This window comes from Melitaea cinxia, chromosome 10 (assembly GCF_905220565.1).
Source record: "Melitaea cinxia chromosome 10, ilMelCinx1.1, whole genome shotgun sequence".
Lineage (NCBI taxonomy): Eukaryota > Metazoa > Arthropoda > Insecta > Lepidoptera > Nymphalidae > Melitaea > Melitaea cinxia.
The window spans coordinates 7,197,136-7,269,224 of record NC_059403.1 but is presented as its reverse complement, the minus strand read 5'-3'; the positions used below and the strand labels follow the sequence as shown (position 1 = coordinate 7,269,224).

Genomic DNA, 72,089 nt, shown 5'->3' with positions numbered 1-72,089 from the left:
TAGACGCTGGCCTCATTATAATTCTTTGAAGTTTAATTTAATACAAGGCATCCATCCCACACCTGGGCAAATCCCCCAGTATTAAAAGAGAAAATTCTCTATAAACACAAAATACAAAAAAATATTCTGTAATAGTCGCTTAACTGCTTTTCATAATTTCATTGCATACAAGAATATTCGAGTGTTTCAGCTGCATATATTTTAAGTTCCTTTATTTTCAAAAGTGAAGAGTATTGTAGCGTACTTGTAGCGTATATCTTCTGAATCGTATACGTAAAACGTTTCGTTTTCCACTATGTAAAACTTCATACAGTGAAACTCTGTTTAATATTTATGTTACTAGAGTTCTTACGTGTGTATGTTCTTATATTAAATTAATGTGTTAAATATAAAACAGAAAGAGAACCACCATTGGTGAAATAGTTTGACATAGATAAATACGACGTGGGTGGACATTTTTCTGTTTTAGCAGAGATATTGTCTGATAGAGCAAAATTGTAACCAATGCTGCATATATCATCAATGATTCCCTTTCCATTTCTAAGACATTGTGAAAGTTAATAAAAAGAAAAATATTAAAATAAAGTTTTGTATTAAAGTTTGTTTATATGGATCATTTAACTTATTTTTGTTAGATTATTTATTAGATCAACTAATTTTACAAGTGAAGAAAGAAATATAAAGTATTAATTGTACATTGAAGAGCTTTTATAATAAAACCAGCTTTTTCCCGCGGCTTCGCTCGCATATTTTTTTTTGAATAAAAAGTATCTTATTTTACTTTTAATACCTCCAAAAATATGTGAACAAAGTTTCATGATGATCAGATAAGTAGTTACTCTCTGTCAAGGAAACTATACTGAAGTTCGAAATAGAAAGCATCTAGTTTCCTAGCTCGCAATAAGAACTCAAATCATGAGTATTTTCGATTGTATGTACTTTAAAATGCTGATGTAAGCCAAAATACATACAGACAAACGAAAGTGAAAAAGTACATTTTTGCTTCTTTATGAACTTTTTGTCATACTTTTTTACAATTGCACAGAATTTGATTGGTTACAGTTTTAACACAAGTGTATATTGGTAGCTATCATAAATATTTTCGGCATAATAATACAAAATCTCTTGTATGGCTTCGATTTCATTTTCATGTGAAATTCAATTAATTTTAGGGAAATCGACGACAGGCGAAGTTCAGTCGTTTGAGAATGATATATATTTTTTGGAAATATAAAAGTTTGAGTGATTGAATTTAAAAAGTAATTTACTTTTCGTTTAAATAACAGCCAATAACTGCGTAACAAGTTTTTAGACTTTAGGATTACGTAAGAATTAACTGCTAATATCAGAATTTTTTAAATAATTTGTTTTGTAAGTACTTAAGTTAACGTTACCTTAATTTGTATTAAGTTATAATATTAAGTTCAAGTAATTATTTTAAAAGAATATTGAAAGTGAAGATAAGTGTTTTTATTTTAGACGTTTATAGGCTGTAAAATGTTGCGAATAAAATCGTGTGAGACGTAGAATCTCATTATACACTAGAATGAAACTTAGTGTTAAGTGTATTTTTTATATAAACTAATAACGAGTATTTTTGTATTGTACAAAAATTCATCTACATATACAATCAAACATGTACTGATAATAAAACTGAAAATATTTCCACTTTTGTACATTTAAAATATTTTGTAAAAAATTTTAGAGGACTATATTTTCGAAACGGAAGACGAAAAGTATATTTTTCACCTTTGTTTGTGCTTCTATATCGAACTTCTTCGTGGAATTGAATGATTACTGAACAAATTTCTAGTCAAAATTCGGTATGGTTCCCTTAGGAAAGCGGATGCAAGACGTGAACGAAGTTGCGAGCACAGCTAGTGTCAATAAAACCAAATATAAAAACTAGACTAAACGTATCTTACACACAACAGCACTCAACATAAGAGCTTCTAAATTGTAATCCAGCTGTGACAATCCCATAATGTGTTGATATATCGGCTTTATTGACTGCGACGAGGAGTGATGCCTTTAGGAATCCGTCGTTTAGTGTGACTTTAATTGGAGCAGAGCTAGTGATTTGGAGTCGACGTAGTCGTAGTAGTTCGTAGAGCCAAGCTACTCACTTTATCTCAAGTACCATTGTAATCTCTTGTAAAAGCTAAGCCTACTGGGAGCCTGTCTAGATATTATTATGAGAGATATTTAAATTTTGTAACTGTTTCTGATCATGTGGTATGTTCTGCATATACTATGTCTTGGACATTAGTAATCGATAAGAATCTCTTTATAAGCGACTAATTCCACGAGATCACGATACTTACCGGTAATGTTCATCAAAACTTTAGTGAACACTAGTCCTTATACCTTGTTTTACAGTCTCTAGTTATGTAACACTTAATATTTTAAGCGAGAAAACATTTAATTATTCAAACGCTCCGAATCTAAAACAGTTAAATACACATTTGGGTGACATGATGGAAGCACATCCTCTAAGATGGAGCAATTTGTTTGGAATCAGTTGCAGTCATTAGTTGCAGAGCTCTTGAAAACGAGCCAAAGATTGTCTTATATGTTTACCTAGCTATAGCCACAACTTGGTCCGCGATTAAAAATTAAAAGTTTTGTCTACTCTCCACAAGGAATTCTAATTAATTTTGGAATAAAAAGTGTCCAGTGTCCTAGAGACTAGTGAAGAGATTGTGTAGAATAACGACTTTTTATAGGAATTGTAAAGGCAAGTAATATTTACTGATGTGCGTGATTCACTTTTGTTTAAATGACAGAAATTCACTTTTATGAGAAAGTTAAAAACTTAAATTAAAATCTAAGCATACAAAGTTACAAAATTTTATATTGAAGAAGATAGATGTAAAAAATTTCATCTCTATCGACGATCGACGAGCTTGTTAAATATATCACCGTGTCACTTTAACTTTAAGAATACAAAAGTTTGGATGCGGTATATTTAGTGCAGTCTGTTCACACTTTTCGTCACCAGTGAAAAATCTCTTAAAAAAAATTGTTCGATATCATTACGTCTTAAGAGAGAATCGTAAATGAGTACACGGTCCATTAAGTTTCTTTCAGTGAGTTGAGTATAGCTAGCCATTTTCAAATAGGTTGAATTCTCAAATCTTCAGCTATTTCGTAACTACTCAAATATTGATATAACTCCACTTTTTCAAAAATGTCGTCTCCGTAACTGAGCGATCAGTGTGAAATGCACTGTAAAGGGGGGGTTATGTTTTTCGAGTATATCTTGTATGTATGTATTTAATATTCTTTATTACGTCATATCTCCAGAACTGCTGAACGGATTTTCATAATTAAGGTATCGTTAGATTTGTCTCAGTAATCCAAGTTTTCTTAGATAGGTGATGTTAAAAAAAATCAAAAATTGTGGGCTATGCGAAGCCATTGTAGTTAATTAAAAAAGTCTTTTTTTTCGAATACTACAATTTTGTCATCAAATTAAAGGACTTGATACAATAATTTCAAAAAGATATATCATGTTTTTCATTACCGTAACGATGATAAAAAAATACAATAAAAAGTAAAAAAATGAGGATTTTGCTTTTTCGCATGCCTATGCCAAACAAGCTACGAGCTGCGCGGCTCTTCCTCGCCTCCAAGGCGACGATCAACTTCGCGTTGTAGCCTTTCTAATAAAAAAAAAAAAAAAAAAAAAATATGCCAAGCATAAAAAATATAGTCGGCGACTTTAGAACCTCTGTCTGTTTTTTTCGTCGCAAAAAATTGCTATATTAACCAACTAAATAAAACATTATGCATGCAAACATGATGCATTTTCGTTTCCTACATAATAAATAAAAAAACACACTTAATACATACATATATATACACATAAACATATATACATAAAATATTTACATACATACCTAACATACGTACACACATCACTTTTGCCTGTCGCAGTCCACTGCTGGAAATAGGCTTCAACAAGTTCGCGCCAAAAATAGCGTCAGCTCATATGTGTTGCTCATACTTGCCACGCTGGGCAGGCGGGTTGGTGACCGCAGGGCTGGCTTTGTCGCACCGAAGACGCTGCTGCCCGTCTTCGCCTGTGTATTTTTAAGTTGGATGGTCATCTCGCCACCGGCCGACTTTTTAAGTTCCAAGGTGGTAGTGGAACTGTGTTATCCCTTAGTCGCCTCTTACGACACCCACGGGAAGAGAGGGAGTGGCTATATTTTTTACTGCCGTAACCATACTGTGCACTAAGTGCTTAGTAGTTAATCTAAAGTAAAGTAAGTCTAAGTCTAAATAGTGGATGGTGGCGCATTTAAGGGAATTATTTACTCATTTACTGCCTACTTAAAAGTAAAAATAAAATTCTGCACAATTTGTCACAAGCTCTTTGTAAAAACTATAGTGCCGTGAATACTGTCGTAATACCGCAAAATGAAAAGTATCAAAGAAGCCAGACGCGGCAAGGCTTAACTCGTCACCGGCTTAACTCTTTAATTATACTTTATTAGCGGTGTCATTTATTTCTCGGTGATGTAAATGAAAAGTAATGAAGAAACTGTTTCGTTCAATACTTTTTAATACAATAAAATAACCTATACTTTGTTTCTTTTTGCGAATCGACACCTTTAAAATATATATGATACATGTGAATGTCATTACATTGTTGGCTAAAGTCTTAATCCACTATACTGCCCTACGTTGGTATAGTAGGAGTAGTTATCTACTTAATAACAGAATATTGCTAAGTATTAGTAAAGCGATAGGGATATTGATATTTAAAAGCATCTCTAATTTATTAGCAGCCGTTAAAATGTCAACACTCACTGTGTTATTTATAAAACGATAAAATATAAGTGCCACGACATGTTTATTCCATTGAAATTTATGGAATCGTTTTAGTTATATTGCTTTCAATTTATTTCATCAAACAAGCCGCAGAGGTATCGATGATAATTTTAGAAAATGTATATTTGAGTCAAAATTAAGCGTAACTTTTTGTATTTATCTTGATGATGACAATGTTTATTAATAATTTTGTTGTCATTTATTATTGTCAACAACAACACAACTTTTTATTTTAATAGTCTTACAATTAATAAACAAGCAAACTCTTTATTGAAATTTAAAAAAAGTTGTTTAATTTTTTTTTGTTTTTCTCATAAGTTCATTAGCCGTATTTATATAACGTAACGTATTTAAAATCGGTTATGTCAATGACCTTATCAGTTAAACATTTCCGTATGCTGCTGTCAATAACCTTTGGTTGAAATTGTAAAGCTAATCAATGTATCAATCCATCTACTGAGGTGTCAAACGTCCATCAACGTAATTGCCGAGTGGATTTCTATCAGCTCACGTTGACGGACTGTAGGCAACGTAACGATAATTACGTTCAATTTGGTTAAGTGGCTATTTCTATTTATTTACCGCAAACGAGTATACAAATCTACTCAAGTGTATGTTTTTTCCACATAATAGTGCAATACCGTATTGTTCTCTAACAGTCTGTACTTATACACTTATTAAAGATGTCTTATTGATTAACAGCTTCTGATGAGTTAGAAATCTTTGGAACCTAAATTTTAAACGTGTACGAAACGTCTTAGAAAAAAATATACAAAAATATTTGTAAAGTCTGTGAATTGTTATACAACTAGCGCCGCGCATAATTGTGAATTCTTGCTCCATTAACACAAGGGGTTAACCAATATGGGTATTTCAATAGGAGTATTTCAATAACGTACGTGTGACAAGGATTAAATATCGTAGACTAACAATTATTGTTAGTTGTATAAATTATATTAACTGAACTGAATTAAACTCAGGCTGTAGGCATCCAAACTGAGCAAATGCGTATCTTTTGCCATACAGAAAAATGTTAGATCTTAACCCACCACGTTTCTTTATAGCACGTTCACAGATTTTTTTATTTATTTATTGGTCAATACATAACAAATACATTATACTTTGCAATTTAAGTACCACGAAAACCTCGCGGGTATATCTGGGTACAGAGAGTCACTCAGTTAATTCAGTTTGTTTTTGTAAAAAATTTTAAAACGTGATTTGATTTTCGTTGTACTCTTGTACATTTCTTGCAGTTCTCTGGGCAGTTCGTTAACATATTCAGGTATAGTAGTCGTCAGTTCTTTTTCCATACTTATTGTTATATATAATCTAATTTTTATGAATAACACTTTTTCTATCTATAATATAAACTAGAGTCGACGGCTTTATGCGTTCTCCGAGGCACGATGGTAACCCACAAGTACAAACACCTTAAGCCATAAATAAAAATATTAGTACTAATACTGTATCACATCATCATCGCAGTCCACTAGTGGACATAGGCCTCCCCAAGTTCGCGCTAAACATCCCGGTTTTTCGCAATCCTCGTTCAACCTAAGCGGGCGATATTCTGAGATCACTATCTTAATGTAAAAATCAATAAAAATAATTTCGTTTTTCGTAATCACAGTTTTCTTTGAGATTAATTTAGTTTCAAAACATTAATTGAAACCCCATTTGTTATTCCCGTAACATCAACAAAAAAATTTAATTGTTTTGTTGAAAAAGGAATCAAACAGAAAATTTTTTGTGTTGCCCTAAGTATTCTAAATAATCATATATATAACAAAGCGATATAAGCGAATTTATAATAACAATCAAATAAATTACATATTCACACTTAGGCCAAGACCTAAAACACTATTTGGTGTAATATTAGATAAATGGTAAATGTATGTGGGTTTAATTAAACTGGCATTCACGACGAAATACAACAATTTAAAATAGCATCAAATTCTTCAATTCATCACACAACTATTCGTATAAAAAAATTTATGCAATAATGATTCTTAAAGTAAAAATTAATTATTTTACAACATAAATGTCTCAGAAAATTAATTATATTCGCGAACAACACGAGGTGCTAGATAAGAATAATTAGAATAGTTTTTTTATGCCTATTTGCCGTAAAAAATAGGTGGGTGATATTGCGTTTTAAATTTTTTGTCGTAAAAATATATGAGGTTACGTTAGTTAATCATCGCACAACAATTAGAGTTTCAGGATTCCGTTGAAGTAAAAAAAAAATGTAACATAACTGAATCTATTTTGATATTTTTACACTGTGTTTGACACATATTCATTGACATTTAAGGAACTACACGGTTGAATATCACAGAAATCACTTGACGGTAGTCCACTCTCTTATAAATAATAAATCTCGTAGCGCTGTAGCATATATCACGTAGCTTCGTAGTAGTCGTAGAACTTGTAGCTCGTAGAACCACTACGTTCACCTAAAACTTTTATAGTTGACGTGAAACTAACATTATATTCAAACCGTTATTGTTCTTTCTGACATAAAATTGATTAAATTATATATGATGTTTTGGATGTTAAGATTTTCGTATAAGGTATATAGTTTTAATTAAAGTGATCCCATGAATGTTTGGTAATTACAATTATACATTCTTAAAAATACATGACAGTATTTCTTCAATAAATAGAATGTGTATTTTTCTTTGCTACTGTTACCGCAAAGCTAAGGCTAAGTAGATAAAAAGACCCATAATGTTCAATGTAAATGCAAGGCAATATTTAAATTTAATCATAGTTAATTTTGTCTTATCTCTTTCATTTTGTGTTTCTTAGCGTAGTGTTAGTATTATGTGAAATAGAAATTTCTGATGAAAAAATGGTATAATTTTTGATTATGTACGTTGCCGTTGTTACGATAACATTATTAATAGAAACATGATAAAATATTAGAAGAAATTTTTGTCTTTCGATTCGAATAATGCATAAAAACATTGTGCTTTTATTCAATTCTCGATCGTCGTAACTCAGTATCAAAGAAACTTTACCGTTTTCGATCAAAGAGACCCAACATTTATCATTATAAAGTACACATTTTTTGTCTATCGGTGAAGCGTCAAACGTCATTCGGGTCAGTTCGATGTAAAAGCTTCCAAACGCTCGATTCCTTTGATAAAGACAAATAAAACAGTCAAATAGTCGTTTAAAATCGATTCTAGAATATTCTAGTTTTTCTTTACCGGTTTTTCTAATTCAAAGTGAAAAAGAACTTGGGTAAGTATTTTAACGTTAAAAAGGCTTTAGATTCGTAATGCTTGATTAAAATATTGTGTTTCTAATAGTTTACGTATTTAAGTACTAAATTTCTATTTCTATGTCTATTCATTAAGTTTGAATTGTTCGTTTCATTTGAATTTACAACCTTATGAATCTAGCATTATTTTATTTGTGTTACTGGATGTTTAAGCAATTAAGTTACTAATTAGCTGAAAATTGTTATTAATCGGTTTATTTAATATTAAAGGATAAAGTTGCATGCACATTGTTCAATGAATGTACAAATGTAGTTGTATATTACTCAATATGACTATTATGGCTAGCTTTTACATTTTTGATTTGTAATTTAAGAAATTAAAAAATATTTCACTTCCATAACATAAAAAGTCACCTTTATATAGAAATCTACATTATAAAAAGTTATTATAAATATAAACTTATTACAACCATGTATATGTTATAATCAGTATATCATATTACATACATCATATTATACACATCATATTATAAGAAGGCCGAAGACGGGCAGCAGCGTCTTCGGTGCGACAAAGCCAGTACTGCGGTCACCAACCCGCCTTCCCAGCGCGGTGACTAGGGGCAAAACACATGAGTTCACGTTATTTTTGGCGTCAACTTGTGGAGGCCTATGTCCAGCAGTGGACTGTATAGGCTGTAATGATGATGATAATGATGATTATAAGATACATAATAAGATACATAATAAGTACATCATATTATATGAGATTGTCTTTGTTATCACTTTTAAAGTAAAAACAAAACATTTTTGAGAATTTTAACTGTGTTTTTGATGATTATAAAATCAAAAAGTATTCAAAAATTACTTTTTCCTGATATATCAATTTACAATCCTAAGTCCAAATTTATTTAATATTTTGAAATATTATGAGTTTTCGTGGATTGTCCTTATGATGGTAACTCCACTAAGGTTTCGAATCTTGCTAACACAATTTCTAAAAGCTGTCATGTTCTTAATATAGTTTCCAGGTAATAAATTTGTCTTCTAATAACAAATTGATTAAATAAAGCTCAATAACAAACGAAACAATAGCAAAATTCTTCTTTAAATATTAAGTAGTTAACATTACCTTAAGGTTTTTTTCTAAAACCAAACGTTTGTACTGGTTTAAGGGATGATATGAATGATAACTGTATATTTTTATTATTTTTTTATAAAAAGAATTATTTACGTACATTTTAAAACGGACCAGATCAATTTAAAAACTACCACGTTTCCTACGAAACTAATATTTAATACAAACTATATAAATTAATAACGGTAAAAATAAAATATTACCTTTTATTTATACGTATAAAAACTTCCCGTGATTAAATTAAAAAATATATTAAAATCAGATTTAAAATGATCTATGAAAATCAAATTTTAAATTTAGAGTTAGAACTGCTTGCTATTATATAATAATAAATCATTCGAGAAACGAATAATTTACACAAAATCGACATTCCCAAAATCCATTTTCTCAATGCAAATGTATCCCTCTGTCAATTTAAAATAAAATTTCTAAAATCTGCCTCACAAAAGGCGATAATTTATACGTTTTCACGTTTGAATTATTAAAATGGTTATCTTAGAATTCGTGGAGCATATAATGGAATTTATTGAACCAACAAATTTATATAAAACGATTCAATATGAATTCCTTATCGGAAGAATGTTTTGCTTAACGAGTTTTATTTTCTTTGATAATGTTTAAGCTTCGACTAATTATTTATTGACAGTTGTAATGAGTATTTCTTGATTATTTACACAACGCGACTCTAAGAGTTAATTTATCTTCGGAAGTATATCAAAGTTGTACAAAGTTTACTACGTCGCTAATTATATAAAATTAAATATTGGCATCTTGAAATATAAAAGTAAGTCGGCAGTAATTTCGTATAAAATATAATAAAATTTTAATAAACTGGTATCAGTAATTATTTGATATCTTAAGCTAATTTATTTCTTTTATTATTTGTCTCTCTGTCTGCCTCTATATATTTATATGCCATATAAGTTTTTGTGTAGTGTGAAAATGCACAAAACTGCTGTAATATGAATAAATAAAATACTATTTCAAAAATGTGTTTCGAGACAATTTCATTTAGCAAAAAAAAAATGTTACGGGTTTGAGTTCCGACAGGAGTGAACACATTGCAGCAGGTGACATTATAATAAATTAAGAAAATATATACAATATATTTACTAACGCGATAGTTACTAAGCGTGAAAAGCCGAAAAACCTATTAGTAGCTTATAGTCACGTGTACAAATCTGTTGTGAGATTTTCGACAGTGCAGCGTGATGGTTCAACGCTCATAGCCTTCTTTTGAAGTAGGTAAGATATAGGAAATTCTAATATAAAAGTATGTGCTGCTATTTTTCTCTATATTCGATAAGAATATCTAATTCAAAAGAGAGTTTGGTGCCCATTGCGCCCGTCAAAATACAAAGTTACATACATAGGTTATACGGATAAATAAGTTTTTCTACCAGAATAGCTTTGAGGGTACGAAATTGCCAGCTAGGTTCTAGTTGATAGCAACTAGACCACAAGAATGTTCGACTTTAGTTAGCGAAGTGAAGATATAATGAGCCAATCGCAAGCTCACCGCAGTAGAAAATAAATAACTGTTCTATTCGGTCACTCCTACATTAAATAGGCAGTGCTACAGCGGTATTGATGATATAAGGTATTAAACCGTGATAACCGTTCTTATTGACAGATGACGGGAGAGGAAAAAATTACTTTATTCAAGTTAACAGAACTTTTTAATCGTCATTTTACAGAATATAATTAATTATATTTGTTTTTAAGGAAGAAACATAATCTCTCTGTCTCTCAACAACGTCTCATAGAGCACGTAAAGTTATTCGTCTCAGTTGTATAAGACACCTGGTATAAATACTTACTCATGGTAGGCAAATATTGACTAATCCATATTGGAACAGCATGTCAGAACAAGCTCTAACATTCTCTTATAAAACGTACATTTAGTTCAGTATATAACTTACTAATAGATATATGTCGCTTCACATGCATTTCGGTGGACTATGAGCCTAACATTTCGATAGTTTAATTGGTCATTAATCAGCTTGTGAATGCAATCTGCTTGTTATTAATGGGCCCGTGGTCTCCAGGCGTTTAATATACACGGAGTAGGCGTATTGTTATGTCGTGATTCTGTTGAGATAAACTTTATTTAAGGCTATCGTTAAATGCATGTTTGTTGAAGAAGGATGTAATCAAATAATGTTAATACTTTGATAAGTCATTTCTATTTTATGCGATATTAGTTGTACCTGCGACTTCGTCCACGTGGCATTTAACAAAAAAGTTATTGTTCACTTTAAATTTCTAAAATAAAAGCAACCTAAGCTAATCCTTATCACATCAGCTCTTTGCAAGTGAAAATCCTGTCAAAATCGGTCCAGCCGTTTCAGAGATTAGGCGGAACAAATAAACAGACAGACAGAGAGACAAAAAAAATTAAAAATATTATTTTGGTATATGTACCGTGTATACTTTCAAACACAAAACGATAGCTACATTGTTCTTTTTAAAAACGTCCATATGCATTTAGTAAAAAGCTGCTATTTTAATATTACAAACAGACACTCCAATTTTATTTATTTGTATAGATTTGTTTAGAAATTCAATGTATTTCATGAATATAAACGTTATATTTTTTGATAACAATAAGTTATTCTGTTAAAGTGAAAAAAACTTTAATCATTTCATGCGGATATGGTCACAATAATTTATTTTAAAATTTTGCACTCTAAATATGTACAATTTATATGTAAGTCATTGCATATTCATTTAAAAAATAATAAGCAATAGAAAGTTGATATGGATTTGATTTTAAATTATTATCGAAATCATTAGAGCTATTTGATAGATTATGGTGGCACAGATTTTATAGTTAATGATGTAACAGTAAAGTTGACTAAGCTAAATATTTTGTTGAATAAATAGGTATAGTAGTAATATCTCTGAATAGAAACCGCGCCTCCCATTCGCACGGTCCAAGTGTTTTCACTTTAAATGGAACACGTTCGAAGCTTTCATTAAGGAAAGTTCATATCTATTAAGATATTATGTAGTCCACTGACTAATATTTCGGCGAGTTTCAATAATCTTACTATCTCTGATTTTGCCTACTAGTGAGTAGTAGGTTTTTGAAACAATTTGAGTGGAGTTTATGTCAAAATTCTACATCTAGTAAACAAATTCAGAGATCGACTAGAGTATTGAAACTAGCCGAAAACGTATTTTATCAATATTTCTGAGATTGTTTATATATATGTAAGTTATGTATGTAAGTCAGCTAGTACGTAAAACACAGCCATTATATTTAATGATTTAATGATTTATTTCCATCACAGTCATGTTGATACAATGAAACCTTATTTTATTAATGATATAACTACAATACAAAGTTTGACAACATGATTAGCGAAGGACTTGACAAAAAAGGTATAAAATGCCTGTGATAATAATAAAATACATGTGATTAAAAAAGGCAACGTTTAAATATATTAATTTCGATATATGGTATGGAGTACTACATGCCTTCAATTAAGTGTACACGATTGTATTGTTTTAATGCAACATTAAACGTAATATTAACACCTGCGTCAATAATACGTGTTCACAAGTAACATAACAGCGTGATCGTAGTGGACACGGTGATAAATCTTTTACGCGGATTAATTCCGACAGTACAATCAATTTACATGGATTACGAATCGAAGTCGTATATGATAAGCGATTCGATAGCGTAAATAAGCATTAGTACTGAAAGTATTAAACTATTATTTTAATTAAATTTTCTTTGTTTTTCAAAGCATGTTTTTTGAAATTACAATTTAATCTAATCACAGTTTTTGTTATGTCTGATTTATGTACAATTTTTTTTTGCATGCCGAAAATCGGGTTTTATTGGGCTGATAATGATTACGTGATACATCGATATCTAGGCGTATAAGAATCCTAATTTTAAATTATGATCGAAATCATTAGAGCTATTTGATAGATTATGGTGGCACAGATTTTATAGTTAATGATGTAACAGTAAAGTTGACTAAGCTAAATATTTTGTTGAATAAATAGGTATAGTAGTAATATCTCTGAATAGAAACCGCGCCTCCCATTCGCACGGTCCAAGTGTTTTCACTTTAAATGGAACACGTTCGAAGCTTTCATTAAGGCGCTGCTTATACCATTTGAAATGTTCTGGAATACAGATCGTTGACACCATTGAAATGAATATACATTAATGTAGTTCCATGAGTAGAATCCCCATGTGCTTCTCCTTAATTAAATCTGAAACAACCACTCTGGTGTAGTGGTGTGATTAGTCGCCTAAAACACGGTTCGCGGGTTCGATTCCAGTTCATGATGGATATTTGACTTTGTACAAATAATTTTTTCCAGTCCGTATGCCTATCCTTGTGGGTCTCCCCATTATGACTCGGAAAGAACGTAAAGCCGTCGGTCCCAATCGCTGTCATAAATATCTGAAAGCGACCCTTAGTCATATTAGGAACGTATCCGCTAACCCGCATTGGAGCAGCGTGGTGGATTAAGCTCCAATTCTTCTCCTACACGGAGAAAGAAACCAATGCCCAGCAGTGGGATGTTACAAGCTGAATCATCAAATCTAAAAACGTATCGTTCTCTTTTAAATGTTCATTCTTTTGTTCTAAAGAGTCGATTGTTATTTATAGAAGTATTATAAAAGGAACAGATGTGTCCATTTGTAATCGACAAATTATGCAATAGAAGGAGAAAAAAGAAATAATATAGCGAACATAGAAAATATATATTTTCGTTTCTTCTATTACACATAAAACTGATTTATTGTATAGCCTTTAATAACAGATTAGGTTCGGTCAGTACGGAGTTTGTAATTTTAATAGTTGATATTCATTAACGATGTTTTAAATAGATTAGCTTTGCAAGATGAACTAACGACTTTATAGATACATTGATGTATTGGATGTTCCGCTTTCGAACACGCAATGAAGCGATTTCGATTAACGTTTATTTTAAACTATAATTATATTTACCATATTATGCATGTTAATGAAAATAAGTTTTATCATAAAATGCTTAATACTGTAAGGAAACAACTTACTATGCCTAAAATATTAAAAAAAAAAAAAAAACGACTTACTACCTCTAAGGGCTCTTTTAGCGGTTAAACGACATTTGATTATTAATTTTCTCCCAAGCCTAGTAGTAAATCCATCCTTATTCAATGATATTTACAATTACCAATTTTACGCGTTACTAATCGTAACTCTTATCTCCTAAAGTTAAGATAATATGAAATATTGATATAAATTTTGCCCTAGCTAATTAACCTCGGTTCACAATATAAGACTAAGAGCTAATGCACACTGTTCTGCGACGAACTGCTATAACGTGTCAGAAATAATAATATGTGCATTTAGGTTACCTCTTCATTTGCCAATGTGGAAGCGGTGCTGTATCGGAACGATCTGTTTTGGCACCACATAAACACATAAAATAGAAACCTTTCTGGTGGTCTAAATTTAAATACGTGTTTTATGATTGAGACGGTGCGCGTAGGAATAAGGTTTGATTTTTTCAGTTTGAAGTGTCTTTGTTTGTATGTAATTAGTTTAAACGGTACTTCAGAAAGTTTCAATGTGGATTGGTGGGTGATGGCGTTACAAAATCGTTTCAGTGTGTGTGAGTCAGTTATTACGCTAGAGTATTATGTCGCTCTGAAATTCTGGAGAGGACGTTAGCAGGCTCTGTACGCAAGTATACCTATAATAATTTTTGTCTCAAAACGCACGTTTTTATTTTTGTTCGTATGTTAAAAAATTTGCGGCGATAAAGTCGTGAAGAATTCTATTTACGTGCGTGCATAGCCTTCTCAGCTAGCGACATAATGTAGCACTTGACGGATCGTTTCATCCATCAAGCCCTAAGATCTAAATAATTAAGCTCGCTACTTTGTCTATAACGTTAAAAGGAATTCGGCTTTAAGATTTACTTACTACTAAACTGTTTATTTTCATTTATATGAATGGTGATACTGGAAGTATGTGCATTTATAAAGATATTTTTTTCTGTCGTTTAGTATTTCATTTTTATTGGTGTAATCTCGATTGACGGAATATTACTTATTAAATAAAAAGAATAGATTTTTTATATGTTAACGTCATGTTGGTATTACTATTAAATTAACTCATTAATGTGTTATTAAATAATATAATTTTATCAAATTCAAAAAAGTTTTTCTAATATCCTGTATAATATAAAATTTTATGTTTAAAAATACTTGTATCGTTTTGAACATAATAATTAATATAATTGTGTTTGCTGACAAACGAAAAAAGCCGACTTCAATTACATCGACAAGTAATACAACGTAGGTAGACGAAAAAATAGTAGAGTAAATACGCATTATCAAAGATTACACCAAAAGTTGTAATCAGATCTCGATGAAATTTAAACGTGGCCACATGATAAACATCAGCTTTCGATTAATGGTAACAATGGTAATGGTACCACACCAGGGATATCCCCTTTACAACAAAAAAATAATTATCAAAATCGGTTCATAAACGACGAAGTTATCCCCGAACATACATAAAAAATATACACGGTTGAATTGAGTAACCTCCTCCTTTTTTGAAGTTGGTTAAAATAGATCTAATACTTCTGTCATGAAACTTCGTGCCATAAAATTACTGTTACCAAATACTAATACATTTTTTGAGGATTTTTTTTTTTGTATTGGCCAGTTAATGTTTATAAAACATAATGATCCAACGTCTTTGAAGGTTTTGAGTAATGTCAATTTATGTCGATTTGTGCCACAATCTTGTGATATTAGTTTCAGCCCACTACTACTGAACTACTACTGAATTATTTATATAAATAATTCAGTAGTAGGTATTTCTTGCCGTTTCACTGACCATTATTTATGAAAAAGAATAAAATATATAGAAATAAAATTGTAGGCTTATTATTACGAAATGTTTCTAATTTTTAAATAGAAAGTATAAATAATGAATTGGTCGATTCACGGTTCGTTCCTCTCCACTGGTTACGCACCCTTGATGTCAATAGTGCTATCAATACCGCCATTATTTAAATTATTATTTATTTCAAAAGTATTACGGTTTAAATTACATATTCAGCGTTTATACGATAAGTGCACTGTATATTCTCTTAACATAAATCAACATTGTAATTTATTATTATCAAGAAATGTAAGCTTACAATGTCAATGGGCTAGGTTATATAAATATGAATTTAATATACGAATGTCCTTATATGATTCATCTAAACGATAATAAGAATATGTGAATGATCTTAATATAAATTAATATTCACTGTAATTTTGAATGAAAATAAAATTAAGAAATAAACCTATTGCTTATTATATTATTATACTAGCTGACCTGGCGAACTTTGTACCGCCTTCTTTATTTTTTTCTTAAATATAATAATTAATATATCAAAATAAAATATAGCCTATCTTTCAAGTTGGATCGAACTGCACATGGTGTGCGAATTTTATTATAATCGGTTAAGTGGTTTAGGAGTCCATTGAGGACAAACATTGTGACACGAGATTTATATATATTAAGATATTATTATTAGTTCCGCTACCACCTTGGAACTTAAAAAGCCGACCGGTGGCGGGATAACCATTCAACTGCTGGCTTTGAAATGCACAGGCCGAAGACGGGCAGAAGCGTCTTCGGTGCGACAAAGCCAGCCCTGCGGTCACCAACGCGCCTGCCCAGCGTGGTGATTATGGGCAAAACACATGAGTTCACGTTGTTTTTGGTGTGAACTTCTTGAGGCCTATGTCCAGCAGTGGACTTTATAGGCTGTAATGACTATTATGACATGAATGATGACTTAAAGTAAAGTAATTTAGTTTATTTTATAAATTTATTAGGGAGAGAAGAGTAAGGACAAGAGTAGGAGACATAGAGTTACAAAATATATTAAAAATTTAATTTTAGTGTTTTATGTTAACGAATACCAATAAGTCTTCACAAAAAACTGGAAACAAATAATAGAAAGATAGAAGTTTTAAGAACAGTGTCACTTAATTTTTTAACATACGTAATAACGAAATTTAGTTTTATACGTACTGAACACTAAAATAATATTTACTGTGTTACCTATATATTGTTACATAATATAAAATAGATACGTTGAAATCTTTTCCTAAAATATTGTATAATACAAAAGAATATAATCAATACACAACATAATCGTATCTCTTGTAAATATACAGCGAAAACCCGGCGAAACTAAACATGTGGAAATTTTACGGATTCGAGTAAGCTTCGCACAGACATTAGACTATATTTGACACTGGCCTTTGCTGCGACTTTGAAAAATTACTATTCTTAAATTCCCAAACCAAAACCCTAAAATATTTCATATTTCTAGCGTAAAAAAGTTAAGAGTTGAGTTTACAAAAACTTAGAAACTTGTATTCATTTATTTCCCTTATCATACAAACAGATTTTCATATTTCGAATAAATAAATAAATAAATTATAAATAAGTATCTACACAATACTCGCACGGTCGTCTGTTCCCAAAGTAAGCAACTTAATACTTGTGTTATAGGTAACAGCCGACTGGTATGACTACATATTTTTTTTTGATAAATATACTTATAAATAATACATATATAAATATATAAATAAATATTTATATTACACCCAGACTCGGGGTGGATATCGAACCCACAACGCTCGGAGCAGAAAGCAGGCTCACTACAAACTGCGCCAACGGGCTAGTCAAAAATAAAGGTTATTCATATAAATTATTCAGTTACATGATTTTTTATAATTAATGCTACATTTTTCTTTTGTATTTTGACTATTATATTACCTTTCCTCTACTATTTCGCTAGTAGGGGTAGAATTTTCAAAACTATCTTTAAGATCCTTACATAAGGTAAACAGCTATATTATTAGCAATAATTAAAACTGTTCAATTGCGAATGCTAAGACTCGTCAAACTTCTGTCGCGCCTTGTCGTATTTCTGCGACTCTGTTCCGAAATATGTTAGTATTTTGTTCATGGCTGCCAGATATTAGCGCACGTACGGAATTCATGACTTGCGGTTTTATTCCAGACTATGTCCAAGAATTTAAAATAATTCTATTATTTGTTAAGCGTGATATGCTAGGCGTGCTTTAAACGTGTGGTTTGTAACGAGTTTTATCCGAGAGTATGAATATTTACATTTTTAAAAATATTATTTAGTTAGTATTAGAGTATTTTGCATTAAGCACTTAAAAATGCAGCGATATATCTGTCTCATATATGGATACTTTTTTATGGCAAAGTATCTATTTGCATTAAGTTACATTAGTTAGCTTTCGTCTAAATTTTCGCTTATTCGAATGGCTTGTAAAATCAAGAAATCAAAATCAGAACTATCTGGTTTAAGTAGAATTTAAAAAGTAGTTTTAAGCTGTCATACTTTGACATACATTACCAATATCCAAAGATAGCTATCAAATCGTGTGGCTGACTAAGTAAACTCAGCTAGTTTATATCAAAGGCAAAATTTGAACATCTAATGTATCTTTGTAACAATGTGCTTATCCTAAGTACACAAATGTTATGAATTTCTTAGGAATCTCTTAGTGAGCCGATTCCAACACATACAAACTATATATCATTATTCGAGCGACCTAATACGCTATTTAATCTTGCAAATGAAATTCCAGTAATACTACTATAAATTATAACACAAACTTTATAATATATACTATTATAAATTTTGAAAGATAAACGTATAAAAAAAAACCGGCCAAGTGCGAACCGGACTCGCGCACCGAGGGTTTCGTAGAAAAATTAATAAAAATATTTTTATTATATTATGTAAATAAAAATTTATGCTTTTCGCAATTTTTCATTTATCTGTGCTATAAGATCTTTCTTCGTATACAATTTCAAGATTCCGAGTTCACGGGAAGTACTCTGTAGGTTTTGATTTCCTTGCGAGTGTCGAAATTTTTTGATTGCGTTGGCTTAGAAGTTTGATTTTTTTAAAGCTCTAAGGGTTTTGATACGACAGACAACAAAGTGATCCTATAAGGGTTCCGGTTTTTCCTTTAGAGGTACGGAACCCTAAAAAGTACGGTAACGAAACCCTGTGGCTATTTTTTATTTAATAAACTGTAATTTAATGAATAACTAATTTATAACTGTGGATGGATTAGTTTATGTTTGGCTGTTTGCTACTTTTTATTCAAAAACTACAAACCCGATCGAAATGAAATTTGATATTCAAATTAACAAAATATACTATTAAACCTGTTATTTCGATATGATCAGAATTTGCGAATAAGATAATTACCAAACATGTTGTAATACAAAAATGTGTATACGTAGTGAATTGAATCTAAATAACTAAATAAATATTTTCATTTGCTTGTTAACTCAATTAGTATTTACAAAAGGTGTACACATTTCACATCTAGAAATAATATCATAAAGATTGTTAATATTATCACACTTTATTAAGTAATTCAAAGTTTTAGTACTAAATTATGTTTATATATATCGATATCGATACATAAATGCTAATAATACCTTAGGTGTATTTATGGTTCTGTCATACCAATAACGCTTGTGAAGCTATAAATTTATCGAATAAAATGTTTTATTTGCAACAAAGATTCACATTATAAACTTGGTTATCCACTAATAAAAACTTTTCAAAGCGATAGAGCGAGGTAAAACGTGTTTCACTGTTCTCTCATACCATATTTAATATTATACTATTTTTCGCTTTTGGATGGTAAATGGGATCATCTATTTGACTGCATTTTTTATAGGTTACATTCCACAGCTAGGCATAGACACCTTTATCCGCTTTTCTTATTTGAAGGGTACAAAACAAGAGATTACTAACTCACTTGTAATTTAATTTTATATAAAAAATACTTACATAGCGATTACATTTTAAAGTACAAAAATAAAAAATCTAGCTTTTTTATAAATAAATAGATAATACTTTACGTAGTTACAGCACACTTTTACACTACATATGACACTGGACGACTAGCGTACACTCGCGCACAATTTAAGAGCGCTTTCCTGATCGTTATGGGCGATTTTACCCTGAATGGCACTATATGTGTCGAATCAAATGTAGTGGGAGGAATAATTGACGCACTGTACCGTTCAGACTCAGAGTATACGGCTTCAATAACGGGCCATAAAGCACTTGAGCTTAGATTGCGATTTTAACATTTTATTTTACTATATATTATTACACGGTTAAACTTGCGTTAAACATTGGTTATTTTTAAAGGTGATGTTTTTTATGATGTACTTAACCTAAGATCTTCCTTAATCCTTGATTTAGGAAGATCTTAGGCATTTTAATAAAAAGTGATTATTATTTTTTTTTCATTAGAGCCTTATACTCGTATTACAGCGATGGAATATGATTTTTAATTATAGTGTAGTTAAAAACAAAGCGCTTATTTTTTGTCATATTATTTTAACTGGGATCAGTGGCAACTTTGTATGAATACTAGCTGACCCTGCAAACGTTGTTTTACCATATATATATTACTGACCTTCTTAATCTCCTCCCCCTCTTGTAACTGAGGGGTATGAAAAATAGACGTTGGCCGAATCTCAGACCTACTCGATATACACAAAATTTCATAAACAATTTTCATAAGATCGGTCCAGCCGTTTCAGAAGAGTATAGTAACTAACATTGTCACGAGAATTTTGTATATAAGATATACTCGTAGAGTCGCCACTCCCTCGGTCCCCGGACATGATGATGTGTTCCCGGATTTTTTATATCCGAAAAAATAGTCCAGAATTTGTGATAAAAAATACATTAATGGACTCTGAGGGATAGTGAAACGTACGGTATTGAAACGTTATCAGTTTTTTACGTTATCATGACAGACAAAATAGACTGATGTCTTGTAAAGTATCTTTTTTTACTCGGGAAGGAAGGGTTCCCAATCTTAGGATTACGAACGATCTTTAAGATCATTTCGATTATTACTGGATCTAGTTTTTATGGAAAGTATGTGTGATTATTAGTATTAAATTAGAATTAATTATTTGAAACCGGTCGAAAGATTTTCATTGGATGCTGGATGAGGATTGCAGAATGCTGGGATGTTTGGTGTGCTCTTAGGGAGGTCAATGTCCAGCAGTCGTCTGCGATAGGCTGAAATGTTTATGATGAAATGTTTATAAAATGATGATGATTTCAAGAAATATAATTGCAGTTCCCCGCCGGGTGACTGTTTAATTCTGTCTTGTACAATGTATCAAAAGACAATAATAGACGAAATGATTAATGAAAAGTTATGATATTTTTAAGGTTTTATTTATATTTTATAAAATTTGCTTATCATATAATTGTTAAGGTTTTATGTAACATTGTTAAAATAGGTAATTAATTAATAAAGTATCCAGACAAAGCAAGCCGCCTGAGAGTAACATAGTAGATTAAGGACATCTGCAATATCAGCTTTGCAAGCGCATTGCCGAACCGACCCTTCTCAACAGGATATCGTACTCACTACAGGAACAAAACGGTACTCGATAGCAGTATTGTTTGGCTGTGACTTCGGTTAGGTCGAGATACTTCACAGTCTGGCTGCTCCGAAATTTTAAGCAAGATATTTTTTTAATGTATCTAACCTAAATAAGACAAAACGAAACTTGTTCGATGTTCGAATAATTCCTTTTTAATGGGTGTAAACAAAATCTGCTTTGGCATGATTTATGGATTGCTTATACCTGTTTTTCACTTCAGCTTATCGCAGTCCACTGCTGGACATAGGCCTCCCCAAGTTCGCGCCAGACATCCCGGTCTTCCGCAATCCTCATCCAGCCGACACCGGCAATCTTACGTAGATCATCGGTCCAACGGACCGGAGGACGTCCCACACTACGTTTACCAAGACGCGGTCTCCACTTTAGGACCCGTCTACTCCAACGGCCATCGGTCCTGCGACACAGATGACCAGCCCACTGCCACTTCAACTTGCTAATTCTGTGGGCTATGTCGGTTACTTTCGTTCTCTCACGGATGGTCTCATTTCTAATCCTATCTTTGAGAGAAACCCCAAGCATAGCCCTACTTGTTCCTGTACCTGTACTTGAATAAGCATACCTGTTCTTATAACTATAAAATTATCAAATGCTATAAGGTAATTAAAAAGCCATTTAAAAGGACATTGTTTTTTCAAGATTCAAGAGTTATGTATAACTATACACATGTATATATTAAGCCAATTAACGCTTAGTGTAATATTTTAATGTAATGTTTAAACTCAAGATTTTCTTTTTTTTTACTTTAGCGATATTCGTACAAATTGCTCAAAACACAAAGTGCACGAATTTCAAATGATTGATTGCTCAAAGGAGAACCCGTGGAGCGTTGAAGACCGTTGCATTTGTCGATAGGATGTTATGGTATTGCGACCAGTTTTTTTTTTTTGTGTACATTTCACGTTTCTTTTGAATTTGACATTTGCGTTATGTATGGCTTTATGTATACAGCATAAAACATACACATAACAAACTAAAAATACCATAATAATAACAAAATAACTAATTTGATTGTCAATATAGATAGCTTTTATTGACATTAAATTAATATGTAATTACTACTAAAAACAATATTTTAATAAATAAAATTTATAATTAATCACATTACACCGTAATTAAAATGCTATAAAAATTAACGAAATATTTGTGAAAATGATAAACTTACAAAAAAACAAAAAAAAAATTGTGGTAATAGTATTAAAAAAATCATGTACTTGATTATAAGTACACCATTAACCGACTTCAAAAGTGGAGGAGGTTTCTCAATTCGATAGTATATATTTTTTATGAGTGTTCGCGGATAACATATATGTTATTAATCCCCTTAATTCCCCCCCTTATAACTTAGGGGTATGAAAAATAGATGTTGGCTAATCTCTCTTAGATCTACCCGATATGCACACAAAATTTCATAAAAATCGGTCAAGTAGTTTCGGAAGAATATAGTAACTAATATGGTGACATGAGAATTTTATATATAAGAAGATATACCTACACAGAGCCGTGAATAATGTATATAAGTGCGTTGTCTACTTGGGTCGGCTAATCCTAATTAAAGTAAACGACGGAATGGCTTAGTGCTAGTACCTTTGTCAAATTCAAAAACTAACATTTTGCCAAATTTAGGTTACATGAGAAAAAATAATAAAAGAATAATTAAAACGATTATTACTAATTATTCTGTTACACTAACAGAAAATTGTTTCTAATTATCTGTTAAGTTAAAGATCTTTGATGGAAAGATAAAAAAATAAAACGTTCCAAAACCGCAAGACACGATTAAAAAACCGCTTTCAATAAAATAAATCAGTAGTTCAAAAATTACACAAAATTTTAACGATATTTCACTTTTACATATTTCAGAACAGAACTCAGTTCCATATTTTAATTTTTATGTAAAATACGTACGATTTTAATTTACACATGTCATATAAACGTACAAAAGGCGATATTTTATCAATTTTTATCGTTCGTTTTAAGTGAATTTATTTTTATAATAAATAATGGGTTTTACACACATCACGTCCAACAAAATTACATTTGTTAATAAAGTAATAATAATTATATCGTCCATTGTAAATAAAAATACAAATATACAAATTAATAAAAATAAAGACATATAAAGGTCAAATAAATACTTTAATTCTATTTATTATACGTCAATTATAAGTACGTTATAAAAGAAGACAACTAGTAAGTATTTTAAGAACCGCATTATTTTAAAATACAGATAATTTTTTATATTTTATTATAAAATGAAAATAATAAGCTTTACTAATATAATATAACTTTACAATTTTTGAAGTGAAAACTTCAAAAGCCGCGTTGAGCACTTTTTGTAAATGAGAAGGTAAATGAAATGGATTTAGTGAAAAGTTCAATGCTCAGTAACTCAGCTCAAGTATACGACATATTTATAGCATTTCTATCACGCTACGCCACAATAAAAAAAAAATTCATGTTGTTGTGTTGTGTTGTAAATTTTGATATCACATACACAATATTTGTATAAGCTGTATTAAATTGTTCGCCATAATTATCTTTTGAGCTGATGACCTGAGTGCTCATCTATGGCACAAGATCTTATTTTCACGTGAGCCTCGTGAGCTCGCGTATCTTCCGATTTCTTCGTAATAATAGAATAATAATTTACCGCAATTGTTTCTTTAGTTTATGTGAAGATAAGTTACAAGTATCTCTCCAAGATTTGTCATTTCTAACACGAGTTGCTTTTTTAGTTCAGCCAGCGTAACTTACTACCGTCTCGTAGTTCCAGGTAAAAAAAAAAAAAAAATATGTGTAATTTTAGATTTTTATCTATCAATATTCAAATGTTGAATTAGTTTTATCTAGATCTGTTGAGCCGTTCTGGCGTGTCAGTAACAGATATTCATCCAAGTTTTCATTTTGATTATTATCATATTTCACTTTAATGATATTAAATTTATACTAATCAATTTATTTTTGTCTTATAAAATCTGTTTAGATGCCAAACAGAATTCCAAGTTTGTCAAAACTGAAATTCCAATTTTAAAACGTTAAGACATTGCCTTGAAACCGAAACTTCCAAAAGCATCAAAACTAAAGCAATAAGGCTTTCATTAAGTGAAATACTTCGAAACACATTTTAACCATAGCTCGGAAATAATGTTTACACTTCGAAATTAAATCACAACTGCTAAACTTTAAATATTAATTCACACCCTGTGGGTAAACTTGTTACAGATTGTTGTGTACAATATGATCAACCCGTATGGTCGTGAATTATGATTAACTTTTGTATGTACAATGGTAATGCACGTTAATACCCCGTTTCCCAACGCTAAACAAAATTCTCTTCTATTAGCCCTCAACTTAGTTATAAACTTATATCGTTAGTAACTCAAGGTAGAAAAGAAGATAGAAAGAAGGTACAAAAGGAGATAGTGAATTATTTTACTTACGCCAAAGAAACATATTCTTTGCTACCGTTCTTTACCCTTTTGTATTGAGAAGTTACACTTTTAGGCTTCTGAAAGTTGTGACCTAAACCACCCAAAAAATTATAATATAATAATAAAAATTGAAATTTGAAAATGATTGATTGATGAATGATTGAATGACTTGATTTGAAAAAATTATAATATAAACAAATTTAAGTAGTGGTAGGTACGTTTGAATACCGATGACGATGATGATGATGATATACTGATGACCTCACATCAACATTGACGAAGTTCGATTTTAGATAAACCATAGTTATTCTTGACAAACGTATTGAGTGTCTAATTACTTTAATTGTTAATGTAAATGAATAAAGAACCTGTACAATAAAACTGTAAACCTAATATTTGCTATAACTGTAAAATTGTTATTTTCTGTGTAATCCTTTTTTAACCGACTTCAAAAAAGGAGGAGGTTACTCAATACGACCGTATATATGTATTTTTTTATGTATGTTCGAGGATAACTGTCGTTCATCAACCGATGTTGATAATTCTTTTTTTGTTGAAAAGGAGATATCCCTAATTTGGTACTATGATAGGTAACCAGGATCTGATGATGGGATCCAAGAGAAATCGAGGGAAACTCTCGAAAATCCGCATAACTTTTTACTGGGTATACCGATTTTTATCATGTGGTCACATTTAAATTTCATCGAGATCTGATTACAACCTTTGGAGTAATCTTTGATAATGCGTATTTACTTGACTATTTTTTCGTCTACCTACGTTATATTACTTGTCGATATAATTGAAGTAAGTTTTTCTTTGTTTGCCTGCAAACAATATTATAAATCTTTTTTCATCTACCTACGTTGTTATTACTTGTCAGTGTGATTGAAGTCTGTTTCTTTTGTTAGCCAGCAAACACAATTATTAAGTAAATAAAAAAAAAAATTAAAAAAAAATCAAAATAGCATCCACGTCTGTAAGATGGATCTTAGCAGTATTGTTAAACTAATATGATTCGTAATCTAATATACTTCTAATCATCGATAAATATGTTCTGCTTAAATGTTTCGGGTGAATCCAAGAACCCGTCACTGCTTTTGATAAGTTTGGTATTAACAACAGTTCACTTTCTGCTCCAGTGACTGCGGTTACGATTCCCAACCCGTCTTTTTAATCGACTTCAAAAAATGGAGGAGGTTCTCAATTCGACTGTATGTTTTTTTTTAATGTATGTAACATCTTTTGTTACAAGGTAGACCGATTTCGATGATTCTTTTTTTAATCGAAAGGTGGTCACGTGGTTCCATTTAAATGTAACCGAGATTGGACTAGTACTTTGTGAGTTATATCCAATGTTGCGTATTTACTTGACGGTATATTTATACAAAAACTTTTTGGATAATACAGAGGTTCCCAAACTTATTTTGTCTACTGTCCCCATAGAGAATAAATTATTTTATAGTGCCCCCTTTGAACAATCTTTTAATTAATATAAGTTGATGTTCACAACCTGTAGTCGAGAGTCCTTATAGATTAAATGACAAATCGCCCCCTAAGGCTGTACACAACGCCACCATTTTTTTCTAGGTCTCTTACAAGGGGGCGTCATCGTCCACTTTGGGAAAGGCTGAGATAATATGACGGTTATTAGCGATAGTGACAGATAACGATTATTTACAATTTCCTCGTAAAACGTGTCTAATACCGATGGTTGAGCGTTAATAAAATATTAGTATTAAGCAATTAACAACACAATGGTGTTCGAGTAAGAGTTATGAAATGGAACAGCCGACATTCAATGGTTATTGTTAGATATAATCACGCTGGTTTTACTACGGATACGCTATGCGATAAATATCTCATGCTTTGTTTTTAATAGTTTTTAACAATAGTTTTTTTATTTAAATTTTCTAATAAATGTTCTCCTACACAAAAATTTTATTGAAATACTAACGTTGTCCTACGTAAAGGTAAGTCATTGACAGTACCGGATATCCTAGGAAGCACAACAAAAGGGTCCTTCACTATCACTACCTTTGTTCCTTTATTGGGCGGCGTCAAACCCTTTAGAACACGGAGATTTATTCATTTTCCTTAAGCTTTTCAATATTAAATATTATAAAAAAAATAACAAAAACCCTTAAACATAAAGTACAGCATGCTCAGTGAAAGAACGGTATTATAAGCTCGCAGATCGACGTGATTAAAATTAAATGTTAGCATTGTATTGCTCTATTCGTGAATTGTTTTAGGCCTCGGATAACAACTGATGCCAATATGTTCAATATCTGTTAGATTAAAAGTAATAATCTATACATGTAATAAAATGGTAACTGCCTGATGTTCGTGTTTGTTTGTTACATCCTCACGTAGAATTGACAATTCTACCTATACATTTTTGAATATCATATCAAAAATTGACCGCTCCAGCGGGATTCGAACCCGCGTCTCCGACTGACCGTGTCGGCGCTCTAGCTAATTAAGCTATGGAACGATATACCCGCTGGATCGAAATTTTTGATATGATGATTTTTATATTCGGTTTAAGCGAACCGTGGCGCCGTCTATAGTGAGCTCTTTACAGAAACCCGTAACCTAATTCTACCTATTGTTTGTAGAGACTTAAATTAATAAGTGAAGTATATTTTATCTTACTAGAATAGTCTAGTAAAATCAACTAGAGAGAGTACTACACGTGTATATAGATACACGTGGAGTAATTCTAATTGTTTTTACAAAAAAAATATCTTATATTTTCTAAAATGTTGTATATAAAATATTTAATGGTTGAAATCGCCCTAAGAATGAAGTCAACAATAAGACATGTATCTTTACACCACCATAATAAAAACTGGATATATTTAAGATATAATTAGGTATGTTTTAATAAGGTTGTGGCGACATCTATCGCGCGAATACGAACTACGTAACTAGAGAAAAACTGACTTGTACTATTATAAAGCTGAAAACTTTGTTTGTCTGTCTTATTTCAGGAAATACTGGTTTGAATTGAATTTTTTTTTGTGTTAGATAGCCCATGTGCTGAGAAATTCTATAGGCTATTTTTTCATTAGATTAATTGCGTGAGCAGGAGAGTTTTCAGGTTTATAGGAGCTTTTTGAAAGACGAGAATGCAACCATATCACCGTTTTAACGTAGTGATGCGTGTAGTTCTACGGCGTGGGTCACAGACATGGTTCCTACTCGGAGTACGTATTTGCATTGATGTCAGTATTTCGATCTTTGTGTATGTCCTTGTGGGTTTCTTCACCGCACTTTGGTTGACTCGTCGTTTTTTGTTGTGCTCGCTGACGTTGTAATCTGAATCAAACAATTAAAAAAAAATGTTAAACGCTGAAAAAATATAATCTCAACGTTTGGACTGGACCACTCGAAGTAGCTTGTTACTATTAACTTGAATGGCGAAGACGCCTTTGTCTAATAGTGAGAAGTTTACGTGTTGATTTAGTTTAATTTGGTTATTTCGTATTAGTGCTTTGTCAGAGGTAAAGCAAACCGTGGCTAATTTTTGCGGATCAGTTTCCATGTGTTATTTGACAATATCCAGTAATAATGATTTCTTTGTCCTTCCTTCGTCATCTTTGATAAACGCCTCCACAACGAACGCGCTTACAGATTCAGTAATCTATTTTAAAGAACAAACAAATAAAACCTTTCTAATGCTATATATATTAAGCGTGTTATATGAAAACGCACAATGCACTATCTTAACAAATGCAATATGGTGTGCATTAAAATTTTGACAGTGACGAAATGGATCTGCTACGTTTGCCATTCTAACTAATCGTTTTATCTCACGCGCCATTTTTATGAGAGGATATAAAATATCTACACTGAGCGTGTTTATACATAAAAATACGTTTTTTTAAATATTACTTGTTAAAAATTTAACACTGAATTGGGGTAGTGCGTGTGCGTGCTAAACTATGGCGGTCGGGGACTCGGATCCCGCTCGGGATCAATATTTTTTTTTGTTGCAGCCTAAACAGTCCACTGCTGGACATAGGCCTCCACAAGTTTACGCCAAAAATGCGTGAACTCATGTGTGTTGCCCATAGTCACCACGCTGGGCAGGCGGGTTGGTGACCGCAGTACTGTGCTGCGTGGCTACGGCACTAAAGAATTTAGCCACCCCCTCTCTTCCCATGGGTGTCGTAAGAGGCGACTAAGGGATAACGAGGTTCCACAACCACCTTGGAATTTAAGAAGCCGACCGATGGCGGGATAACCATCCAACTGCTGGCTTTGAAATACACAGGCCGAAGACGGGCAGCAGCGTCTTCGGTGCTACAAAGCCAGTACTGCGGGATCAATATTTGTACATGTATAATTTTTATTTAGGCCTGGGTATCTGTCTTCGTGGGTATCTCCATCATATCTACGATAGCGGTCGTTACTCTTGGTAGGATATACATCCACCAACTTACAGTAGAACATTAGAATTCATTAAGCTTCGACCCTTTTCGCTTCTTCGGTTGTTGCAGACTAAATCAGAGAATCAAATCAACTTGTTAAAAATATATTTACGTATAAAAATGTGCTTTGTGTATGTATAAAAAATGTGTTCTGTATGCTCGTTTTATGTTATACATACCTTAATTAAATCCAACAACCAATGTTGATGTTGACAACTGGGCCGAAAATTTTGACTAAAGAAGACACGTAAGCGGATAATCAGATGACGTATAAAAATGAAATGACTTATAAAGATAAAAATATTTCTTAATAAATACATATTACAAAAACTTTGGTTAAATCAATATTTAAAAAGATCTGCCGCTATGAAGGTTCTAAAGAAATATAAATAAATCTAATCTTGTGTTATATGAAAACGATGCAATTGAGTCGTCACCGAACACAGATGTTCTTATTGATGTGCAACAAAATACGGTAAAAATAATTTTTTTAAGCTTACAGACTCAACAAACTATCCACAATACAATATGTATTTTAATCTAAATTACGAATCGTACTGCTTACATATTCTTCTATGCGTTTACCGGTTATACTTAGTACTAGTTTATGACAGTTGCACTGTCTGTATATCTGTAAAAAATGGTAATATATTATTATGTGTGAATTGGATAAAGCCCGAAACTGACGTATTCGTATTTCTAAAAACAACAAATAAAGAAACAAAAGAAAGAATCGCACATGTTTTAAAGCCGTGCACTCATTCGTTAAGATCAACTGTACCGACCTCCGGGCACACAAAAATAAAAGAATAAATATTTAAAGCTGTGTACAATGTTGTAGACAATTTGTTATGATAAATGTAAACTTACCTTCGTAAAGATGAATAAACTTTAAATATATGTTAATAATAGACTTGTTTTCAGGTTTGACTCATATTTTTCAACGAGTTAGAAGCCTTATACTTTATACAGTGTTAAAATTAAGATTTAGTCGGGTTAAGGCCTATTTTATCGGTTGATTAGCTATTTGTGGCATAAAGGTATTTAACAGATAAAAAATATGCTATATGACATATGTTCTAAGGGCGTTCTTTAAACTCCTGTTGGTTAACCTTTTCAGTAACTTAATTGCGAGATAAACTTATTGGCAACCGATGAAAAAGGCCCCGTTTTTTAAGATTCTGTTTGGTTTTTCTTCAGCAGTATATTAGCGTCTTAATTTGATTAAAAAAATAGTTTCATATTAAATTTAATAAAGTAGTGACTAGCTTTTAATACAAATTTATTTGTTTATGTATAATTTATGTGTATATGTACATGTATCGCAAAAATATATATCTATATTAGCTGGCACGTGTATTAAATTGCTGGCCTTGGAAACAAACAACCGTGTGTTTTCTAAATTAATTTAGTTATATTCATAGATCAAGTAAAAAGAATAGATAACGCACTTAGAACAAAAAAGTGAAGCCACTTTTTTAAATATGTGTGAGTGAGTGAAGTGTTGACACTTTTTAAAAAAGGTCCCTGAAAATTTTATTAAATGAGATTAAACACAATTAATTTAATATAGGTAAAATGGGTATGCAAAAATAAAAATCTGTTTATAATTTTAAATATATTTACTCCTTTTTTGCTTCAAATTGTTAAATAAATCTATTGCAGCCATGTTTTGATTTAATGAATGATATAAATCTGTGTCAATGAAAATTGCGTTTTTAAGTAATTGATGATTCCTCTGAAGGGCAAGTTCCTGTTTTAAAGACGTCTAACTCTTTGCTGTAATGATTTAATGTTTTTACATTTTTTTTTAAAATAAAGTTCCTGTTTTTTTAACATTTCTCTTAGTTTATGTTTTCTAGGTGTATCAAAGATTGAATCTTGGTTAACGACTAATTTAAGACTCATCCGGTAGGTCCTAGAACAAAAAATATAACATTAAAATACCTAGTAGTAAGTAGTAGTATATATGTGATGGTACTCTGCGAAGTCCACGTTTTGTACCGTACATGTCAGCTTTACCAAAATGGTTTGAACAAACCACACTAGATGAGGATGGCTGTCGTTGTAGTTCATTTCAGCTCAGTCGCACAGCAGCTACCTATTCTATCTACCTCTTATTAAAATATTCGTTGGAAACCTAAAATCATGATATTTAGTAGTAAAATATGAGTAGTTAATTCACAAATTTAAACAGACACAAACGAGTTAAAAATTCATATTGACTTCAATTTAAGTAAAACATAAAATCACACGATAAAAAAAAAACCCACAATAATGATGTCCACTTTCTACTTAATTATTTTTCTATGATTGCCTACAATTTATTTACCCGCATCTTTGGCTAATGGAAATAAGAATTACTGGTAACACTCCCTCGGTACGTCATTTCGGGACATCGAAATTATAAGTTCCGAATAACCTCAATATTATTGTGGAATAACAAGAAATATAAAGTTTTGTATGTACTTACGTGTGAAACGATATTTCTTCAGACTTTTTATTCACTTTGGTATTGTTTTTGCACCATTTAATTACATAAGAACGGCATTTTGAAGGCAAAGTTACTGTACGAGGGCCCGTGAGATACTAACGAAAATGAGCGTAGTTTGATGCATATGTGTGTGTGAGCGCGTGTGTTTACTTGAAGGAGCCGAGTTTTGTGGCTTCACTAACAACAAAGGCCGCGCATTATCTACTTTTTTTTACTTCATCTATGGTTATATTGTATTATTTATATGTTATTACACTTCTAGTAAAACTAAGATTTCTCTCGAAGTCTACATGAAGTAGTTCAATTTGGTGTAGTTGTTAAATTTAAGACTGTTCTGTAATTTTTCAAATAGATATAGATAGCTAGATTTTTTTTTTTACTGTTTTCATTATCTTCGACCCATAAACTTAACTCATTATTTTGCCTCATTTATTTTATCTGTATAATTTGATAGGATTTTTAATTATCGAATAAGAGAAAAGAAAGTCTTACTTCTTTTACAAATTGCAGGAATAATTTTAAGTGATTATGATATTGTTTATACGAGTTTAATGAGATTAAAATAATGTTTATACACTGTACTATGTTGATAGGCCATATCCTTATCTCAAAGTAAAGGATGAATTATATAGTATTACCTGGAAATAAAATTTGTACTGGGTTGATGGCGGGCTCATAGAAGAAAGTAAGAGATAAAAAAACGATAGATATTAAGAAATGCTTAAAACATGTTTCGAATAAACGACTAACGTCAGAGATCCAAAGTCACAACTCATACACGCACAATCATCCAGAATCAATCAATCATCCGTTTAGCCTATACAAATGTTTAACACGAGTCAAACATCGAACCTCTAACCGCCAACACAACAGGCAGTGCTGTGACCGCTGCGCGAAGAAGTCGTTGACGTGTTCTGAAAGTAGAGAATTACACAATAAAAAGGAATTAGTATATGCGCGTAAAGATAGACGGATTCAATTGTATTTATAATAGCTATTTATTACAAACCTCACATTAAATCTACATTTAAGTATTATATCCGCTTAGCTCGCCTCGGGTTCTTCATTCACGAGTGTATATCTTTCATACACCGTATAAAATTATCGACACCTTACTCAGTTCCCTTTTTGGTATTAAAAGCTTCTACACTTTTCGTGATTAATAATTGAATAAAGTTTTTTTACCACTATGGTTGGAAAAAATCATAAGTTCTGACTAATGGTAAACTGATACCGTAGTCTATGGACACATGCAATACTAGGATATTCCATGCGCTTCCGACCCTCCCAGGAGCTTTGGTTAACTTACGTAGCAATACAACACTACTTGAGAAAATTTGGTTGTCGAGTCGAGCTTCTCTAACTTTTTAATATTTTTTGCTCTTTTACGTCAACTAAGTATACACCACTACTGGAAAAATATCTTCTAATATGTGAACAATTTACCCACCGAAAGTTTTTATTACGTATTAATGACAAAATAAGGATATCTCCAATAACAAATAAACAAACATTCAGCTCATCAACAAAAAATTGTATAATTTAAAAAAATCAGTTTTTAGCGAAAAAAAGAAAAAAGTATTAATTTGCTAAATTTATTGCCGATTCATTTCAAATCGGTGGTAGATATTTTAACCCGGCTAGTGTGAGGTTGTGTGTGGTACACCCAGACCAAGATAAATCGATCAATATTTATGCTCTGTGTATCTGAGAGGCTGCGTGGTGGAAGACAAGAAATTTCGATTACCATTGCTTCATTCGACGACCACCTGATGAACTGTGTGGGAAGGGTTGAAGTTGTCAGCGGGTGTCTCAAACCCACGTTACGCCCCGTGTAACAAATATGAACAAACTTATTTTATTATAAACAAGTTTTTAATATCATATCTTCCTCTGGGTGTCGTAAGAGGCGACTAAGGGATAACACAGTTCCACTACCACCTCGGAACTTAAAAAGCCGACCAATCGCTATCCAATTACTGGCTTTGAAATACACAGGCCGAAGACGGGCAGCAGCGTCTTCTATGCGACAAAGCTTGCCCTGCGGTCACCAACCCACCTGCCCAGCGTGGTGACTATGGGCAAAACATATGAGTTCATGCCATTTTTGCACGAACTTATGGAGGCCTATGTGCAGCAGTGGACTGCGATAGGCTGAAAAAAGTGATGATGATGATGATGATACAAAATGTGACAAGTATGTGACTTAACCAATACCTTTAAATTAAATTCATAATCTATATAAATAAAAATGAATGTTGCTAAGCGCATAACTCCAGAATAGCTTGACCAATTCGGCTAATTTATTTTTTGTATATTTTATAAGGCCAACGAAAGGTTTTAACACAAAAAAAATTAAAAAATAGATTTTTACTATTAACTTTTAACAGAACGAAGGCTGTCCAGGCAGCTAGTTTATAATATATCATTTCAGCCTTAAATATAGTTTAAAATAGAAGTAAATATCAATATAATATTCAATTAATTAAGTAATAAAAATAATATTTTATTAAACCCACACGATTATTACCAGGGTATGCTACATTCTCCATGTTACACATTCTAACCTTACGCTCGAAGGGTTAATTAGCTAGAAATAATTAAATAAAGGATAATATCATATCCTTCCGAAAATGATTATTCATAAGTGTTTCATTTTGATATAACGTTATAAAACTTAAAAGGCAAACGCTTGAAATTTTGGAATTTGTATGGTTTCGTTTTTTTCGCGCTTCAGCCTGTAACATCCCACTGCTGGACATAGGCCTCTTTCCGCATGTAGAAAAAGGATCAGAGCTTAATCCATCACGCTGCTCCAATCCGGGTTAGTGGATATGTGGGTTGGCGGATTAGTTTGTACACACTAATACATTTTAGGAAATGTAATAACGCTAAAACAACTAAAATGCAGCACGATTGCTTTTAATTTTCGTTTTATTTTCAATCTCCGAAAAATTCTAACGAACCTAACCTAGTTTGTTAAAGTTTCCCGGTGATATCGACTACTGGAATCTGCGGGAAAATGTAAGAAATTGTAGCTTATTCGATAAGGTAAAATCAGATTTCAAATATCTTCAATACAGAATATTTTACGTAAATTGAATTTCAGACATTTTTGCTTGGTGAGTTATAATTATTAATTATATTTATTATTATTATGAAATATAATTACTCTTTATCCAAACGCGATTAAAAACATTTTTTAAAGACTACTCGAACAAGAAAATTTTTGATTTTGATAGGTTTTTGTTTTTTTTTTCTGAAATAAAAATAGTATTAAATTTCGTAAAAGGAAGTGAAATATTGTTATACATACAACGCAACATAAATTGAAAGCAGATTCAATATACAAACAGGAAACGATAACTCACTGAGATTAGAACGTTCAGCATGAACTATTGTCCGCAGAACATTCATAATACATTGGCGCCGTTTTGTTTAGAAATTATCTTTTTTAGGTTCGGTATATAATGGAATAGAAAATGGAATAACTAACACTCTGCTGTCTATTTGTGCGCCCAAATACTACCAGAAAAAAAATTAGAAATCTAACTAATACGTTAGTAATATGTTACTAACTAATACGTTACTAACTAATAGGTTACTATTAAGTTACTAGTAACTGACAATAATAGTAACTACAAAATGCAATCTGAGGCATAAGTCGTGTTAAATATATTTTTGTTTTTGTTTTTATACAACTCGGTCGGCAAACAAGCGTACAGACGCCTGCCACACTACAAGCAACGCAAGCGCGTCGCCAACCCTACTCCCTATCCCACAGGAACGCAACACTGCTTGAAAGCAGTATTATTTAGCTATCATCTTCTATAAGGTACTTCTCCAGTCAGGCTACTCCAGATTTTGGGCAAGAAATTTCCTGCTGTACCCTACATCAGATAAGGTGGTTGGTGATACAGCTTGTTCACAATTTCGTACCACGTGAAATGCTTTTATTTCATATTGAAATAACTTTTTATAAAGATCCAACCCATTAATGAATCTAAGCTCTCTAACCATAGAATACTATACGAAGTGTAGTTTAAACTACTTTCACTAATTGTAAGAGTAGTGAATTAATTGCTGTTACCCAATATTGACTATCGCGTGTCCCACTTGGACCCTAGTGAAATTCATTTAATCTACTTCGATCGTTTACATAGCACTAATAATGTGCCAGAGCCGTATTCTGGTTCCATATTTTTTTTAAATATTTAATAGACATTTGGAAACATTTTTTTTAAAATCATCATCATCGTAAGTTTATGATAAATATGAATAAGTTAGAAACGATTAAAATGACATATAAATTTTTCTACGGTATGCTAAAGGCAAACATAGTAAGAGAGTATGGTTCGTATTATGATTTCCGGGTTCCGGTTACCGCTTGAAAAGGAAATTTGCATAAGAACAAGTATTTATTTCTTTTCTGGCTACTTTTCAGTTTTAGGTCCTTTTATTTCAAACGAAATAAGTATAAAAGAACTGTATTAGTTCATTAGTTCTTAATGAAGCTACTGATGCCGACTATCTCAAATATTTTTATTTATGGAGAAATCATTGTTTCCATAACTTCTGCTTAGAACAGAGCTTAGAAACAGAGACGGCGTTCTGTACAGACACTTGTACATAGTGAAACAAATATGAATAATAAAATTAAGAAGTTCTAAATGTAAACGTAGATAATTACAATTGATATATAGAACACATAAACAATAATAAATGTCTAGTGAAAAAAGGTTAAATAAGTATTATCAGTTAATTATGTCGTGTACTGATTTAAACAATCAAAAAGAGAGTATATACATTAATTTACATAATGGATTTAATAGTAAATAGATATTTTTAAACGTGACAAATAACCACAAATTACATCGTCCTACGTTCCCGTTCTCGTTCCATGTTCAACGTTTTCGAATGCTTAAAAATGAATCTGTAAGTATAATTAATATATATGGCATATGGAATGCCATTTTTAAAAATAAATTTTAATTCGATAAATAGATGCGAAGAACTGATAAGAAATTATTTTCTTCCAAAACATCTTATCAAATACATTACTCGTGTAAACAACCAATAAAATGATAATTTATCCAATTCAGTATAAGGAAGACTTGACCTATGTGTGGGACATTAAGTTGTTGATATTGGCCAACATTTCCCGTGCGAAAACGAGATAAAACAGGGAATTATTGATAAGTTACGTTTTCCGTTTCTCAATTCCTTTTAACCTTTTTTTATGTTTTTTGCAAAGGAAGGTTCAGTACATTCCGAAAGACTGTTGACCAACACAAAAAAAATATATTAATTTCTACGAAAATAAATACATTTGTGCATGAAAAATACTTATGCGAGCTATTTATCGAATTTAGAAAAAAAAAAAAATGTATGCCTACACCATATCAAAGGAAGGAGAGTGTATATATATATAGTTTTGGTAATTTTATATATAGCTAATTCACATTTTTATAAAATTTTGTCTGGTTGCGTACATAATTTCGAGTAAGATTTGAGACGTATTTTTCTTATATTACTTAATTATAACTGGGGTAGAGCACAGCAGGAATTTCCTGCTCAAAATATGGAGCAGCCCGACTGGGGTAGTACCTCGACCTTAAGAAGATCACAGCTAAATAATACTGTTTTCAAGCAGTATAAGTATATAAGTTTTTTTTATGTCACTAGGTCGGCAAACAAGCGTACGGCTCACCTGATGGTAAGCCATTACCGTAGCTTATAGACGCCTGGATCACCAGGAGGATCACAAGCGCGTTGCCGACCCAATCCCCAAATCCCCCCAGGAGCTCTGGTCACCCTCGTTACCATCAGGTGAGCCGTACGCTTGTTTGCCGACCTAGTGATATAAAAAAAATCTCCGAATGAGATTGCTGTAAATTATAGATTAAGTCTACTTAACAAGGTTTTTAGTTGGTTTACTTTCAAATATACGTCGGTATGGCGACTTACTTATTTAAAAAAAAAAAAAAAAAGGTTTTCCTCATAGTCCAATAAGAATCTTGTATAATCAGTTGATATATAATATGATGTTGACTTGATTTACATACATCTCTGTGGGATGTGCTCTACGGGTACTTTTAAGGTTGATAATAAACTCCTACTATTTTCCATCCGACCGCAGCCAAGCCTAAAGGCGCGCATAGACTAGAGCATTTTATTGAGCATTTGCATGTGATGTAACGTTACGAATGCTACAATAAAAGCTAAAGCTGAAATTACAAAAGCAATTTCACGTTATGTAGAGTTCCTGTGTGTGTCTTCCTATTTTAGGTTAACTCTTCGTTGAAATGTTACTAAAATTCGTCGTTGAATTGCGCTGCGTTTGTTTAGATAAAGTAATATTACCAAAATAAAAGACGGGCGCAACTGAATACTGTTCTGTCTGTGTTTGTGTCTTTACCTAAAGTAAAGTTATGAAAAATGTAACACAAATCAGCTCATGTATTTGCAAATTCCATTTTTTACATAGCGCTTAGAGTCAAGATTATTATTGTATTCAATCATCAATCATTACAGCCTATACAGTCCACTGCTGGACATAGGCCTCCACAAGTTTACGCCAAAAATAACGTGAACTCATATGTTTTGCCCATAGTCACCACGCTGGGCAGGCGGGTTGGTGACCGCAGTACTGGCTTTGACGCACCGAAGACGCTGCTGCCCGTCTTCGGCCTGTGTATTTCAAAGCCAGCAGTTGGTTGGTTATCCCGCCATCGGTCGGCTTCTTAAGTTCCAAGGTGGTTGTGGAACCTTGTTATCCCTTAGTCGCCTCTTACGACACCCACGGGAAGAGAGGGGGTGGCTAAATTCTTTAGTGCCGTAGCCACACAGCACTATTATTATTGTATTCGTAAAAGAATATTTCAGTATAACTAGGAATTTTGTTACAAGTACAAGTTCTAGTCTATACCCACTTTTGCGATGTGTTTATGGTTCTGACGTTTATGAATGTACATAATTTTGTTTAAGGTATTTGTTATACTCTGAAGTTAAGAGTTATTAAGTACCAAACAACGTAAAAAACGTATTAAAAACGTCGAAGAACGAAAAGCGACTGATTGTTTAGACAGTTCTACGCTTAGTGTTTGCTTTGATATTATCAATGGCTGCAACAGATTGTTGAATTCTGACAGTCCGATAAACATATTAGTTGAAATATTTTTACTACAAAAGTACCTGTAGTCTACATGAAGGTTTGATTGATTGAATGAATGTATCCGTTCGTGAACGTCCCATAGCCCACCTATAGCCAAAGGTTTCTTCTCCACGTAAAAAAAAGGTTAGAACATAATCTACTACGCTGCTTTACTGCAGGTTGGCGGATAATTTTCTGGCCTTGAGGTACTATTGCCATAACGTGTCTACGTTAAATAATCGGAACTAACAGATTTACAAATCTTTAGGATATGGTGCTTAGATCAGTAACAAATATTTGTACAAATATAAGTATCTTCTCCAAGCGGGAAACTAAACTAAACATATAAGTGTTGACGCGACTTCTCACATCACTTCCCCAAAATACTTGAAGTACCAGAACGCGCGATTATTATCAACGCGCCACGCCGCGATGATAATTATATTTCATTATTTTTTAATCATACACTTTAGTGAGATTTTTAATATATCATTGTTACGTAAACACAGTAATTTGTTGATTAGCATGCGTCGGTATCGCAGGAAATCAAGGCAGATCGGCTTCCGTACGCAGTTGCAATTAGACAACAACACTGGGTTCCATTAGCAGACTCGATTGGATTCTCTACGGGGTAACTTTATACGATAGTGCTATTTGATTTTAATCTGGAAATGTTTGGAAGAAATACACGGTTGAAGTCCTTAACGTTCTCGTTTTATTCGTCTGTCAACAATTAAGTGACGTTTTTAACTTAATAATTAATTTGACCAACATATTTATCTGCCATTTATTTGTCTATTCAAGGAATATAATTTATATTTATCGATTTAACCAGTACCATCCCACTGCTGGACCTATATAGGCCTCTTTCTCCATGTACAAAACGGATTGGAGCTTAATCCACCACGCTGTTCCACTGTGGGTTTATGGTTATATTTCCTGCTGTGAGTAACGATTGCTTTCAGATATATGATAACGACTGCGACTGTCAGTTTAACCCCTCAAAGCCCCACAAGGAAAGACATCAAAACAGGAAAGAAATATTTGTAAATACAAATATCCATCCCGAGCTGGAACCGAACCCGCAAACCAATAGTTAGGTAGCATAGATTTATTGTATAGGATAAGGAATCTATATAATAGTTTAAAATTGAAAATTGTTAAAATAAAATAGATTGGTTAAAATAGTATTAACTAGAAATAAGATTATGGAAATTGTAAAAATAACTAAGAGTGTACAACGAATGTTCATGAGAAGCTTTTCACGAGATAATGAAATATCTCAAGAGAAGTAAGAAAAACCGCGAAGCCTACAAATTATAAAAAAAGCAAAATATAAACCAGTAAAGCTTTCTTTTCTTTACCCTGTACCGTTAAGGCATAAAGAAATATAGGAACGATAATGTATCTTAGGAAGCATATAGTTTGGGAACCCACCCTGAGTATAAAAGATGCGATGAACGCGAGAAAGAAATAGTATGAGGCATGAAAGTACGAGAGACATACTTGATAGAACTGGAGTGAAAGAGTACTACGTAAACACAGGCTCTGACCATACATATCGGAGGTTCAGAATAGAAAAAAAAAAACCCGCAAACCAAGAGCAGTTGTTATCTAGGTATATTTATAATCTAAAGTTATACTAAACTATATCAGGTCCAATTTTGTATATTTAAGATATTTTAGATTTATTTGGTGGTCATTGTATAGTCGACACTGATACCGAATTTACAATTTATTTATTAAATAATATTAATACTTTTTTCATTTTTGTTTACCTCGGCTAATGGGCCACGATTTAGATTATTGAGTACTTTTCATCTTGAAACTCGATACGGTTTCCTTGGTTGAGGGTAGAAAATTAAAAAGTATGATCAGTAAGAAATTTGTGAAAATATTTTTTTTCTGTTAGATAATTTGTTGCGTTATTGGAACGAAGTTCCTTACGGTAGGCGGACATTTGGTTGGGCGACCGAACTGAAAAAAAATGTGATACTAAAACCGTAAAAAATATATATATATATAACGGAAGTGATGTAATATCAGTCACACGACTGTATAATATGACGTTTGTTAAACTAAAATATTATTAGTAATTTTTTTTAAATTATTTATGTTATTTAATATTGTCGACAAAAATAAATAAAGACACATACATGTTTTTTATTTCACTTAATAGTTTGAATTATTATTATTATTATTATAATTATTATTTTGTTTGATTTATTTTATTTACGGTACTTTTTATTTTCTAAAATATTAAATTTCCTAAATACTTTTATGTAGTTAATAAAAACCAATCAACCAAATAAAAAAAAAATCAAGAACTAGAAGATATGTGTATATCAAATTCAACATTTTTTTTTCTTCAAATTGTGTTGCTTCTATACTATCCGAAGGAACTATATTCCTACCTGGTGTCTCATGACACCACATAATTTTTATTATTTAACTAGTTTCTGCGCGCGACTTCGTCCGCGTGGAACAGATGCGCGCGTAATACTTGATCGTTATTTTGCTGCGATGTTATTTTAAAACTGCGATATCTCCTGAGATACTCATTGAAATCAAATTATGTAAAGGGCTATTTTGTTTTAAATTAAATACTTGTGATGAATAACATATTTATTTAGATAAGAATTAATATCATGTTTATAAAAACATTATCGCAAATAATGCATTATTTTAAAACAAACTTGGTTAGCATAAAAAAGGTTATAGTGAGCCAACCTTAAAAGATAGATAGATATATGCTGTCGAGAACTTTTTTTTAGAACTTTTAAAGAGGTTTAATTATGTCACATATGATTTTCGCGAAACTTTAACTGTTTTCATAGCGCACGTAGCGGAAGCTCTCAAAAGGAAAAAAGAACCCCTGATTTTGAAACATTCTTCATTGGTGCTCCGCTCCTTTTGGTCTTAGCGTGATGATATATAATAACCTTCCTCGATAAATGGGCTACCTAACACTAAAATAATTTTTCAAATCGGACCAGTCGTTTCTGAGATTAGCGCGTTCAAACAAACAAACTCTTCAGCTTTATAATATTAGTATAGATTACAAATTGAATTTACATATTTTGCTAAATTAATTTTTTATAAATTTCAGAATACATTTCACAAATATTTATATTTTATGACCGTTATACCCAGTTTATTTTAAAATTAAATAAATAAGTAAAGAACTTTTATAAATGTTTTTAGTAAAAGTATACGTGTCTGCATAATTATTTTTAAATCGGATTTGATATATGAGGATAAAAGAAAGTGCCTTCAAAAGGGAACGTATATAAATTGCGATAAGCCTATTAATAAATCACGGAACAAGTGATTTTTTCTGCCTACCTTCCGTTTATTAAAAAGTAGACGATTCGAGTGATTTTATTCCCTTGTATTATAACTTTCAATCCTTTTATATGGTTTTGATTTTTGAAAAGGATTTTAGATGTATATAGGTATGTACATATATATTTTTGTGAATTGGTGAGGAGATAATAAAACAGGAATATCTTGCTCAAAATCTGAAGCATCCTCAACTTTGCAGAAGATTAAAGCCAAATAATACAGTTCTGCCTGCGGTTACTAACCTATTCAAAGCTCCTGGAGATGCTTTGATGACATTGACATTATGGTTGCCGTGTATCAGTAAGACAGTTTATATCATCTTAGCGGTGTAAAAATACATATACTTAAATACATATACTGTCAATCAGTATAATATATGCTCATATTTCCTTCTTTCAAGTAAATAAAGTTTTCATTCACTTATTATCCGCTGCGAGAACGAGAGAGTATTTACAACTGAAGTCTATTTAGATGTAAATTGGATTCGTATTAGAGAAAGCTTGTGTGATTTGTGTGTTGCAAAATATTTTGCTTTAGGAGCTTCTATTCCTAGCTAAACAGAGTAATACAGTTGTATACGTTTCGATCATCCGAACACATTAGATTGAAATAATTTTAAAATGAGTTTGACTTTAGTACTTTAACATCTCGCTTAAAGCGGAGTACTTGGCTCATAATATTTATGTTAAATAAAAATAATCAGTTCTCACTGTTCTGTGGTTGAAATTGTATCAATAGAAAGTTAGGTCACACATAATTAGTTTTAACCATATAATTAAATAGATGTGTTAGTAATTTTAGTTTTCTACTCGTGAAGATTGTGTTATTTATTAGTTTTTCTAAATTTAAATGTTATTAATTTTTAATAAGTATACTCAATAACATCAGACGATAATTGTTAAGTTACTGTCAAACAAGTGAACCTGTATATTTACGAGAACGTACACATAATAACTTTTTTTACGTGGGAAAAATCCTCATGGACACTAGTCCGGCACGGGGGTACCAGAGTGGTTATGCCAGACTAAAAACCGGCACAGGCCAAAAACCCCACGTGTGAGCTGTTCTGGTTAGGTGGGGCAAGATGGGGTTGGCGTTGGGCCCGGACGAATCATCCAGGTCCCAGTGTAAAAAAGGACGGCCTCCACAAGGCCATCCTTCCGACGTGTGGGGTCACCTAGCGGTTGAAAGTTCCCCGATCTTCGACCAAACACTTCACTTAAAGGACGCTCAACCGTATCAGTCTTCTATCTAGAAAATAGAGGCACAGGATCCAAGAGCATTACAACTCTTCTAGATCAGGCATATCCGGCCTCCACAGCTAGATCACACTGCGCAGTCCCACAAAAGCTGCAGGTAGTTCAATTCAATCCGACCGGCATTTTCCGTGCTTAGGGCGATCGAGCGAACCCACCCGCTTCATCCCTTTAGTAAGGAGAAAAATCCTAACATCACCTCTCCGTTCTCGGCGCGGAGAGATTGCGCACGGACTATCTAAAATCCTGGGTGCCCTGATCGTCATAGTGTCGCACCACGGGACTCCAGTGGCAAGTGTGAGGGATTGTGCCCTACGCTCACTTTATAGTAAGTACCTTTGTCAGCCTGAAAGTAAGCACCCCGAGCCGCCTTTTGACCCAGCGATTGAGATTTGGACGTATAGCATCCATCGGTCCTCCACCCACCAATCGATAAGAGCCCTTTGAGCCTCTGAGAACTCTTATCCTATGTATTTGGTCCACACTCGGGATTGGTTCTCGAGCTCGGAGGCCCGAGCGGTACACTTCCGCGACCACCTGCGCCTGGACTTCCCAAGGCGGGTAACTCGCTAAAACTGTGCCATATTCCATGACACCGTTTTGTACCCTCAAATAGCTCTCACTGATATGACCCGCTGCGGTCTCACACATAATAACCCGCGTCAAGACGAGTTAAGCTATCTAGAAAACGAATCGTCGAGTCTAGCGTGCTTGGTTTTAAAATTAACGATATAATAATGGTAAAAGCTAGCGTCTGCCTTATACCTTTTGTCGTTTCGTGTTTGCCTGGTACTTTTCTGTCTGACAAATGCAACATATTTTATTTTATTTTTTGGTATGCTTGGTCGCATTGTTTTGAAACACAGTATTTTGTTTATTCTTTTTTTTCCTATATTTTTTAAAAATACAATAGTCCAAGAGAAGAACTATAAAATAATGTATACTTAATAAAAATAATAATGTATTTTTCGACATACGCATTTTGGTAGTCAACAACCGGGCTGGTGTATTGGTGCGTATACCACATACGCGCCTAAACACCGGTGGTATGCAAATTTGATTCTCGCTCGGGATGGTTTGTGTTTGTACCAATATTTCTTTCCATTCTGGGTGTCTGTCCTTGTAGATCTCCCCACCGTGCCTTAGAGGGCACATTAAGCTGCCAGCCCCGGTTGGTATCACAAAAAATTTATATTAATTGTTACTCATAGTAAGGGATATATCCATCAACCCACAGCGGAGCAGCGTGGTGGATTAAGCCCCAACCCATCTCAACAGATAAAGAGGAATATATAAAATATAAGTGGGATGTTACAGGCTGAATCATCCAAAAAGTTGTATCTTACAGTAATCTACATGCATAACAATGAACTATAATTGTACACATTTGCCAACATATTAAAAATTAGCAGAATAAAAACCATCTGTTCGTGTACTAAAATAAAAATTGACGACAAAGTTCTTCTCAAACAAAGTACAATAGCGTGAACTACATTTAAATCAGAAGCGAGATATTTACTATTATTTTAGTTAATATTATAATTATTCTTATAGTGGAAGTGTTAGAAAAATTTAAGGGTTAACAGTAAAACAAAAAAATAAATAAACGAGTGTGCTTTAGACTACACAAATGAAGTAAAACTTTTTTATTCTCTCTCATTTAAATCCCTTTTCTTCCAATCGCTTTACCCGATCACACTTTTCGTAACGATTTCGTCTTGCATTTACCAGCTTACTCCCCAAGTCAAGTGTGCATAAAAAAGTTTTACTCAAAAAGGTATCATAGATTTTCTGTTATGATTATATTTCTAAGTAGACAAATTTATGTAACTTATTTCAAATTATTACATTAATCTAACAAAGTTTACTTATATTAAAACACAGAAGGAAACGTATTAATTTAGATCAAATCACAGAATCTGTGATGTAATATTCAGCGGCGGTCGTCGAAGAGCTCACTGAAGCCCGGAGCCCGAGTCAATCTGCTTTGCTTTTGTTGTTTTTATATCATCTGAAACACAATCTGCATTTATTATCAATCCTCGAGATATGATACCAAAATTAAAAATCTATTGCAAAATAATTAAATTTTTTCTTTATAAAATAGAGTAAATCTTTGTAGATCTAAATGGTGAATTGGCGAAAATGCGATAGTGTGACCGACGATACAATTAGAAGATACATTACAATTAGTAGATATAAAGATCGAATATTTATAAATTGAAGTAAGATGTTTAAATAAATTAGTCGTTTTAGTAACTAAATTAACGATAGAAAAATTGCTAACTCTTTACTATTTGAGATGATATACAATAATTAATGCTACCGATAAGAAATAAAATATTTATTTAATTACTTCTTTTCATATGTATATACATAATGCCCTTTTATGTTTTTTATAATACACTAATGGTATACATTTAATGGTGTATATTAAATAATTATATAAATTTAATATATTAATATATATTTCTGAGCTACAATCAAAAAAGTGTGTGTGTCAGCTCCGACGCACGATTGGAGTTTGCTCTTTTTAGATTGACTGTCTAAATAGGCACACAAAAGGCTTACTAATCCAAGATAAAGATTTATACTTTATCCAATGGTAAATAACTGAATCAAATTCAAAAACGTAACGAGATCATTCGTTCAGTAGATTTTACTCCTCATATTTTTTCATACCATGCCTTATATGAAAATCGATTCTTAAGGAATTGTCCAAAATCAGTAAAATTTGAGCAGTACTTTGGGCGAAAGATAGTTTTACGATTAATCTTCAGCTCTACATTCTTACTCTAACTTGTTTTTTTTTTTTTTGTAACAATGATGTTTTATCAACATAATATAATGAGTACCATGTTAATTGACACAGATTTAAGGTAACTTTATAATTCTCTTATTTCTCTTTCATCATCTTCTTCTCATCTAAACGCTTGATCGTTGTTATCATCTTTAATTATACTATTTAGAATGTAGATAGTTTCGTTCCTCATTTGTATTTAATTGAGTTAAGAAAGTACTTTGTTCAGTCTCATAAAATTTAAAATAAGTAATTTATATAAAGGTAAGAATTCCTGAAAAACGTAAATTTGAGATTTAGGAATGTTTTTCTCTAAAAATGTATAAACTTTCGCTTTACATCTACCAGGTTAATCTTACTTTCAGGATAATGTCCTCTTGTGCTCTAATATAAAAGTACTTCAAATATTGTAGCTATCGTCTTTAAAATTTAATATACCCATATTTACTACTACTTCCAAGAAAATTATACGTGCTAGTATATGTACGTAACTCTTAATTAAATTATTGTAGTAAAGTTTAATCTAAGTTGGCACACACTAGCTAATTATGGATGTTTAAAAGGGAACTAGACTGTCTAAAAGGGAAGTGAGTCACGGGAATAATAAATCTGCGTCGTTATATTACATATTTTAAACTTTTTTATCAGACTGCAGGATATATGCAAGAATTTTAATATCTTGCTATACGTCTGGAGCAGCCGACCTGAAAAAGTTTCCCAAACTTACAGAAGATCAAATAGCACAGATCACAAGTAGCGTCACGTTTCGGTAGAGATAAGGTAGCCAATGTATATTTTCGTGATGTTACATATATGCTATGGCAACCGCTTCCTTTTAAGCGTGCCTTACGTTCATTTGCCAACCTAGTAGTATAACAAAATTCAAACTATTGTTAAATAGTTTGTAGTCAATCTGTGTTCTCATAAAAGAAGTCTAAGATTTGTTAGTTTTCGCAAATTTATGCATGCTATCAAGCACATAACGTATTAAGACAATGTCATGATTTTAATTGCTACGTGTCACTTTGACCGAAAGCTATCATTTTCGTATACACCCGATACATACGAGAGATCATCATCCCACCCGGACAAGTTTAATTCATGTCATATTTTGTTTAGACGCGGCTACGAGTGACACCAGCCTGTTTAATTTTCTCAGTGTCCGTGTTGGGGCTAAAAGCTCCTGAGTGTGTTAATTATTAATATAACGTCTAAGTATAATTCCCTAATTCTACTATCTGTTGTAAGAGTGAACGTTCTTTATTTAATAAAATAATTTATAAAGAGGGTGTTTTGTTTTTTGCGGTTTTTCAAAGCTTTTAGTTAGTCAGAATATATTATAAAGTCGTCACTTTATCATATTTTTACTTTGTAAAGTATTTTTTATAGCTCACTTGGCAGGCGTTTGTATGACCTATATAACAGTGACTCATTGACAAGGATCAAATCCGGGACCACTAGCGAATCAGTCAGAACTGTGACCGCTACAGCAATGCGTTAGCAATATGTAAATAAATAAATAACTGACTTTTAACATACACACAAGTCATCAGAAAGGAACATATGCGGTAAACTTAGAGTTCCGTTACATGTAGGTATATTTACAAAATATTAGTTACACTGTGTAGCAGTTGGTTGAAGCTGAAGACGTAAACGTGTTTATTATTCATATTAATGTTATATAACTTTGTTAGGCTGCAAATAAGTTTTCGCGGTTAAGACTTTGAACAAATTTTAATATGTAAATTTGTAGTTGGGATCCTGGATTAATACTTAATACGGGCCTATTGTAATATATAACAATACGCATGCTTATCATAATACTATCATTGTTTCGTGAAGTATTACATTTTTTAATAAATCGAAAGATGCGGAACTGCAAGCAAAATGAAAGCAAATAGTTCAGATATTTTATTCCTGCAGAATTAAAAAATATATATTATAAAATTGCTGCTATAAAATAGTTTATTGTTCGGACATAAAGTACCAGGGGAGCAGCTAGCGGCTAGAGATAAAGCAGAGCCAACGTAGCTTTCACGTGGCTTTTAACGTAATTATATCACTAATGTAAAAACTAAACGCAGTCGACACGCGGTGCTTTTCTAAAAGCCATTTTAGTTTACTTGGAAAAATATCTCATTTACATTTTTTTTGTTTACCTTTTGGTTGAACAAAATTTATGTAAGATTTTACAAACCATTTTAATTATCAAATAACATTTTCTTTCATGATCAAGAACTAGTTGAGAATATATTTTATAATGATTAAAAACGATATAGTCCAGTCAATGGGACACAACAGGGCAATATACACTGCAGTATGTTTTATTACATGAGATGTGAATTGAAAATCAACAAAAATCAAGTATCGGATATCGGATATGATTCAAAACAAAACGGGACTGAAACCGTGTGATATTTAATTATTTTATTTTAAATTGTTAATTAATTGTGTGTTGTGTGCTGTGTGGCTACGGCACTAAAGAATTTAGCCACCCCCTCTCTTCCCGTGGGTGTCGTAAGAGGCGACTGAGGGATAACAAGGTTCCACGACCATCTTGGAACTTAAGAAGCCGACCGATGGCGGGATAACCATCCAACTGCTGGCTTTGAAATACACAGGCCGAAGACGGGCAGCAGCGTCTTCGGTGCGACAAAGCCAGTACTGCGGTCACCAACCCGCCTGCCCAGCGTGGTGACTATGGGCAAAACACATGAGTTCACGTTATTTTTGGCGTAAACTTGTGGAGGCCTATGTCCAGCAGTGGACTGTATAGGCTGTAATGATGATGATGATGAATGATGTTTTCAAAAAAAAATTAGTTGTACTAAATTTTTGACTTCTTTATACACCTTCATAAGACGCGTGTATAAGCCAAAGGTAATTGATTTGATTTCCTTGAGGTACTCTTCGCTGAAAGTGTCAACACAGTGCTTTGAAGGGTTGTTACCATAAACGCCTGATAGAAACCGGTACACTAATAAGAAATATTTTTCCTACCAGTTCAGGGATATTTCCAACAACCAAAAGAAACAAAGATCCTAATGGATTAGATCCCAAGCTTGAAACTGTATAGAAAATACGTACATCAGTGCGACGTTTCAACTGATTCAGTATAGCAAAGTATTAAATGAAGTAGTAAAATTATTTTTAAAATCATAAAAATTTCATTGAATCGGTAGAGTATTAATGTGTGCGGAAATGAATCACGAAAACGTTAAATTCAAAGGGACGAATACCCATTGATTATAAATTCAACTCATATAATATATGCGAGTAATTGCTTAATAGACTCGTCATTATAATTTAAATATTAAATTAAGTTATTATGTTATTACGTACATTAGTAAATTGTATTTAATATATTTTTAGTTTAATGACTTATTTTACAATTTATTAGTTGTTATTAAAGTTTTGTTACTAAAACAATATTTAATAATGAGGTATAAAAATATGTACTTATAAAGTTCTAATTCTTCTTTAAGATTAATGGCTTTCAACATTGGCCCATGCAGACAACACACGTTTCGTCGAGGTCTGGACGTTTGTGCTTATGTTATGTGAGTTTCCGGATACCTGACAAACGATATACATCTTGCTGGGGTCGTGTCTTAAGTTTTGTTTCTCGATAAATTAATATAATTCCAAGTAAGATTAATTATAAATAATATATACACAAATGAATTTAATCGGAATATCTGTTTGTAATATTAAAATAACCACCTTTTACTAAGTGCCTAAAGATGTATACTACACGATACATAAACCAAAATAATATTTTTTACAATTTTTGTATGTCTGTCTATCTGTATGTCTGTTTGTTCCAGCTAATCTCTAAAACGGCTGGACCAATTTTGACAGCACTTACACTGGCAGATGGCTGATATAGTAAGGAGTAACTTAGGCTACTTTTATTTTAGAAATTTATTTATTTTATAACTCTGCGAGCTGAACAATAACTTTGCGTATTTGTTCGGTTATGTAACTAATCTATCCGTATACATATGTATCCTTTGCATTTAAATGTAATGATTTGAATAAAAACTTATTTCACAGTAAGTATTCAGAAAAGCTCGCAAATATAGTCGTATTATTTACACAATCCGAGAAAAAAATACTTAGAAATAATTTCACGTTCAAACTAACGATAATTTATACATAAAAATACTTTTATAAGCAATAAAGTTTACAGACGCTAATAAATGAGAAATTCTTTAATCGTGAAATAAAAATGAAATAAAATACGACATCTTGACAACGTTGTAAAACTTAAAACTAAATAGTTTTATTTTAAAATATCTTTTACCAGTAACTTTGTACGCGAAGAGTTTGGAAATAAAATTTTACTACAAATGTTTATAGACTTGTATCTCCTTCCACTTTTCGGTTTAATCTTAACATACCACTAAAATATAATATATTAAGATAAAACCTACATTAAATTTTACGTAGTAGTTACAGGATTTTTTTTTTATATTAGTGATATATCCATAGGCTTATAATGGCGTCTTCGGTGCGACAAAGCCAGTACTGCGGTCACCAACCCGCCTGCCCAGCGTGGTGACTATGGGCAAAACACATGAGTTCACGTTATTTTTGGCGTAAACTTGTGGAGGCCTATGTCCAGCAGTGACTGTATAGGCTGTAATGATGATGATATAATGCCCGTGCTTTTTCTATTCCATATTTTTTTTTAAAACATGCATCGGTACTTCACTGCAACTTTAGAAAATTTAGAAACTAGCCTTATAATTTTCAAAAATTGACGCGAGTTCATTGACCAAGACTATTCTACATATTGTTTTTTTTATAGTTATTATTTTTATTATTTTTACACTTACTTACTAACTAAAATATATGTACACTTATTAGCTACACCCAATGTACACTTAACCTATGTTATTGTTAGTAGGCACTTTTTTGTGTACTTGAACAATCTTTTTATCCATTTTTCTCTTCTTTTTTTTTTCGGCGCCATCTCTATGGAGAATGGCCATCTTGAGACAATGCTCAAGGATTTTCTTGTCCGTCGTCTTGGCTGCCCTCGCCACAAAGCGACCAATTGCGTCGTTACGGTCGTCGGTGTAATAGACACAGGTGTTGGTGTGTCTAGTCGCCGCGACTACAGCGTGCGATCGCTGTCGTGGATCTTAAGCCTCCTTGTATTGGTCTAGAGGACGATGACGTCCTCATAGATCTGGCCCTGCGCCTCATGGATGGTTAAGACGCGTGATCCCTCACCGGACCCGTATTCCTGGTCAGTCAGCAATCTCTTCTCCTCTTGCGTAAAGACCAGGTAAAAAGGTCCGGTCCTTTCCTACAGGAATGCGCGCGCCCGTGAGGCTCTCCACTCGCAGAGATCGGATCTTTGTGCTTGAGCTGTACACGGTCTTGTAAACCTTCCTGATGGCAAAGGCGACGTCTTTGGGGTAACGATACGTGCACGACAACTCGCACGAAATAGTCATTAACAGGATTGGTCTACAATACCGCATTTCGAACAGGCTATCCCTGTCGATGTACGACAGTTGGTTTACGTCTCCGATGAGGACTACCTTCTCAGCTCCCGATAGTCAAGTGGCCGAAATGGTTCATGAGAGCTTCGTCCACCGTTAAGCGGTTGATTTTTGAACCCTCACGGAAGCCATTTACCAGAACGGAGGCCACCTACGCACCTTTTGCTTGGCTTTGTTGCCATAGCGGTGCACCAGTTTTTCTTTTAGGTCTTTGGCCGCCACGACTCTGGTCGTAATCACGACTTCCGTGTCCCCGTCGAAGTCCCTGACTATGCGAGTTGTCTTGCCGTATCTTGGTACCCTGGACATATATAAAAAAGTGAAAGTATTTCTTTTGGCTATTTCTAGTGGTTTTGTGAATATAAGCCGTCGGTCCCGGTTGTTATCATAAAAAACTGATAGGATCGTAACTCATAGTAGGGAACATATCCGTCAATCCGCAGTGGAGCAGAGTGGTGGATTAAGTCCAATTCTTCTTCTACTTGGAGAAAGAGGCTTATACCCAACAGTGGGATGTTACAGGCTGAATGAGAACTGATATTATAAAAAGATAATTTTTGCTTTCTCCATTTTAAGTGTCATTGGCGAATTCATCGGCGTTAACAGTGATAATAATTTCTAATTAGAACGGGAATTAAATGTAATTGTTTAAAAAAACAACTTCGTGTTTCTAAATACAATACATATTACAGATTCAATCTCCACAGATGTAAATATTCAGGAGTCAACGTAGAGCTCGGGGAACCGGCTTTGTATTCCATCTTGGTTCGCGTTGTTTTTATATTATCCGACTACAATCTGCATTTATTATCATTCCATTAGATATGGCTTGGAGTAATATAAAAATTGATGGACGATTGTGATTTTAATGAAAATAAAATTTTCAAATTGACCTCCTGTCATTGATCGACGATCTTGAATTCATGAAAGGGTAAGGTATATATATAATAATCCTTTATAGAATCGTAAACTATGCATTTGATCATGTCATGTTCTTCAGCAAAGTGTTGTGCATGAGCCCACAAAGGTTTAGTTGGTACCATTGAAAAAAAAAAGCGTACGTCGCGACGTACGCAGGGTACAGCTAGTATCATATAAATTATAAAGTAACTTGAACTTATTTATTTAAATTTATTATTTTTTAGTAAATACAGACATAATTCACAAATTATCTAACTAATTTATCATTTTTATAAAATGTCAGAAAGCTTATGATCAAAAAGTGTTCGTGTAACGGAGATATTGCAGAATTACTAAATACAGGTTATCTATGTAAAGTGCTACTACATATTACCAAACCTAAATTTAGTAAGGTATGTTTATTACATCAGAATCTGTACGAGAAAACTGTTACTGATTAGAGTCTGTACATACGAAATGAATGCATGAAAACACGGTTAACAGAGTTCCAAAAAAGGAGGAGGTTTTTAATTCGACTGTATTTTTTTAAATGTTACCTCAGAACTTTTTACTGCTCATTCTTTTTTTGACAAAAGGGTGGTGTGCCATTAAAAATTAATCAAGATCTAACACAGTGCGTATTTACTTGACTGTTTTTTCGTCACCCTATGTAAAATTATACCTCATAACTTTTTACTGGGTGTATGAAATATTGACGACTCTTATTTTAATCGAAAGCTGATGCATGTCTTGAAGTGAAATCTTTTATTCGTTCTTGTATTTCATCCGCGTGAGATTGTATTGTATCTATGTTTTACCTACTTGTGGTATCAAATTTTACAATTTACGCGTAAATTGTCGCACGAATCAATGCATTATTTAGCCGACTTAAAAAATGTAGAGATTCCATGTTTAGTTGCACGTTACTTTTTTAGTATGTTCCCTGATGTATGTCAATTTATGGTTGAGATCAGTTGATACAACACTTTTGAACAATAAATGGCAGAGTTGCTCTACCTTCGTTAATTTTATAAAATTAAATTTTAATATTAATAAAAAAAAATATTATTTAATTTATTCAATAGCAAAAAAAATGTTAATTGAAACTCATCAATTTTGCATTCGATTTAAACGAAACGCTGTCATCGCGTCGTGACAGATTTCGCGTGGTGTTTGTTTAGACGCGGCTGCGAGCGACACGAGCTGTTTAATTATCTCGCAGAGTGAAGCGGCGAAAAGCTCGTGAGTTATTCGTCGCACTATAGAATATTAAAGAGAATACACTTTATTACGGTGTGTGGTACAAAACTGGCACCGGAACAATACAAAAACAGTTACTGATAAATTGATTTATTTTTAAATATATAAATAAATAGGGAAGCATACAAAGTGCGTTGCTGACCCAATCCCCAATCCCCCCAGGTGCTCTGGTCACCTTACTCACCAACAGGAATACAATACTGGTTGAAAATAGTACTATTTGGCTGTGGTCTTCTGTAAGGACAAAGTACTACCCCAGTCGCACTGCTTCATATTTTGAGCAGGTAATTTTCTGCTGTGCCCTACATCAGTTATACTAAAAATTCTCTATTTAGTGCTATTTAGACGTCTTATTTGTATAAAACTGCATGTTGAGCTTCGTAATTGAAAAACAATTTCATAGAATACGTTGTGTTATTCGTAGTATCAATGTGGATGGTAAGGTAAATACTTAACATCATTAGTATTTTCAATCAACTTCAAAATAAGAGCAGGTTCTTTGTTCCTCTGTAAATATGTGTTTTTATATATATATTTGCCAATGTATTACTTAATTGTGAAAACTCGAAAAAGTTTTACTTCTGAGGTTTCGGCATTCATCACATCAGTGATATCAAGGGGATTCGAAAAAAACAAATATTTTTGCACGTCGAGTGTTTTTAAGTCGGTTTTTTAAAAATCCATTCTGTATACTTTAAACGAGACTGTCTTCGATTTTTTAGATCTTTGGAGAGTATGAAAGAAATTGTATAAAAGTAAATTATACTTCTGAAACTATAACGAACAATATATACTGCCAATATTAAAATCCACTGAGTATGTTGTAAATTGCAAGAAAAATATTTGTTATATTTCGTGTGTTGCTATAAATATTGAATGGCCTAATTCAGCCACCATCGTGAAAAATCACCAAAATGTTCATTATTTTCCAATCAAAAATAGCAGGAGTGTGTTTTCAATATCGTTTTACGGTTTCTAAAAACTAAAACAACATAGTTTTGGGCTGATATTTATTGCTGTTGCTCTGTTACTATTAGTTAGAAATTTTAAAGCGTAATTTCAAAACAAATAATTGATAACAAATATCAAAAAAGGTATATATAGTAAAAATTTATGAAATACTTATATAAAAATATATAATATCTTATACTATTAAACGAGCAATTCTTGTATATATATATATATATATATATATGTATATATATAATTTGAATCTCGGAAACGGCTCCAACGATTTTCATAAAATTTAGTGTACAGGAGGTTTCGGGGGAGATAAATCCATCTAGCTAGGATTCATTTTTAAAAAATTTCTTTTTATCCCTGTTTTTAGGGAGTGAAAAAAATATCGTTAGAATACAAAGGTAAATTTCGAATCTGACAATTTAGTTGCAATAGCTCGGTGGGAAATCGGCCGGTCGGGATCAACCGAGAAGATCATGGTTCAAATCCCCATGTCCCTGAAAAAATATTTTTTCTTTTTTTTTCTAATTGCACTCTTTATTTTTTATTTAAATAGGCAGTTCTTATTTGTTATTATTATGTCAGTAAAATCGAAAAATATTATTCATATTTTATCATTATTATTTTTTAATTAATTTTTATTTTTGATTTTTTATATTTATTTATATTTTTATTATTGTCGGTAAAAAAAATATTATTCATATTTTATAAATATGTAATTCGTATTTAAATATGATTTTCAAAACAAACACGATTTGTTGGAGCGCCTATCAGTTTTGAGAAGCAATTACTCTCAATTTTGTAATTGTGTATTTTATATCAATTTTTAATTTATCGTTATTTTTTATTTTTATTTTGCGTTAATTCATTATTAATAATTGTGACGCGGTGTTGGCGCAACGGTTACAGACATGGATTGTACCTGTTGCGCTGGCGGTTGCGAGTTCGATCCCCGCACATGACAAACACTTGTATTGGCCATACAGGTGTTTGCCGTGGTCTGGGTGTTTGTGCAGTCCTTGTGGGTCTCATCACCGTGCCTCGGAGAGCACGTTAAGTCGTCGGTCTTGGTTGTTATCGTGTACAACTGATAGCGATCTATTACGCGGCACCTCCCGGTAGTCTTTTAGAATAGACACACAACTGGTTAAATATTGATAAAGTTTATTTAATAGTCCAAACACTTACAGTAACTGTCCCTAGAAACACCTCACTTTCCTTTTCTGTATAAAATATATATATAGTGACACGCTGGATGGTAAACGGCAACTAACTCGACCGTATGGAAAATGAAATATTTAAAGTAATTAAAATAGCGGCGTCAACACTAACCGCGAATTAAACCTAGGCATAACATCTCCCCCCTTTTGATGGAGCTTTATCTTTAAAGATGAAGCGGAATTGAGACGCGACTAAAATCGAAAAGGTCAGAAAGGAAAATGAGCGTTTTACAATTTTTACCAAAATATTAATTAATTGGATTTAAAAAATAAAATTAATCATTAAACAATAAGAGAGCTGCTTAGCTAAAATTTCAACAATGTTAATATTATCATCAATAATTAAGAATTTGACATTTTATTATAAAATTATAATAATGTGATAATTATAATAATAAGTTTGTTTCAGAAAATTCATCCATATGTGTTAGTAACATTTTAACTTATATGACTAATGTTAGTCTATTCTACACACAAACAATTCTTAAAGAAAATATAAATTTAATAAAATTCACAAAAATCATAAAATTTATAAAATTGTCAAAAATTGCCAAAATTCATAAATAAAAAAATCATAACAAACTTTTATAAGTATCTAAGTGTGTTTATCTTAGAGTAAAGATTATTATTTATTATAAGAATTAACATAAGAGTTAGTATAATGAGTAGTGTAAGAGATAGTACATTGGTAATCTTAAGACATTAGTTTAATATTTAGAGTTAGTATAAAAAACATTTATTTAGAATTTGAATACATTACGATTTGAGAGTTTCATTACATTTAACAGTTAATTTACATGGTTTAGATTGAACAAAGATCCACTTATTATTACTAAGCGTTTGCCAAATATCGACATTACTATACAAAAGTTTATGATTACATTCAGGTGACATTGATAGGACTACTTCTGTTAACAATTTACTTTCACAACAGGGATTATTTATACTCGAATAAATGCTGAGCATAGGGCATATAGAATACTCATCGTTTATCAACTTACAATTGTTTAAGTTATCTAACAAGACGTAACTGAGCTTATCATCTGTTACTGCAATATAAGCTTTAGTCGGTTGCATTAAAGAAAACGTGTTAGCATTTTTATCATGTGGAGTCGGTAAAGGAATATTTTTGGAAACAATGTATTTTTCTGGGTATATTAATGGTATTTTTAATATGAAAATAATCTTTTGTTGTAGTAGAAACATGTTAGCTAAAATATTTGCTTTTAAAATAAAATAGAATTAAGGATTATGTCTAAGAAATTAGAAATTGTTATCAGGGAACTTTCAATTAGATTGTTAAAACTATTTATTCGCGTTACGTAGTATAAGTTATCATTTTGCTTTGTAACTTGAGAAAGAATATCATTTAGTAGGTATAGTTATATGGGAATTTAATTTAATTTCGTTTTGGTTTAGTCTTCGAATAGTAGAATTAAAAGTATTTAAGCTTGACTTTACGATTGTGCTGGCTTTATTTATGTTAGAATGCGTGATTGCGTGTATTGGTATAGAATGATTGAGATTTTTTTTTTTTATGAGATTTAAGAGACTTATTATTATAAGATTCAGTGAGACTCAGCGGCTAGGACTGAGATGCATTTAATTTATGAGATTCAGTGAGACTCAGCGGCTAGGACTGAGATGCATTTAATTTATGAGATTCAGTGAGACTCAGCGGCTGGGACTGAGATGCATTTAATTTATGAGATTCAGTGAGACTCAGCGGCTAGGACTGAGATGCATTTAATTTATGAGATTCAGTGAGACTCAGCGGCTAGGACTGAGATGCATTTAATTTATGAGATTCAGTGAGACTCAGCGGCTAGGACTGAGATGCATTTAATTTATGAGATTCAGTGAGACTCAGCGGCTGGGACTGAGATGCATTTAATTTATAAGAATTAGGAATAGTATTCATAATGATATGACTCAGGCCTACCTCGCGGGGAGGCTGAGATGATAGAGAATCGAAAATGGAGTTTGTGCCGTTTATAGCCGACGATTTCGACTGGCACGAGGCCGAAATCGGATTTAGTTTAAATCGTTTTCGTTAAAAGAAGTATTACATCGATCAATATTATCACAATGGTGCACGCGCGATACGTTATTCGGTGCACGTGAACCCGTGGCGTCACTTTGTGCAATCTGAGAAGAATCGGGTTGCAGTATGCGGCGGCTATTGTTATATTCGCGTTTGCGACATTCGTTTATAACATGACCCTTGTTTTTACAATAAACACAATATTTATTATTATAATTAAAATTAGGTTTATAAGGTCGACTTAAAATAAGAGGATAGGTAGATGAAATGTTTTTTGAAAATTGTTAGATTTAGTAAAATTAGGTTTTTGGTTTTTAAAACAAACAGAGGTGTTATGACCTGATCTGTGGCAAATTGAACAATATTTAGAAGGTTGTTGAGAAATTTTGGTTAGGTTTAAAAGCTTTTCCTCCTCAATAGCAAGTGTGATAGCCTCAGATAGCGTCTTAGGATTGCGACAGCGTACAATTTGCGATAAATTTGAATTAATCCCTAATAAAAAAGTATTCAATGCCAAATCCTCCATAGCAGCTAACCTTCCTTAGCATTAACTCATTTGAGTTTTCGCAGCTGTAATGTATATCAGATAGTAATCGTGTTATACAAGACTCAATTCTTAATGAATATTGCGTGACATCTTCTGTTGAATTTTGCTTACAATTCTGTAGATCAATTAAAAGATGCGTAGAATGCTTTTTCTCACCAAACGTGACTTTTAAAAATGATTTTATTTCGGACCATTTATTAAATGTTTTAAGACAGCAAGCCATTTGTGCCTTGCCTTCAAGCTGTGATATAATGTATTTACAAAGCACATTCTGCTGGTCAGCGGTTGCGAGAGAAATAGCATTTTCGCAGTTTGTGAGAAAAGCTGGCAAAGATTCGCGATCACCATTATAAGGTTTTATAAATTTGGTAAGAATAGATAGAGTTATCTTCTCAGCCATTTTCGGTTTTGAGAACTTTAAAGATGGATCTGAATAATTGCTGTCGGAATCAGAGCGAGCTTCTTCAATTACAGTCTTTTCCTTTTTAGGAGGCATTCAATTAAAAATAACAGTAATTTTAGTAAAAATGTAAATAGATTTTTGTAGAAGTTGTATATACGTGACTCTATAAATATACTAAGCTTGTTACTGAATTTAAGGTTTATTAAAAAAAAAGGTTAAGATATATTAATCTTCTGGGAAAGAATCACTGATCACTAGCACTTATTCACTTTTAGGCTTTTAGTAAAATAGAAAACTCACAATGAAACAGCAAGCGCGATCATATCTGCTGGGAAGCGTGACACGTGTTGATGACGTTGCGGGGCCGGAACTCGGACACGTGGTGGCTCTGTGAGTCGTATTGCAGCTAACGCGTCACGTTGCAATATAGCGACGTGTATATGAAATGTAGATGATGGTGTGGTTGCCTGGTGAGGGTTCTTCTGCTGGGACGCAGTCTCAGCAGCGTGGGGCTGTAGATCTGCTAGAAGTTCCGTGTGTTTGGTGGACCTGCCTCGGCTCGTGGGGCCTGAGACGTATATCTGATGTAGGCACGGCAACGTGGGGCCTGTGACCTTGTGTAATGTCTAATGACGTACCTGGGTGCCAGGGTTCGGATGTCAGGGTTTTGCACAGAAAACCACTTACGACATCCCACTTCTGACACCAATTATTACGCGGCACCTCCCGGTAGTCTTTTAGAATAGACACACAACTGGTTAAATATTGATAAAGTTTATTTAATAGTCCAAACACTTACAGTAACTGTCCCTAGAAACACCTCACTTTCCTTTTCTGTATAAAATATATATATAGTGACACGCTGGATGGTAAACGGCAACTAACTCGACCGTATGGAAAATGAAATATTTAAAGTAATTAAAATAGCGGCGTCAACACTAACCGCGAATTAAACCTAGGCATAACATCTCCCCCCTTTTGATGGAGCTTTATCTTTAAAGATGAAGCGGAATTGAGACGCGACTAAAATCGAAAAGGTCAGAAAGGAAAATGAGCGTTTTACAATTTTTACCAAAATATTAATTAATTGGATTTAAAAAATAAAATTAATCATTAAACAATAAGAGAGCTGCTTAGCTAAAATTTCAACAATGTTAATATTATCATCAATAATTAAGAATTTGACATTTTATTATAAAATTATAATAATGTGATAATTATAATAATAAGTTTGTTTCAGAAAATTCATCCATATGTGTTAGTAACATTTTAACTTATATGACTAATGTTAGTCTATTCTACACACAAACAATTCTTAAAGAAAATATAAATTTAATAAAATTCACAAAAATCATAAAATTTATAAAATTGTCAAAAATTGCCAAAATTCATAAATAAAAAAATCATAACAAACTTTTATAAGTATCTAAGTGTGTTTATCTTAGAGTAAAGATTATTATTTATTATAAGAATTAACATAAGAGTTAGTATAATGAGTAGTGTAAGAGATAGTACATTGGTAATCTTAAGACATTAGTTTAATATTTAGAGTTAGTATAAAAAACATTTATTTAGAATTTGAATACATTACGATTTGAGAGTTTCATTACATTTAACAGTTAATTTACATGGTTTAGATTGAACAAAGATCCACTTATTATTACTAAGCGTTTGCCAAATATCGACATTACTATACAAAAGTTTATGATTACATTCAGGTGACATTGATAGGACTACTTCTGTTAACAATTTACTTTCACAACAGGGATTATTTATACTCGAATAAATGCTGAGCATAGGGCATATAGAATACTCATCGTTTATCAACTTACAATTGTTTAAGTTATCTAACAAGACGTAACTGAGCTTATCATCTGTTACTGCAATATAAGCTTTAGTCGGTTGCATTAAAGAAAACGTGTTAGCATTTTTATCATGTGGAGTCGGTAAAGGAATATTTTTGGAAACAATGTATTTTTCTGGGTATATTAATGGTATTTTTAATATGAAAATAATCTTTTGTTGTAGTAGAAACATGTTAGCTAAAATATTTGCTTTTAAAATAAAATAGAATTAAGGATTATGTCTAAGAAATTAGAAATTGTTATCAGGGAACTTTCAATTAGATTGTTAAAACTATTTATTCGCGTTACGTAGTATAAGTTATCATTTTGCTTTGTAACTTGAGAAAGAATATCATTTAGTAGGTATAGTTATATGGGAATTTAATTTAATTTCGTTTTGGTTTAGTCTTCGAATAGTAGAATTAAAAGTATTTAAGCTTGACTTTACGATTGTGCTGGCTTTATTTATGTTAGAATGCGTGATTGCGTGTATTGGTATAGAATGATTGAGATTTTTTTTTTTTATGAGATTTAAGAGACTTATTATTATAAGATTCAGTGAGACTCAGCGGCTAGGACTGAGATGCATTTAATTTATGAGATTCAGTGAGACTCAGCGGCTAGGACTGAGATGCATTTAATTTATGAGATTCAGTGAGACTCAGCGGCTGGGACTGAGATGCATTTAATTTATGAGATTCAGTGAGACTCAGCGGCTAGGACTGAGATGCATTTAATTTATGAGATTCAGTGAGACTCAGCGGCTAGGACTGAGATGCATTTAATTTATGAGATTCAGTGAGACTCAGCGGCTAGGACTGAGATGCATTTAATTTATGAGATTCAGTGAGACTCAGCGGCTGGGACTGAGATGCATTTAATTTATAAGAATTAGGAATAGTATTCATAATGATATGACTCAGGCCTACCTCGCGGGGAGGCTGAGATGATAGAGAATCGAAAATGGAGTTTGTGCCGTTTATAGCCGACGATTTCGACTGGCACGAGGCCGAAATCGGATTTAGTTTAAATCGTTTTCGTTAAAAGAAGTATTACATCGATCAATATTATCACAATGGTGCACGCGCGATACGTTATTCGGTGCACGTGAACCCGTGGCGTCACTTTGTGCAATCTGAGAAGAATCGGGTTGCAGTATGCGGCGGCTATTGTTATATTCGCGTTTGCGACATTCGTTTATAACATGACCCTTGTTTTTACAATAAACACAATATTTATTATTATAATTAAAATTAGGTTTATAAGGTCGACTTAAAATAAGAGGATAGGTAGATGAAATGTTTTTTGAAAATTGTTAGATTTAGTAAAATTAGGTTTTTGGTTTTTAAAACAAACAGAGGTGTTATGACCTGATCTGTGGCAAATTGAACAATATTTAGAAGGTTGTTGAGAAATTTTGGTTAGGTTTAAAAGCTTTTCCTCCTCAATAGCAAGTGTGATAGCCTCAGATAGCGTCTTAGGATTGCGACAGCGTACAATTTGCGATAAATTTGAATTAATCCCTAATAAAAAAGTATTCAATGCCAAATCCTCCATAGCAGCTAACCTTCCTTAGCATTAACTCATTTGAGTTTTCGCAGCTGTAATGTATATCAGATAGTAATCGTGTTATACAAGACTCAATTCTTAATGAATATTGCGTGACATCTTCTGTTGAATTTTGCTTACAATTCTGTAGATCAATTAAAAGATGCGTAGAATGCTTTTTCTCACCAAACGTGACTTTTAAAAATGATTTTATTTCGGACCATTTATTAAATGTTTTAAGACAGCAAGCCATTTGTGCCTTGCCTTCAAGCTGTGATATAATGTATTTACAAAGCACATTCTGCTGGTCAGCGGTTGCGAGAGAAATAGCATTTTCGCAGTTTGTGAGAAAAGCTGGCAAAGATTCGCGATCACCATTATAAGGTTTTATAAATTTGGTAAGAATAGATAGAGTTATCTTCTCAGCCATTTTCGGTTTTGAGAACTTTAAAGATGGATCTGAATAATTGCTGTCGGAATCAGAGCGAGCTTCTTCAATTACAGTCTTTTCCTTTTTAGGAGGCATTCAATTAAAAATAACAGTAATTTTAGTAAAAATGTAAATAGATTTTTGTAGAAGTTGTATATACGTGACTCTATAAATATACTAAGCTTGTTACTGAATTTAAGGTTTATTAAAAAAAAAGGTTAAGATATATTAATCTTCTGGGAAAGAATCACTGATCACTAGCACTTATTCACTTTTAGGCTTTTAGTAAAATAGAAAACTCACAATGAAACAGCAAGCGCGATCATATCTGCTGGGAAGCGTGACACGTGTTGATGACGTTGCGGGGCCGGAACTCGGACACGTGGTGGCTCTGTGAGTCGTATTGCAGCTAACGCGTCACGTTGCAATATAGCGACGTGTATATGAAATGTAGATGATGGTGTGGTTGCCTGGTGAGGGTTCTTCTGCTGGGACGCAGTCTCAGCAGCGTGGGGCTGTAGATCTGCTAGAAGTTCCGTGTGTTTGGTGGACCTGCCTCGGCTCGTGGGGCCTGAGACGTATATCTGATGTAGGCACGGCAACGTGGGGCCTGTGACCTTGTGTAATGTCTAATGACGTACCTGGGTGCCAGGGTTCGGATGTCAGGGTTTTGCACAGAAAACCACTTACGACATCCCACTTCTGACACCAATTATTACGCGGCACCTCCCGGTAGTCTTTTAGAATAGACACACAACTGGTTAAATATTGATAAAGTTTATTTAATAGTCCAAACACTTACAGTAACTGTCCCTAGAAACACCTCACTTTCCTTTTCTGTATAAAATATATATATAGTGACACGCTGGATGGTAAACGGCAACTAACTCGACCGTATGGAAAATGAAATATTTAAAGTAATTAAAATAGCGGCGTCAACACTAACCGCGAATTAAACCTAGGCATAACAGATCGTTACTCATAGTAGGAAATATATCCGCCAACCCGCATTGGAGCAGCGTGGTGGATTAAGCTCTGATCCTTCTCCTACATGGCGAAAGATGCCTATGCCCAGTAGTGGGATATTACAGGCTGAAGCGTTGTAATTGTGTATTTTGTATCAATTTTTAATTTATCGTTATTTTTTTTCCGTTAATTCATTATTAATAATTGTGTTTGCAGGCAAACGAAAAAAAATCGACTTCAATTACATCGACAAGTAATACATTGTAGGTACACGAAAAAATAGTCAAGAAATACGCATTATCAAAGATTACTCCAAAAGTTGTAATCAGATCTCGATGAAATATGACCACATGATAAACATCGGCTTTCGATTAAGTTAAAAATCATCAAAACCAGTACACCCAGTAGTATGTTAAGTATTATGTAGTTAATGTAAAGTTATGCGGATTTTCGAGAGTTTCCCTCGATTTCTATATATCGTACCTTCGGTGCAACAAAGTCAAAACAGCTCATTTCTTAATTTTACAGGAGAGGACTTTTAATTCTTTTTTTCGCTTTTACTTCCTCATTTCTGGATTACTATTTATGGTAGGTTTGAAATCTTTATAAAATTAATAGTTTACTTTCTTTGCTATAGTTTAAAAATCTTATATTAAACTAGCGACCCGCCCCGGCTTCGCACGGGTGCAATGCTGATACTAAACATACTACAGAATGTCTTTATTTATAGTATGAAGCTAGCTTATGACATGGTTATTAACATAATAATAACATTCAAATATTCGTCGTTAGATTACACGTTGTTACAGAATGCGTTGAAGAAATAAAGGTTCACTGCTCGTTCCCCGTAGGTGATAGCGTGATAATTTGTAGCCTATATGTTGACCCGACTTCTTAATAATATTCGTGGCAAATTTGGAGTCAATCCATGCAGTACTTTTTGAGTTTATCCCGGACATACATACAGACAAACAGACAAAAATTCTAAAAACTATATTTTTGGCTTCGGTATCGATTGTAGATCACACCCCAAGTATTCTTTTAAAAAAATATTCAATGTACAGTTTTGACTTTCCTACCATTTTATATTATATGTATAGATTATCAAAAAGTCCTAATAAAAGTCATCACCAAAAAAGTGTCCTGAATTGTGACTTTGTTACACCGAAGGTGCGATATATATATATTGAGTTTCCTTCAGCCGAATTGAGTAACCTCCTCCTTTTTTGTAGTCGGTTAAAAAAGTCTTCATCCAAACCGGCAGTGAATCATTTTAACTCTCTCTTCTACTACTAATCCTTCACGATTTACTAAAAATACCGAGCTTAGCTCGGTCACCCAGGTACTTTTAATAATTAATTAATTTACAAAAACGAAAACAATAATATTTTTTTTAGTTCTTGATGCCGGTAGAGCAAGCACAATATGATATAAAATGTATGTGTAGTAGTTTTGAGATTTTTTCTAAAAAGGGAGGCAAACATCTTAGCGTATTAATATATATGATGATAGTGTAACTAATTTATTGTACTAAAAATATATTATTTATCAATTTAAATTTAATTGAATAGTACTATATAGGTATAGGTATTTTTAGTAAATCGTGAAGGATTAGTAGTAGAAGAGAGAGTTAAAATGATTCACTGCCGGTTTGGATGAAGACTTTTTTAACCGACTACAAAAAAGGAGGAGGTTACTCAATTCGGCTGAAGGAAACTCAATATATATATATCGCACCTTCGGTGTAACAAAGTCACAATTCAGGACACTTTTTTGGTGATGACTTTTATTAGGACTTTTTGATAATCTATACATATAATATAAAATGGTAGGAAAGTCAAAACTGTACATTGAATATTTTTTTAAAAGAATACTTGGGGTGTGATCTACAATCGATACCGAAGCCAAAAATATAGTTTTTAGAATTTTTGTCTGTTTGTCTGTATGTATGTCCGGGATAAACTCAAAAAGTACTGCATGGATTGACTCCAAATTTGCCACGAATATTATTAAGAAGTCGGGTCAACATATAGGCTACAAATTATCACGCTATCACCTACGGGGAACGAGCAGTGAACCTTTATTTCTTCAACGCATTCTGTAACAACGTGTAATCTAACGACGAATATTTGAATGTTATTATTATGTTAATAACCATGTCATAAGCTAGCTTCATACTATAAATAAAGACATTCTGTAGTATGTTTAGTATCAGCATTGCACCCGTGCGAAGCCGGGGCGGGTCGCTAGTTTAATATAAGATTTTTAAACTATAGCAAAGAAAGTAAACTATTAATTTTATAAAGATTTCAAACCTACCATAAATAGTAATCCAGAAATGAGGAAGTAAAAGCGAAAAAAAGAATTAAAAGTCCTCTCCTGTAAAATTAAGAAATGAGCTGTTTTGACTTTGTTGCACCGAAGGTACGATATATAGAAATCGAGGGAAACTCTCGAAAATCCGCATAACTTTACATTAACTACATAATACTTAACATACTACTGGGTGTACTGGTTTTGATGATTTTTAACTTAATCGAAAGCCGATGTTTATCATGTGGTCATATTTCATCGAGATCTGATTACAACTTTTGGAGTAATCTTTGATAATGCGTATTTCTTGACTATTTTTTCGTGTACCTACAATGTATTACTTGTCGATGTAATTGAAGTCGATTTTTTTTCGTTTGCCTGCAAACACAATTATTAATAATGAATTAACGGAAAAAAAATAACGATAAATTAAAAATTGATACAAAATACACAATTACAACGCTTCAGCCTGTAATATCCCACTACTGGGCATAGGCATCTTTCGCCATGTAGGAGAAGGATCAGAGCTTAATCCACCACGCTGCTCCAATGCGGGTTGGCGGATATATTTCCTACTATGAGTAACGATCGCTATCAGTTGTACACGATAACAACCAAGACCGACGACTTAACGTGCTCTCCGAGGCACGGTGATGAGACCCACAAGGACTGCACAAACACCCAGACCACGGCAAACACCTGTATGGCCAATACAAGTGTTTGTCATGTGCGGGGATCGAACTCGCAACCGCCAGCGCAACAGGTACAATCCATGTCTGTAACCGTTGCGCCAACACCGCGTCACAATTATTAATAATGAATTAACGCAAAATAAAAATAAAAAATAACGATAAATTAAAAATTGATATAAAATACACAATTACAAAATTGAGAGTAATTGCTTCTCAAAACTGATAGGCGCTCCAACAAATCGTGTTTGTTTTGAAAATCATATTTAAATACGAATTACATATTTATAAAATATGAATAATATTTTTTTTACCGACAATAATAAAAATATAAATAAATATAAAAAATCAAAAATAAAAATTAATTAAAAAATAATAATGATAAAATATGAATAATATTTTTCGATTTTACTGACATAATAATAACAAATAAGAACTGCCTATTTAAATAAAAAATAAAGAGTGCAATTAGAAAAAAAAGAAAAAATATTTTTTCAGGGACATGGGGATTTGAACCATGATCTTCTCGGTTGATCCCGACCGGCCGATTTCCCACCGAGCTATTGCAACTAAATTGTCAGATTCGAAATTTACCTTTGTATTCTAACGATATTTTTTTCACTCCCTAAAAACAGGGATAAAAAGAAATTTTTTAAAAATGAATCCTAGCTAGATGGATTTATCTCCCCCGAAACCTCCTGTACACTAAATTTTATGAAAATCGTTGGAGCCGTTTCCGAGATTCAAATTATATATATACATATATATATATATATATATATACAAGAATTGCTCGTTTAATAGTATAAGATAATATATATCACGGCTTTAATTTTTAAACAACGTCAATATGATTGACGGTCGGTAAATTTTTTGTTCAATTTCAAATCAACTCACGTATATAAATGCTTTTTATAATTTTGTTAAGTGATAATTATTATACTTAATTAGTGTCAATTATTTGCATGGGTATAGCTAGTTAAAATTATATTATAATGATATTGCTTGTTTTAATAGTTTGGCGTTACAAAAAAGAAAATAGAATCTTTAAATTTTATGCTTTATTTTCTTTTGAGTTTTTGCTAATGTTTCATCAATTTTTTGTTCTATTGTTTCATTAACATGATAACTTTGCATGTCGTATTTAGTTTTATATGGTGGTACATTTAGATATGTAGTCTATAATAAAATTAATACTGCAATATATCATAAATGTAACAACTGCTAGCAAACCTTGATAAATAAATAAATAAATAAATAAATAAATAAATAAATAAATAAATAAATAAATAAATAAATAAATAAATAAATAAATAATATTTCTTTTAAATTTTGAAATATTTTCATACTTATTGTTAAGATTATTTCTCAATTGTGCTGCTTTAGATTATTATTAAGATCTTTTTTGCTGTGTTTATGTTACTTCGATAAAATTAATAATAATAATAGCTAAAGTATGAGACAGCGCACACAAAAAAAGTCGTAATATTTTAGTCATATTCAATAATCACTTTTGAATCTACCGTCTGTAGGTGGTACCGTCCATGGTGTCTGCAAGATCATCAAAATATCGGCAGGTTCAAAAAGTGACCGTGAAAATTTACAAACTAATAATGGATTTAGCTAAACAACGTATAAATATGAAAAAGTACATATATATATCTATGTTTCATGCTAATTATTTATTGATAGATACTTAAAAATCTGATCAAATCTATAGATATGATTAAATCGCATGGTGAACATACCAGTACTAACTAAAGTGAAGACTGTCAATACCTAACGAAAAATGGGATCCGAATTATTTAAATAAGAATCAGATATAATTTTTATAATAATTTCAACACGGTGAGGGGTGATAACGCAGTAATTTGTTTTTGAAACCGATTTACTGTTTATAATGAGTGTAATTGTAAATGAAATGAATCGAATAGTTATCCTCAGTTATCTACAATGAAGATCAAGTGCAGTTTTCAAAAGATGTCTAACTTATGATTCAAACACTATTAAAGACGAACTAAACTTCAAAATCATAAATTACGGTCATTACGAAGTGAACATACCGTCAGGTAACGATAGATGGCGTTTGGGTTGGTGTGAGAAAGCTAGGCAATGCATCAAGCGATTAGCGCAAGAGCCGGCAAATGTATCTAGCGTTAAAGTCGTTCATTTATTGATTACACTCCGTTTTAATACAATTTGTAAGAAATTTTAAAATAAACAATTTCGAAATAATCTAACTGAGGTAGGGCACAGCAGGAATTTCCTGCTCAAAATATGGAGCAGCCCGACTGGGGTAGTACCTCGACCTTACAGAAGATCACAGCAAAGTAATACTGTTTTCAAGCAGTATTGTGTTCCTGTTGGTGAGTAAGGTGACCAGAGCTCCTGGGGGGATTGGGGATTGGGTCGGTAACGTGCTTGCGATGCTTCTGGTGTTACAGGTGTCTATAAGCTACGGTAATCGCTTACCATCAGGTGAGCCGTACGCTTGTTTGCCGACCTAGTGACATAAAAAAAAATAGTTATTTAATAAAAAATAAATGCGAAATACGTAAATGGCCTTTGCCATTTTAAATTACTTGCAATTCAGGTAATAGTGTATTTGGTTAACATACGTTTTTTTGTAGCTGTGACGAAATTTCTACTGATGCAGAAAGATGCGGATACTAAGATTACTCCTCAGAGTGTATATTTGTATTTAAACAATTATTTGTTTTTAGCCTAAATGCTTTTTCATGTGTCTATGAGATGTTCTCCGTCTTTGTTAAACCTCGGTTCTAGTTGCTATAATAAATATCTAAAAATATTTGTTAATCTTGGAATAGAAATTACCAACTAGCATTTGACATAGCTTACGTGCATGATTACGAAGGGGATAAAAAAGCATGACTATAATAAATTAAGTAGACAATATAGAGTTTTTCCATGTAATTTGTTTGAATACTTGAAAAATATTGTACTAAAACAACCCTGTATTCTGTGCCTTCCTTTCCTTGTGATTTAGAAAAAGGATTGAAACTTAATTTGCCACTCTGCGTCATTGTGACTTAGCGGATATAAAAATTTCAAAATTTCGAGTCATGCTGGTTCCTTTAGATATTTTAATTCACCGTCGAGGGCGAGTGAAATTTAAAAACGACTAATTTAGAATAGCAAAGCCGTAAATTCTTTACCTATATTTGAGTAAAAATTACAAATTTCGTCTTTTTCTTACTACTCACAAACTAAGACTAGCGTTTTTATGGCCTAGACATACGTTTGTAATAAACAGAAAGAAACCGTAGAATCACTAGCAATAGTCAGTTGCTTTGATTATCGTACTAATTTGACGTCATTACTTAGTTATTTTTTTTTGTTAAAAGTAAAGTTTTTTTCTTTATACATATAACTAGGTCGGCAATCAAGCGTACGGATCACCTGACGGTAAGCGATTACAGTAGTTTGTAGACGCCTGCAACATCAGGAGCATTGCAAGCGCGTTGCCGACCCTATCCCCGATTCCCCCACACCACCACATTGCTTGAAAACAGTATTATTTAGCTGTGATCTTCTGTAAGGTCGAGATAATACCCCAGTCGGGCTGCTCCATATTTTGAGAAGGATATTTCCTGCTGTGCCCTACCTCAGTTCGTTACATTAGACTCTTCATGCACTTAACATGAGATGAAATTTCTTTGTATAATATACTTATAAAAAATAATATTTATCGTAGAGCATCGTAGGAAAATATATGCATGCGACGATGAATCGCGACATGACACGTGTTCGTTTCGTATGATGGATTGATTATGCTCTGATCATTTTTGGTATACGGCTTGTTACACTAGGGAAATGATGATATATTTTTTGTTTTCATAAAATTGGAGCACTTTTTATATATAAAAAATGTAATGAAACATAATTATACAATTGAATGTATGTAATACTAGTATATAAATATCCTAGTAAGGAAATTGGAGTCAGATCAGCTATATCTTAAATTTTTCCTTAATATACTACATACGCTTCAGCCTGTAATATCCCACTACTGGGCCTAGGCCTCTTTCCCCATGTAGGAGAAGGATCAAAGCTTAATCCACCACATATACCACATATTCTATACAAATTCCTTTTACCGCCAAACAGAAGATGATTTATTTTTAAACAAAAACACTTAATGATTTAGAATGTCGGTCCCAATTTAAACTCGAGTCACCTTTATCTTTCGTAAAGATGTGTATAATAAATTGCGCTTTTTTGACTGTTTTACAATGAAATTATAATATTCAACAATTTTTTAAACATTTAAGCAGAGCATAATTTGTTGGTACGTTTAATGGACGCTACGTTATAAGGATTTATAATATTTTACGGCGAGTCGTTTCATTACACGTACATTGAAAGTTCGTATTCAAAAGCTTAATGCAAAGCTTTTCACAAAAGCTCATATAATATTGGTACTATTAATGTAAGAGCATGGAAATTTTTAAATTTTTTGTTAAAGAATTAAAATTAATAAAAAAAAAATTAACGAATATGAAGATAAATATTATCTATAATATAAAAATGAGTCGCTGAATGTGTTGCTAAGCGCAAAACTCGAGAACGGTTGGATCGATTTCGCTAATTCTTTTTTTAAATTATTCCTTGAAGTACGAGGATGGTTCTTACGGAGAGAAAAATTCTAAAAAAAAAAAAAATAATAAAATTAAAGAATCGACTGTTAGGCGATACGAAGTTCGCTGGGTCAGCTAGTTAGTCAATAAAATTTCATTTTACTGCACAATTTTTATTATGACTGGATTTT

General features: G+C 32.4%; 2 long non-coding RNA genes across 2 annotated transcripts; both read left to right on the top strand.

Annotated features, from left to right (window-relative positions):
• The first annotated feature begins 59,356 nt into the window (after positions 1–59,356).
• LOC123657370 lies at positions 59,357–59,764 on the top strand. Its single transcript, XR_006743699.1, has 2 exons — positions 59,357–59,421; positions 59,690–59,764. It is a non-coding gene; the product is annotated as an uncharacterized LOC123657370 (long non-coding RNA).
• Positions 59,765–63,181: 3,417 nt separating this feature from the next.
• LOC123657373 lies at positions 63,182–63,589 on the top strand. Its single transcript, XR_006743700.1, has 2 exons — positions 63,182–63,246; positions 63,515–63,589. It is a non-coding gene; the product is annotated as an uncharacterized LOC123657373 (long non-coding RNA).
• Positions 63,590–72,089: the final 8,500 nt, after the last annotated feature.